Consider the following 72,089-nt stretch of genomic DNA (forward strand, 5'->3'; position numbering starts at 1 on the left):
ATCATCGACAGGAAAAGAGTTTAGTTCAGAATTCACTCACTAGGCACCGCTAGAGTGACACTCATTGGCATTGATTGCCTTAACTTAACATATGGACTAGATAGAAGGTTTCCGTCTTATGTAAAGTTGTTCTGATGGACTAGACCTATCTTTAGGACTAGAGTTTAGTTCAGAATTCACTCACCAGGCAGCGCTAGTGTGAAATCAATTATGAATTGTTTACCTTAGCTTAACCGTCAAGATCGATCAACCCTCAACAGCAACAAGACCTCCGGTGGTGGAGTCCTTTTGGCCTTTCGCTCCTGCTTCGTATCTCGCTTACTGAAACCTCCTGAAGATTCGACGGTTGAGCATCTGTGGGTTGCAATTTCAACTCTAAGTGGTACAATCTATATCTGCGTGATATACGTTCCTCCCGACCGCGTTAACGACCACAGCCTGATTGAGAAGCATGCACTTTCGCTGGATTGGATTGTCTCTCAAATGGATGCCAGGGACAGCATCGTCATCTTGGGCGATTTCAACCTTGGCACTGTATCGTGGCTTAGAGATGCTCACGGCTTCTTCTTTCCTGACATTTCCCGTTCATCGTTCAGTCCGGCTTCTCTCTCCTTGCTTGACGCGTATTCAACCGCAAGGCTTCAGCAAGTGAATGGTGTTCTGAATGCAAACAACCGTTTGCTCGATCTGTGCTTTGTCGGGGAGGATTTGGGACAAAGCTGCTCTGTTACCCATGCTCCGGCACCGCTCGTCAAAAACTGCAGACATCATTCACCTCTACTGTTGACGCTTGCAATCGATCCTGAGAAACGCTTCCAAGACCACGCCGAAACCGTCTTCTACAACTTTCACAAAGGAGACTTCGAGCGAATGAATAACTTTCTCGCTAATGTGGATTGGAATGCGACACTAGACTCCGGGGATGCGAATCTGGCTGCCTCGACCATGTGTGGTATCATATTCTACGCTATCGATCAGTTTGTGCCTAAAAAACTACGGTGTAAACCTGCCAAACCCGCCTGGTCGAACTCTGATCTTAAGCATCTGAAAAAGGGTGAAAAGGGCTGCACTGAGGAAACACAGTAAATATCACACAGATTCTACGAAGGCTAATTACGTCCGCGCCAACAACGAGTACAGAGATCTCAATGCAAGCTTGTACAACGCACATCAGTCTCACTTGCAGAGTCTCAAAGCTAATCCTAAGGAATTCTGGCGATATGTGAACGAGCAACGGAAAGAAACGGGATTGCCGTCCAATATGACTGATGGCGTTACTGATGCCAACTCCGTCGCAGATATCGCCAATATGTTTCACACACAATTCAGCAGCGTTTTTTCAGACGAAGTTCTTGATGCTCAGGAAATTGCTGCTGCCACGAGTAATGTCCCTCGTACGTCGGTGTTTGGTTCTCCATTCACCATCCACAGCGACATGGTGATTTCAGCCGGGAAACAGATGAAAACATCAACAGGATCTGGTCCAGATGGCATTCCCTCATTAGTACTGAAACGTTGCTTAGACACTCTTTCAGAGCCCTTAGCTAAGGTCTTCAACTTGTCAATGACCTCCGGAGTTTTTCCAGAATGTTGGAAGGATTCGTTTGTTTTCCCTGTTCACAAAAAAGGATGCAAGCAGACTGTCGCCAATTACCGCGGAATAGCTGCATTGAGTGCTATCTCCAAACTATTCGAGCTAATTGTCCTGGAAAAGTAGGTTCAAGACTGCTCGTACAGTATTTCTCAGGATCAACACGGCTTCATGCCTAAGCGCTCGACGACGACTAATCTAACTGTTTTTACATCGTTCATTATTCGTGAGATTGAACGTGGCCATCAAGTTGACGCCATATACACCGACCTCTCTGCAGCTCAGAGATGCCAGATTGTTCAAAACATATGGCAGGAAAAGCTATCTCTTCGCCGTGCTCGTCATATATTAATAACAGATGAACCCTGTTTTGCGCGGGTGTGATCTCCAGGCATTTGTTCTTATTCCAAAGGAGCGTTTCCTGTTGCCCAAGCAGCAATTCTGTCTCATTATCCACGGCAATGGTTTGCAGCTCAATGTGAGGATCCACTGCAGGGATTTCAAGACCATCTATGGCGATCTGATCAATTGTGATCCCATAGCGGCGGTATAGTGGTGTCCTAATCTAATAAGAAAGCCACGTTTTAACCGTAGTATCCTAGAACAACATTCGAGCAAAAAGAAAATTATCAAATAACTTTCATATGACACATGTGATTTCGTTCTAATTCCTCAATTTGGTGTCAATTAAACCATTTCTGATCAGAAATGTTATAACTAGGACATCGTTGCTTGCTATTTTCAGAATTCACACAAGCACACATCAGCAGCTCTTATTATGAGAAAAACACAAATACATACATTCGTTACGGTGTCGTATGACAGGGCCTGTCGTATAACATTGGTACTGTTACTTGAAAGCTTGTTTAGCAAGTGTCGGAAGCAAAGGCAGTCGATTATCACAGAAAATGTGTCGACTACGGTCGACCGACACGACTTTGATTCGCCTTCACACGGCACCTTCGAAAATTTTTCTCTTCTAGCAAAGATTTACAGTATATTATGGGAACTTTCTCCGGAGTGAAGAGTTTCACGCACAGTCTGACGTTTGCTTACCGGATATTTCATAGGAGATAAAAGCTACAGAGTCGCCGTCAACGCCAATTCTATCAAGAAGCGGATAAGTGAGCAAGAAAACGGTGGTATTTTACTTTATGCTTCTTTCCCTTCAGAATCAGATTATACTCTAGATTGTAAAATTTGATTCTGAAGGGAGACGGATACTGAAGAAAAAATCCGTAGAAACTGTACCGAATTCCGTAGATTTTGCCTACGGATCCGTATTTCCGTAAAAAATTGTAAAATCCGTAGATCTACGGAGATTAAAGTAGATCTGCCATCTCTGCTGCAGCTTTCGATAGAGTGAACCATGAAATTACCATCTCTAAATATGACAAAATGGGTGTTCATGGGAGTCTACTTACCTGGCTTCGCTCCTATCTGACTGGCAGATCTATGTCTGTTAAGATCGGTGACTACGCTTCTCCACCCTTCATTGTTACATCTGGTGTTCCTCAAGGCAGCCACCTGGGGCCATTGCTTTTCCTGTTGTATATGAACGACGTGAACTTGATCCTCAAATGCCTTAAACTCTCGTACGCCGACGACATGAAGCTCTACTACGTAATAAAAGGGCCTCAAGACGCTCATTTCCTCCACCAAGAACTTGAAGTCTTTGATGATTGGTGCCGGATAAACAGGATGTCTTTAAATGTGTCCAAGTGCTCGGTCATCTCCTTTGGCCGTAAACGGGCGATGCATTTCCACGATTACACCTTAAGAGGAATAAGCTTGAAACGCGAATCGACTGTCAAGGACTTGGGAGTCATGCTCGATTGCAAATTAACGTTCAAGGATCACATTGCCTATGTTGTATCTAAAGCTTCATCGCAGCTAGGATTTTTATTCCGTTTCGCCAAAAGCTTCAAGGACGTGTATTGCCTGAAGGCTTTATACTGTTCCCTGGTTTGACCTATACTGGAATACTCTGCCGTTGTTTGGTCGCCATTCTATCAGAATTCCATCCATAGAATTGAAGCTGTTCAGCGAAAATTTATTCGCTTTGCGTTGCGACACCTTCGTTGGCGCGACCCGCGTAACTTGCCGAGCTATGAAAGTCGCTGTAACCTCATCGACCTGGAGCTCTTGGAAGGAAGGCGTAATGTGGCGAAGGCTTGTTTCGTTGCGGATCTTCTGCAAGGGAACGTCGACTGCTCCACACTTCTCAGTCTTCTTGACATCAACACTCAACGACGGGACCTCCGGCTGCATGCGTTCTTCAACAACCGGCGTTCGAGGACCAACTATGGCGTACACGAACCAATGTTGAGTATGTGCCGCGTTTTCAATAGTTGTTATTATGTGTTCGATTTTAATGTGTCCCGCGAGAAAAATAAGCGTAGCTTTAAGAGATGTTTGCGTTAATTTTGTGTTTGAAGCAGTTTTGATGTCTAGATATAGAAAATTGTCATTAGGGTAACTATTTTATCTGTTGACAAGTAAAAATAAATAAATAAACACACGGCCTAGATAGAAAGTTTCCATTTTGGGTAAAGTTATTCAGATGGAAAAGATCTCTCCTAAGGTAAAAAGTTTAGTTCAAAATGCACTCACCAGACAGCGCTAGTGTGACATTCATTTAAAATTGTTTGCCCTAACTTAACGTTTAGACAAGATAGAATGTTCCCGTCTTCGGCAAAGTTATTCATATGGACAAGAACTATCCTATGGTAAATAATTCAGATCAAAGTTAACTCACCAGGCGGCGCTAGAGTGGCATTACTTTTTCAATGTTTGCCCTAACATAACATATGGATTAGATAGAAGGTTCCCGTCTTCGGCAAAGTTGTTCAGATGAACTGGACCTATCTTCAGAATTAGAGTTTAGTTCAGAAAACACTTACCAAGTTGCACCAGTGTGATGTTAATTTTAAACTGTTTTCCTAACCTAACGCATGGACTAAATAGAAGGTTTCCGTATTCAGCAAATTTTTTCAGATGAACAAGACCTATTTTGTGGTAAAAAAGTTCGACACAGGATTCACTCACCAGGTGGTGTTCGTGTGACATTAATTTAGAATGTTTGCCCTAACTTAACATCTTAACTAGATTGAAAGCTCTCAATGTTGGAAAAGTTGATCAGATAGACTAGCCCTATTCTACGGCAAACAGTTTAGCTAAGAATTTACTTATCAGTTTTCACTTTTGCTTCACATTGTTTCGAGTTTTTTGGTTTTTTTTTTGGTTTGCCTAGATGGAAGTTTTTTGATTTCGACCAAGTTTTTAAGATGAACTAAAACAAATATATAGTAATCCTCAGAGTTTAGAATTCATTTCCCTAAAGTGTCATATTGTTTAGATTTTTTGCATTAATTTTATATTTTAAGTAATAAGAATATCGCTCTCTTTAGCAATTTTGGTCAGATGAAAAAAAAATCTATTAGTTGCCAACTCTGTACAGAAGATTCCTGACATCCAAATTAAGAAATAAATACGCAATTCAATTTAAGCTTTTGTTTATTTGAAAATATATTCTTAAAAATAAGAAATGGTACATATCAGTCACTATTGCTCACCAACTAATCATCACCATCTTCACTTGGCTTGGATATTAATTTAATCTATAAATGACAAAGTTATAAGCGTTCAAAACCTTACACCTTTTCGTAACGGTTGCAATGTTAGATTTTCGATTTACCCCAAGTACCTTCCCGTAAGACGTAGTCTACGTAAAAAAAAAACCTCAATAAACTTTCTGAGTAAGTTCGTAGTAGTTCGGCGTAATTCATGGTAAGTGTTCATTCGGCATTCATTTTGTAGATCTTCGACGAGATGTTCAGGAAACGTACGAAAGGTGAGGAACTCCATAGAAGAGCAAATCGAAATATGTACATGTGTCATCACATCATCGCATCACCCACGATGATTGAATTTTCAAAGCCAGCTGCACCGGGACGTCGCATTTGCTACAATCTGAAGCAATGAATTTGTTTGAAATTCAATTAAACTTTCAGCTCGTCATCTCCCCTGACACACAGCTTGAAGCATATCAATTAAACATCTCGATTTATCTTGATCCATCTTCACGAGCTCATCTAACATTCGACACAGCTGTTCATCGGAGAGACAAAGTTACAGCAGTGGGTACAAACTTTGTGATGCATTCGGATGAACAAAGTTCACAACGGCGGCATCGCACACAACCACAAACAAAACAGTGTCACCATTAAGGACGATTGCAATATACAGCGCCGAAGTTGGTTGAATGTAGAAAAGTTGATCCTTATCCGGGACGTCCGCTCTGCGACTAATGATGGTGTCGCCTTCAGAAGGGTGAAATTGTGCAGTCTCCTGATCAAAATGTAGTAAGCGTAATTTGTTCACTCATTAATCGAAGTTTTGCTCTGCCTCTGAAATTTTGCTCTCCACTCAAATCTGACACTCAGCATCGAAATGGTAAAAAGTGCAATAATTGACATGTCAAACAATACTTGTTTCGCCTTTCTATGGCACTTGGTTTGTTTGCGGAAGTGCCCTTCTCCTTTTTTTGTGGTTCGAAGCAAAGCAGTTCAGCTCCCCGAACGATTGTTTGGTTCAGCGGTTACTTTTCCAGTGCAATAAAAAGCAAAACAAAAGTGCAATCAAGTTACACGCCTTTCTTCGAAACCAACTGGTACGGGGAAAAAAAAATACATGGGATACAGCTGTGCTCGTCTATTCGAACCTCTCCAGGTGGAGTACTTGGCAAATAAATTCGAAAAACATGTAATTCTCGTTTTATTGTGTGACATATTTGCTCTGGGAATTCTCTTATCCTGGAACTTCTTGAAAGCTTTTAGATCTGACAATTTGTCATAGTTACTATCCTTTAAGTGGATGGGACTGTGACGGATCCCACAACCTTCAGCACTCTGAGAGCATCCCCGGTGCCCTGTCAAACTTTTATTTCAAGTATTACTTCTTCTTAAACACACTTTCACTACCAGATATCCGAATAAAAATCCTTTCAAATTGGTTTTCCCACCTCTTTTGGCACAATTTCCATCCAAACAACTTAACGGGCCAATAAGATTTCCGACAGGGACAATCTTCATCCATTCTCCTGTTCCTCACTAGGAATGGGTTTACCAACCTTTTTTTTTTCCTCTCATACCTACCATTCGATGATGATGGCGAGAACGAGGGTGGAAAGGAAAACGTAGACCTGTCATGGTGCTATTTCTTTTCTTTTTTTCTTGCTAACGCTAGCTATCGAGGGAATTTAATAAATTGATGCTCCCCGTTACCTGAGAGATGAGCGAGCAAAACAAAATTGGTGGAAGATGTTTTGGCTCGTTGTTTTGCTGATTTTTAGCTACCGGATCGTGAGGGGAGGCAGAAGGGAGTGCGTGATGAAACCATTGCTACGGGATTAGAAGAAAAATGAGTTTATTTTGGCAGCGATCATGCCTTAAAGGTGACATGACAAAGAATATTGCGATTATGTTTTTGTTTTGTTTGGAACGTGCTTTCTATTACTGTTTTCGTTTTAAGGGGAAACGTTGGATGGTTTTTTGTCTATGAAGATTTCAATTTAAGATTGGTCGAAGCATACCACAGTCAACTCTCCCATTTTCGATCCCTCCCTAACACGACACTTTCTCTGATTAGATGGGAATTCAGCGTTCTTCGTCCCCTATTGCCATACAATTGAACAAATTGATTTCAAAAAATTCCTCCACAACGCGATGATCCATTCAGTTTCAAGTGAGGGGGAGTCGACTGTACATCTTTTAAAAAAGCTTGTTTATTACTCTACTTTACATTAACTGAATTTATACTTTTATTTTAATTTTACTTTACTTATACATTACTTTTACTTTACTTTTACTTTACTTTTACTTTACTTTTACTTTACTTTTACTTTACTTTTACTTTACTTTTACTTTACTTTTACTTTACTTTTACTTTACTTTTACTCTACTTTTACTTTACTTTTACTTTACTTTTACTTTACTTTTACTTTACTTTTACTATACTGTTACATTACTTTTACTTTACTTTTACTTTACTTTTACTTTACTTTTACTATACTGTTACTTTACTTACATTATGAAATATTTTGAACGTTAATAACTCAGCTGCCCCTGAACCAATTTCAATAATTTTATCACCAATCGATTCGAAATATTCCTACGCATCTGCTAATGTCACTATTGAAAATTGTACAAATTTGCAACTGTTGCTATGATACTTAAAATTATCACCGATTGCCTGCAAAAAGCGATTTCCCTAACACAGATTTCAAAGATGAATTCCATCCGGTCTCACCCGGATTATTCAATCAGCAGGTGGTGAGTGGTGGTGTTCTCCAGTACACAACGAAAGGCTGAGTGCAAGCAGCGAGCTGCAGCCCACATGAGCATCCATAGAAGGGGCAAGAAGTCACACAGCTGTTGATCGGAATCAGTAGCTCTTCGTGAGTCGCTGTGGGCCATGTATGTCAAGTGCGTCATACTAAGGAGTATAAACAGAGAGAACCCCGCTCACATTCCTATTCCTATACAAAACACAAGCTCCTGCTGCAGTTAAAAAATAAGATTTACAACTCCATAGGGCTGCCCCTTGTAGTTTTTTTTTTCTGAATTTGATTCAATTCTGGATCTGTGTTTGCTGATCTTTTGATTCACTTTTGCGTCATTTTTCCTGAACTTTTCTATATTCTTTTTAATGTTTGCTTCACTTCTGTTTTTCATTTGTTTTTAACCTTGGCTTCACTTTTGCTTCACTTTGATGTAAAATTTATGATTAACTTTGATTTGGATGATGATAAAAAAATAGAGATGCTAAATAGATAAAAATGCAACGCTATATAAAAACAAAACATATGAATCAAAGTAAAAAAAAATATCAAAATTTAAGCAAAGTGTAAAATGAAGAAAAATATTGCTCTACGTTTGATAAATTATTGATTTAATTCATATATTTTGTTTTTCTATAGCTTTGATATTTTCATATTAGCTTCTCTTTTGATTTAATATTTCAGCGCTATTGCTTTTCTTTTATGTCATTGATGCATAATGTTTGTGCATTTTTATTGATTGTTGTTCTCTTTGCTCAATTTGCTCAATTTATGTTTATATTTGTCTTCGCTTTTGCTACTCTATTAATTCACTTTTGCTTTTATTTCCATTCACTGTTGCTTCTTTATCCATCATTTTTATTTCAAATTTGCATCTGTTATGCTTCATGTTTCCAACACTTTTTTTCTCCTTGGTTTGTTTTCCGTACTGAGTACCAATGCTACCGACGTCAGGGAGGCTGCTCTCACACCTGGATCCTACCTATCGACCAGGGACCAACGGCTTCACAGTAGCAGTAGTAGCAGTAGTAGCAGTAGTAAAAGTAGTAGCAGTAGTAGCAGTAGTAGCAATAGTAGCAATAGTAGCAGTAGTAGAAGTAGTAGCAGTAGTAGCAGTAGTAGCATAGTAGCAATAGTAGCAATAGTAGCAATAGTAGCAGTAGTAGCAGTGGTAGCAATAGTTGCAATAGTAGTAGTAGTAGCAGTAGTAGCAACAATCAATACGAAACTAACGATTTTAAATTGGCTCACCACTTTAGTAGCCTATTGGTCCCAAGCAAACGATTAACGTACCCTATTCTAGTTGAAATTCTATTACCACACTATGTTTGTTTTGATTCGCTATGAAAGTTTGACAGATAACATCAGGGGTGTGTGGATTCATGCAGAACATGCAGGGGTGAGTGAAATAGCTTGGGATTGCTTGGGACCGTTGTTCTGGTACTGAGTGAGCCAAAAATAATAATGATTTTCTTCGGGACCCAGTGGTCTTAGAGTTACCTCTATGGTAGTAGCAGTAGTAGAAGTAGTAGCAGTAGTAGAAGTAGTAGCAGTAGTAGCAGTAGTAGCAATAGTAGCAATAGTAGTAGTAGGAGCAGTAGTAGCAGTAGTAGCAATAGTATCAATAGTAGCAATAGTAGCAGTAGTAGCAGTAGTAGCAATAGTAGCAATAGCAGTAGAAGTAGTAGCAGTAGTAGCAATAGTAGCAATAGCAGTAGAAGTAGTAGCAGTAGTAGCAGTAGCAGCAGTAGTAGCAGTAGTAGCAGTAGTAGCAATTGTAGCAATAGTAGCAGTAGGAGCAGTAGTAGCAGTGGTAGCAGTAGTAGCAATAGTAGCAATAGTTGCAATAGTAGTAGTAGTAGCAGTAGTAGCAGTAGTAGAAGTAGTAGCAGTAGTAGCAGTAGTAGCAACAGTAGCAATAGTAGTAGTAGGAGCAGTAGTAGCAGTAGTATCAATAGTAGCAATAGTAGAAGTAGTAGCAGTAGTATCAGTAGTAGCAATAGTAGCAATAGTAGTAGTAGGAGCAGTAGTAGCAGTAGTAGCAATAGTATCAATAGTAGCAATAGTAGCAGTAGTAGCAGTAGTAGCAATAGTAGCAATAGCAGTAGAAGTAGTAGCAGTAGTAGCAATAGTAGCAATAGCAGTAGAAGTAGTAGCAGTAGTAGCAGTAGCAGCAGTAGTAGCAGTAGTAGCAGTAGTAGCAATTGTAGCAATAGTAGCAGTAGGAGCAGTAGTAGCAGTGGTAGCAGTAGTAGCAATAGTAGCAATAGTTGCAATAGTAGTAGTAGTAGCAGTAGTAGCAGTAGTAGAAGTAGTAGCAGTAGTAGCAGTAGTAGCAACAGTAGCAATAGTAGTAGTAGGAGCAGTATTAGCAGTAGTATCAATAGTAGCAATAGTAGAAGTAGTAGCAGTAGTATCAGTAGTAGCAATAGTAGCAATAGTAGCAGTAGTAGAAGTAGTAGCAGTAGTAGCAGTAGTAGCAATAGTAGCAATAGTAGCAGTAGGAGCAGTAGTAGCAGTGGTAGCAGTAGTAGCAATAGTAGCAATAGTAGCAATAGTAGTAGTAGTAGCAGTAGTAGCAGTAGTATCAATAGTAGCAATAGTAGAAGTAGTAGCAGTAGTATCAGTAGTAGCAGTAGTAGCAATAGTAGCAATAGTAGCAGTAGGAGCAGTAGTAGCAGTGGTAGCAGTAGTAGCAATAGTAGCAATAGTAGCAGTAGGAGCAGTAGTTGCAGTGGTAGCAGTAGTAGCAGTAGTAGCAATAGTAGCAATAGTAGCAATAGTAGTAGTAGTAGCAGTAGTAGCAGTAGTATCAATAGTAGCAATAGTAGAAGTAGTAGCAGTAGTATCAGTAGTAGCAATAGTAGTAGTAGTAGCAGTAGTAGCAGTAGTATCAATAGTAGCAATAGTAGAAGTAGTAGCAGTAGTATCAGTAGTAGCAGTAGTAGCAATAGTAGCAATAGTTGCAATAGTAGTAGTAGTAGCAGTAGTAGCAGTAGTAGCAGTAGTAGCAATAGCAATTGTAGCAATAGTAGCAGTAGGAGCAGTAGTAGCAGTAGTAGCAATAGTAGCAATAGTTGCAATAGTAGTAGTAGTAGCAGTAGTAGCAGTAGTAGCAATAGTAACAATAGTAGTAGTAGGAGCAGTAGTAGCAGTAGTATCAATAGTAGCAGTAGTATCAGTAGTAGCAATGTTAGCAATAGTAGCAATAGTAGTAGTAGTAGCAGTAGTAGCAGTAGTATCAATAGTAGGAATAGTAGCAGAAGTATCAGTAGTAGCAGTAGTAGCAATAGTAGCAATAGTAGCAGTAGGAGCAGTAGTAGCAGTGGTAGCAGTAGCAGCAGTAGTAACAATAGTAGCAATAGTAGCAATATTAGTAGTAGTAGCAGTAGTAGCAGTAGTAGCAGTAGTAGCAGTAGTAGCAGTAGTAGCAATAGTAGTAGTAGGAGCAGTAGTAGAAGGAGTAGCAGTAGTAAAAGTAGTAGCAGTAGTAGCAATAGTAGTAATAGTAGTTGTAGTAGTAGTAGTAGTAGCAGTAGTATCAATAGTAGCAGTAGTAGCAGTAGTAGAAGTAGTAGCAATAGTAGTAGTAGTAGTAGTAGTAGCAGTAGTAGCAGTAGTAGCAGTAGTAGCAGTAGTAGTAGTAGTAGCAGTAGTAGCAGTAGTAGTAGTAGTAGCAGTAGTATCAATAGTATCAATAGTAGGAAAAGTAGCAGTAGTAGGTAGTAGGTAATATGTAACAGGTAGTAGGTAGTATGTAGTATGTAGTAGGTAGTAGGTAGTATGTAGTAGGTAGTAGGTAGTATGTAGTAGGTAGTAGGTAGTAGGTAGTAGGTAGTAGGTAGTAGGTAGTAGTAAATACCTTAATAGTCTTAATTTACTACTTTGGTCTATGATAATAATTTTACTAAAACTTAGCTTCTCAACTTCGTTATCAGATTAACTGCTACTTGTATGAAATTAACCTTAGTTTTATAGTGCTCATAGGTAGAATGAAGTGGTAGGTATATGATGTTGATGGTTTACGCATAAATAACAGAAGGGCATATAGAATTAGGTTGACTTCCCAAATCGGTGTAAATACGAAAGAAGATCTCAATTTAAATTTTATTCATACCTAATTCTTTATGGATGATTTAACTAAGAATGCCAAATTGCTATAGAAGTATCGGATTTTGCCTCAGAAGTAGACAATATAATCAATTATAATATTTTCTAATTATATAAACCCTTTTCATATGGAATTCTCGATTAATCCAAGTGATTAGTTGCAAATTAAGTAGACAAAATTGAATCACAAATTGAGCTTTATTAGGTTCTGAGATGATTTTGAGCTTCACTGGTTTAATTTTGTGTGAAAATGGTACGTTAAAAATCAGTTCAGACATGAAAAAGTATAGTAAATAGTGGTATTATAAGTAGTAGTAGCAGAAGTAGTAGTTAGTCTAGAGTTATTAGGAGCAGAAAATCAGACATGAATAAGGATAAATCAAAGTACCAGAACCTGGCCACACATTTGAGTGTACTCTAGGGAAAACCCGGATGCGATCAGCCCGGTATGTATTGCATGAGCTGACGAGTTCAAATGGGGCGGACAGTAGATTTGACTTTTGGCAACGAAATCTGTGCATATGATTGTATACATCGTTTGCAACGTTTTGCATGATAACATTTCAAATATTGCCTTAATTTTTAAACCTCAAAAATATATTATATTCGATAAGATGAGCTTGACTTTTCTGATTCCAAATCTAGCGTTGAAGGCAAGTGACATGTGTAGGCTATGAGCTGATATTGAAATTAGTTGACGAATCTAAATTGTACGTCTATATATTAAATCGATACACTCAGAAGATTAAGTAATCCTTTCCCATAGTTTGCGAGCAATATCTTTCCTAATCATATTTATTGCCTTATCCTTCCGAAATGCCGGCCGTACTCTGAAATCGATATATTTTATGCACCTAAGAGAGTTTCACCACCTACTCGTCGGCATCCTGCAGAGATTCGGAAAAGCATGAGCAAATTGGATTTACCCTTTGAGCAGCAGGAGCACCACCAGCACCGTGTCGAGCCGAGAGTCGGTCTTTTGCATTGGCATCGAAATCAAAAGCATAAATCTCCTTTGATTGCTCTTAGGTTTGTTTAATATTAATGTATTTCTCTGAGCTGCTGCTTGCTATTGTGGCTTGGGATCTCCCAGTTGGGAAGACAATGCTCCCCCAGCAGCAGCAGCAGCAGCCGCCTTATTGCCGAAGGGCGATCCTTTTCCTTTTCCTGTTTACTCCACGTTCCACGAGAGGAACACACTTTCTAGGAGACTGACGAAAAACAAACAATCATAACGGAAAGCCAAACGCAACTTGTGCTGCTGGTAGCAAGCTTCTCTACGACTTTGATATCTTAAGAACACGGGAGGGCGTCTCGAAAAGAACACAAGAACGAAGCTACCTTGGAGGGGTTTTTGCATGCATTCTAAGTTCGAGGAAAGGTTGGAGAATTTATGATTCGAGCAATGAGAAATTAGTCTTCTGGTAAGACGGTAGGTAGATAATGTGAATGGGTGGATGATTCATGCCATGCTGGTTGGAGGGGGTGATATTTATCTTTATGGGCGTTGAAGTTTTCTTTTGAGTATTTGCCCTGTTTGCTATGCCGAGCTGTACATGATGTAAAGGTTACGACTTGCACTGCTGTCTGTCTTACGTCGCTCGCTGTGACATATGTTTGACCACTGAAGTGCTGTTTGTTGTTTTATTTGAGTTGACTTGAATTAGTTAAAGAGTGAACTGCTCTGTGCGGCATAACAGTCTCATTCGCATTTTTGTTGAAAAAGAGTTATACATTGGTCAGATAATGTCGTGAAAAATACCAATACTACATTGTCCCGTTCATAAGAGTCCATAGAGAAAAAAAAATCTTCAACAGCTGTTTGCTCAGCTTGCTATTTTCACGAATGGGTCAACTATGTTGAAAAAGGGCAGTACAAGTGAAAAGTAAATTATACAAATGCCACAGAAAATTCCATAAATTTGATTCGCTTCAAAATCTCCGCCCATTAGCATTCTCATAAATTTCATCACTCCACAGATAAATCCATCTCTCGAATGTCGACGGAAAAGCGCAAACATAAAACCAGCGTTCCAAACAATAAGAGTCATGCGAAATGCTTTTTCAGTCGTATAGAGGAATACCCTCACTGATATTATATGACTGGGCTGCTCTCCAACCAATCGAGCTGACTTAGCACATGGTTGACAACCTATACATTGTGGTGGGTGTACTGAACCCACCCACCGTGATCATCGGGGGATTCCTGCGTTGGTTAGGGTGTCAATTAATATATAGGAAAAAAGTGACCCCCAAATTTCAAAGTGTAAAATATTGCCTCGAAAAAATACCCTGTTCAAAATTTGAGCTCAATTGTACAACATTTAGGAATGGCGCAAAATCGTCAGAGTTTGATTTTTTTTAAATCGAAAATTCACCCAAGGGATACATGGAATTTTGGTTTTTGAACTTTTTTGTTTGATGCATATGACTAGGGACAGTGGAAATTCGCGATTTCGCGAAAGCCGTAAATTCCACAAAGTTTGGCTACGGCTGCAAATTTCCCTAAATTCCGCGAAATTCCGCGAAATTGGTTAAAAATGAAGGATATTGAGTCTGGTCTTAGCTATTCCATCATCAATCTGATAATACATTGATATTTTTCGATGCCAAATTGACAAAACATCCGTCACAACGATTTTCTCCAACATGAGATCTTTCCTACCTGTTCACATGGATGAAAATTACCGGCGACAAAACTATCAAATCGCTTGCATCGCTCGTAAATTTTTTTAAGACCAACAATTGAAATGGCCTAAACTCCATTTTGTAAACAAACCTTGTAAGGCCATTTTCTCGTAAACCGAAACCTACATTCGCGAACCGAAGCCACAACCGGGTACAGGAGAATTCCCCCTACCTGTTCATTCTGTTGGTTTCCCTTGGCGGACTTCGGTTCGCGAGAAAATGGCCTTACAAAGTTTGTTTACAAAATGGAGTTAGGGCCTTTTCAATTGTTGGTCTTGGTTTTCGATGAGTATTTTGAAGCGACTTTTTTTTAAAGCGGTGGTTGTCTTGGCTTGCTGTTGTACGGGTTTGTTTTGATTGTCAAGTGTTAACGCCCAAACGCACTATGGGCGGAAGCGGAACGGTCAAACGAAAAGTTTGACAGTTGTCCCAAATTACATCAAGATGCCGGATTGGTTATAACTAACGGGTGTACAATAAAAACTGAGAATGATTTCAGTGCCGTCCAGCGTTTTTGTGAGAGCATCGCGACTAAGTTGCGTCGTATGGCTGCACGGGAAAAAAAGAGTTCCCATATTCGTGAACCACAGCCGTCAACCATAGTTCATGGTGTATATTTGAGAAATTTTTAATTCACGGTCCGTTCCCGTTTTCCGAGTGACCAGGGCCCCTCTCCAATATTCATTGACGTTTTTTTTGAAGAATAAACATTATGTTTTTGATAAAAAATACTGAATTCGTCGAAAAAAAATTTTTTTTTACTAGCTATATGACTGAAAAAATCTCATTTTTTATTGAACACCCGTTAGAGAGGGTCCAGTATAATAGAGGAGCGGATTCAAAACTAACTGTGTTGGCAACCTGTGCCTAGGTCATTTCTAGCAACACTTCCAATGGAATCAAGATAGGCGCTGCTCGATTGGCTCTGGCTTTCCCTAATAAAAAATTTCCATAAGCGAACGACAAACCAAATGATCGAACTGTTCCATAAATGGTTTGAATGATACCCCGAACGAGTCGTTAAGCAAATTAACCATAACATTTTTATTATGGTTGACAGTTCGTTTAACTAAAAAACAGTCAGTCCGCTCCTCTCTTATACTAGACCCTCTCTAGTTCTAACTAGTTTTCAATCCGAAAAGTAGGCTCACTCAGATTGTGCTTTTCCGCTGCCGTTTTGCTTCCACTGTCATTGCGCTTGGGATTTTAATAGTGCAATTCAAGCATAAATTGTCAAAAGAACGTACATGCTTTTCCTACGAGTTAATGAAAAACGAGGTTTGAAATTTCAATGAATTATGGAAAATATATTTAGGCTGTGAACCATTTGCCGAGTTAAATTTAACTCTTGGTTAAAACTGACATTTCGAAAGTTATTCTCTGTGTTCGAAAATCCCTGTACTGTCGATCGACCGGTTTTGTCTGTCAGAAATAACCATGCTCGGATAGCAGGGCTCATCGATAACTTTCCATTTGTCAAATTTTAACCAAAAGTTAAACAAAATTCGCCAAATGGTTCAGAGCCTTAATAAACGCCCTATTTGGTCTTCTTTCATTGTTTTTTAAAATGGTTTTGATACAATTTTTCAAGTCAGTGATGCCGGTTCTACGAAGGGTTCAGTATTGATTGAATTTTGCAGAAATGATCCGTAGGACATAAGCTTACCCAAGTAACATTTTAAGTTTTATGAAATACTACAAAGCAACTATAAAACAACATTAATAAAACCCTGGTCAAGGCTATCTTGCCATTAATGCATCCACCAAAACCTCATTAAGACTAGAATATGTCTAGTTGGCCCACCCTGAAGAAGGTTCTGAAGGGTGTATTCTCGAAGCTCTTCAAGATTGATTTACTGCAAAAGGTTGTATGACGAACGCATTGAGAACCATTTGAAAACTACAACAAAAGCTATTTAGCAACAATAAAAACCCTTTCCGAGCCATTTCCCCTAGCCGCTTACTAAATCCACTAGGAAAGCATCAATCAAGATAGAAAAGGATTTATGAATCCGATCTTATCAAAATAATTAAAATAAAAACTGATGGTATAAAAATTGTGTTGAATATCCAAATTTATTACAATAGTTCTCATTATGTGGCCTAGTTTTAAGTGCCTTATTAAATGTCATGTGAAGTGTACATGAAAACATCGAAAAAAATAGGTCCGCTCTCGTAAAACGTCGATTTGACTAATTATTTTACATTGAACCAAATAAATTATTTTTCAGATCGAGCTAGGCCGAGATTATTTTTTTATGATTTTCGCATTTAAATGTTTGCTCATTGCTAAATTTATCAAAATATAGTTATATCCAAGGAAATATAGATAGAAAATCGAAGATTGTAAAAAAAACAAGCAAACTAATTGCAACATGGCGGTGGCATAAAAGTTGATTTTCATGGGTCATTTGTGAAAAAGTTGTTTTGCTTTTAAGAAATCCATAACAAAATCCTCAGGTTGTAAAATGGCTTTTATGAAGAAAACTTGCAGGCTGAATTGTATTTATCTAAAGCCATTTTGCTTGATCTTAACCCGTTCAGATTTATGGCAGCATTTATGGAGGTAAAGTTGCCTGCAAAAGTTAAACGTCAAAGTTTGTTTATCTTTCGATAGTTGCGCTGTTAGATTCAGCGTCCTTCCAGGAGATTATCTCCCGATGGCTTGGAAGCAGTTACTAAGAAAGTGTTCACAACATTTCGCATTTCGCACAGCTGTAACCTCGATAATTCCCGAAAAGATTCCCTTCTTCCGGATGGTTCTGGAAGTGCACCATCAAACGATGCAGAAATGTACAGTTGAATTAATTTTTTCCAAGTGATGACCCTTTCACCGAATAAAATCGCAGCTATGGATCGGAAACCAACTAGTGTCCGCTAACTGACAGTTTCAGTGGTTTGCTGTCGGTACTGACACAAGTTATTCCGATCTTCATCTATTCGCAAGGTCTGGAGAAGGCTGGTCTGTTTTCAGGCTATTTTGACAATGTTTTATGAATTTGAGGACCACGCTCACCTCTCTCTTCTCCACCAGATGCTCAGTCGTTGATTGTACCAGTTCCACCGGACGTGCTGGTTCTGAAATCGACCTCCCTTCGGTCGTTAGCATCGCTTGAATTTTTCTTCCAACTTCGTTTATCCTTCGATATATCCTTGTCATAAATTTGGTTTTTATTCACTGTGAGGATCCATCCTTAAAATTCAATTTGTAAACAGAGGAGATTTTATGATACCCTTATAAAAGCCTAAAAGGCAACAATATGTGTTATTTGCTCTCATTTAAAACTTAATGGTTTTATGATTACTTTTATAATGATAGAACAGGTTAATAGAGTATTTTATCAAGACATTAATAAAAAATTGCTAATGAAGTTTATGATTGATTTGTAGAACAGTTTTATGGTGGGATTGAGAACAACTTTAAATTTAATTTTAAAACAAGACAGTTTTTGACTTCTCGACAGACTGTAAAAGGTTTTTAAAACAGCGAAAAGGTGAACTACTAAGCAGGAACGTGTTACACTGCGAAATGCTGTATTTAAACTAAATGGATCATTCATTGCCATTATAAAACCATCATAAATCAGAGTGGATGCCAAATGATTGCAGAATTGTTACTTGGGTAGTCTATCTTTAGGGATTTGTTTTGTTAGTTTTGCGTGATTTTTATTTTACTGGAAACAAGCTTTTAATCGTGATAATGTACCATTCCGATTCAAATTTCGGACGATTCAAATTTCGGACACTTTCATTTTTAATTAAATATTACATCCAGTTAGAAACAAAGTAATAATGTTAGATGATCGTGGAGGGCACTAGTCAAAAAAATTTAAAATTTACATGTGGATCATATTCGACCGAGATAATCAACTTTTAAAAGTGTCCGAAATTCGAGTTTAAGTGTCCGAAATTTGAATCGGCACGGTATCACCTTTCAACAAGGGGTGAGACAGGTTTACTCTGAGTTGCTTTTTGGCAGCGAGTAACTTGCAAGTAACTCAATGTACCTCAATATTTTCTCTGCCTACTTCGTTTACGCTTTTTAAGCATAGGTATACGTCTCATATTAGACGTCAGTTTTGATTGTAAATAAAGTAATCCCAAGTGTATCCTGAGCCTTTCGAATAATTGGAATATTATGGAAGAACCTGTGCCGGTGCCTGCTTACTACCAATAACAACCTATACTTCCAACCAGCTTTAAGGGTTGTTCTTCCTCCTCAGCAACCAGTCACAGTCTGAAATCTCTGATCCAAAAAGGTCTCCAATATTCTTCTAAACATCTGGAATTCCACCTATAATGCAGCGATCCCATCATCTTCGATTTCTCCAGTCGTAACAGCAGTCCCATTGGAAAAGGCATCACCAGTCAATGTGGCAATAACTAATGCATTCCAAAACTTTTTGAATCAATCGTAAACGGCAATATTTTTCAGCAGGTGAAAAATCTTATTACAAGTAAACAGTACGGCTTTTTTAAAGGTCGCTCAACTACCTCTAATCTTCTAGAATATGTATCTTTCATTATTAAAGCGTTGGACAGTGGCAAGCACGTTGAAGCGCTATACACCGACTTCAGTAAAGCATTTGACCGCATCGACATACCATTATTAATCCTCAAATTGCAGAAAATAGGAATGGAGCCTGGACTTTTGAATTGGCTTCAGTCATACCTAACACATCGTAAACAAATAGTTCGCTTTCAAAATAAACTTTCAGAACCAATTTCAGTCACCTCTGGGGTACCCCAGGGTTCTCATTTAGGCCCACTTCTTTTTATTTTGTACATAAACGACATTTCCTACATACTTAAAAAAATAAAATTGCTTGTATATGCAGACGACATGAAGCTCTTTATGAAAATAAGTAATTCTAGCGATGCAGAAGAATTCCAGAATGAAACCATTATACATATTCAACACCTGGTGTAGTAAAAGTCTACTTCAACTGAACGTAAAAAAATGTACTGCAATAGCATTTAGCAGAAAAATTGAAACACCGCATATTGAAATATCATTAGGCAACCAAATAGTAGAAAAAAGCAAAATTGTAAGAGATCTAGGTGTAATCCTAGACTCCAAACTAACTTTTATAGAACATTATAATACTATCATTAGTAAAGCAAACAGAATGCTAGGCTTCATCAAAAGGTTCAGTCATAATTTCGAAGACCCATACACTATTAAGCTTTTATATACCACATATGTAAGGCCAATTCTGGAATACTGCCACCTAGTATGGAATCCATACATTTCCATACACGAAGAACGCATAGAATCTGTCCAAAAACAATTCCTTTTATATGCTTTACGTAAATTGAATTGGACTGCATTTCCATTACCATCTTATGAAGCGCGCTGCATGCTCATCAATATACAAACACTTAAGGAGCGCCGCCAATTTGCAATGCTTTTCTTCATCAACGACATTATTTCAATGCGCATAGATTCGGCAGAAATTCTCGCACAATTAAATTTTTACACACCTTGTCGATATCTTAGAACACGGAATTTATTTTCAGAAACATCGTACAGAACAAACTATGCAAAAAATAGCCCAATCAATCGAAGGATGCGCCTATATAATTTGCATTGCGGAACTATTGACATCACTATGTCCAAGCAGCAAATAAAAAAAAAAGCTAAAACAGAATAGAATTAATGCATAGTATGTAAGTAAACATTGTAATAATCATTGTATGTAGTCTACACTGGCTTGACGAAATGGAAATAAATAGAGTTGATAGTTCCTCAAATTCCGACCCCCTTTCAACTAACATTCCCGTTGGCACCATGGCAAACATAGAGTAGTGAGCAATATTTCAACCATGGCCCCTCCAACGGCACCCGCCGCCACAGTTTCCGGTATAGAACATATCTCCCCGGTAATCGGGGCAACAACCCAATCCAGCTCCGAAGACAACGCTACAAACCATTACCCCGTGGAATGTTCAGCCAGAGCATCAGTGCAGCCACTGCCACTGCCCAAGCCGAAGAGGAGGATGACGGTGAAGTAGCTGCTGTTTCTGATGAGTGCGATCTTCGTTTGAACTTCAAACCCAATAACGATGTACCGGACGAAACCGAAGTGAAAACCCGTCAGGAAGACGAAGCACAAATCCTGGAGACTTCGGTCGACGGCCGTAGAAAAATCTCGGTGGTATAAAGCAAAAAACGGAACCATCCGTATGGCCCAGTAAAAGCACCAAAAGCGGGGATGGATGTCCCCCGTCAGCAAAACGACGCCGTGGTAATTCAGAGCTCGGTTCGTAGTTTCATCCAACGGCAATTCGTCAAGCAATGGGACGGGATTGCTTCGACGAGTATCGATTTTGAGTATTTGGTTAGGCCGAGGGGGACGACTCTATCTACGATGCAGAAAAGATTGTGTTTTGCTGTGGCTAGCTGCACGCACGCTGAGTAGATAGAAGGAAGATTTATGTCGATTTTGAAGATTTCCTGCAAAAAGATGAAGCACGATGCAAGTAGATGCGAGAAATTAAAGATGATTTTTCGAAGATTGATTCGCTAGTGTGAGATTTTTTGAGCATCTAGAATTGAGATTTACATGTGTCACCCCCCTCGGGTTAGGCAGATCGGGGTTTTCTACCACATCAATCAGGTAAGCATTCGACCGTCGTAAGTGTAAGGTTGCAACAGGTTCCTTTCACGTTCACGGTTGGTAAGGGTCGAACGAAGGTTATTAAACTGAGATGAACTAAGTGTCTCCTAGTTCCACTTTTCTTGTCGTTTTGTTTGACAGCAGCTTTTCGGCGTCGCATGAAAGTGCACCTTCAAATGTTGCTGTGATGCGAAAGGTAAGAAAGCAAATGACAGCGATCTTGCTCACTGAGCAATGTGAGTTACTCGAGGTGCCTCAAAAGTAACTCTGAAATTTCTCATGATTAGGAGCTGTCTCGCTCCTTGCCTTTCTACCACCGCTCATCACTTTAACCCATAAAGTACCAGGACGAACGAATTTGTTTCAACAAACTCGTTCTCAGCAATGCCACATCGGATTTTCATTAACTATGATTTTTATTCAAGGGGAATAGTTGAACTAACTTTTGTCGTAGGTACCACCCCCTTAGAACCCTTCTCGTTCTTGGTAGATGTAAATATGTCTGTGTTTTTGTACTTTTTTAACTAGTTTGACCAAATGTTTAAAGTTTTCATGTGAATCGGTTGTCTGGTGCAGGTGGTACGATACGGTAAGGTTTAATCATATTCATGAAAACCATATCATGTGGTGGTTCCAATCACGACAAAAAAGTAAATATGCCTAATGAAAACAGTTTGAGATGAATCCTGTGACACATGGCCACATTGACATCGGTTCCTGTGATCCTGAAACCCAGTTCTTTAGGCCATAGTCATATTGGAGGCAAGTGAATCATACTGCATATCAAATCATAGGATATGGCCATGAACAATTATTGCATCTGTTTGAATGCCTCCAGTATCTGGTTCCGTAAATTCTGGATTATGACTAGGAATGATATATACGTTTCGGAACCGATGCCACACTGGCCAAAATCATCTCAAATCATTTTCATTCACTTGATTCTACCTAATTGACAGGATTTGACATGTCACAAGATACTTTTGCCTGAGGTATTACAATGTCCTACAGAACCGATTTCCGGGACTCCCGGAACCGATAATATCGTAGTTATACGTTATGGAAATATCTACATTCAGTCTTACTAATCATATTTCATCTATCTGAAATCATTTGCTGCACCAGACAACCGATTCGCATGAAAAATTAAAACATTTGGTCAAACTGGTTAAAAAAGTACAAAAAACACAGACATATTTACATCTACCAAGAACTAGGAGGGTTCTAAGGGGTGGTACCTACGACAAAAGTTAGTGCAACTATTCCCCTTGAATAAAAATCAAAGTTTATGAAAATCGGATGACGCATTGCTGAGAACGAGTTTGTTGAAACAATTCGTTCGTCCTGGTACTTTACGGGTTAGAATAACTACGCCATTTCCGGCCTATTAAGCACAACCCGCAATTAGTCTTTCTTCAAGTTATTATTACTTATGGCTTCCAAATTTATTTACCTTTCCATATGTACCGTAAGATTTGATAAAGAGAAACCAATAGTTGAGAAATTGTCAAAAGTCTAACATTGTTTCTTGACGCCAAACTCGACCTAACGTATTGAAACGCCATTGAAACGCCAATGAATTCACTTCGGCCTATCGGATGAAGATAAAAATTGATTCGGTCCGAGCGCTTCTTTTGTTTTTGGGAATAATGGGTGCAAATCACACATATCACACATTCTCATTGAGTTCGTGCCGTAGCTTATTAACTAAAGTATCGTACCAAACGCATAATTGACTTGTTAACTTTGAAATCATGGATTTATTTGAAGTTTTCTGCTCGATAGGCCCAAAATGGGTGATTAGGCCGAAGTAGTTCTCTACCCTAATATGTACACAACAAACAAATATAATAAGTATGAATCAATGTTATTCATGATGATGTATTGAACTCATTGATTGTAAAAGTGGTTACAATATTACAGATGGAAAGTTATCGATAATACCTGCTATCCGAGAATGGTTATTTTTGACAGACAAGAAATTAAATTTTGACAACCGTGGCTCGAAAACCGGTCAATTGACAGCACGGGGATTTTTGAGCATAGATTGACACTGATTAACGACAAATAAACAAACAAATTAAAACAACTTTCGAAATGTCCCTTTTAACCACCAGTTAAATTAAAGTCTGCAAAAGGCTCACAGTCTAGGTAGATACAAATTGTATTTTCATGGGATTCAGCTAGTTAGGCCTATTCTGCGCGGCGTGTGAGGTGAGGTGACACGCTCTCACTTGTGAAGTGACAATTGTCACCTCGGGTGAGGTGACTCTCCGTGCAAATCAAATGGAGAGTCACCTCACCCGAGGTGACAATTGTCACTTCACCATCACTTCACGGTCACTTCACCTCACACGCCACGCAGAATAGCCCTGACTGCTAGGTATGTTTAAAAAATGACAAATGTTTTTTTTTTTTTTTTTTCTAATGCAGCCACCAGATGAGTCACAACAGTTTGCCTCTTAACATTTTCCTAGCGCAACAGACAGTATTCTCATTTTATTCCGAGCTACCGACGTATCTTCGCTGCAAAACAAAAACCGGTGTATCTGATCTGACGCATAAGAAACCCGATCTGCCAAATCGACGAATCATATATATGTGAGCAGCAAACAAGGAAAAGTCTAGTTCGTGTTTTCAAAAACTCAACATGTTTCTTAATTCTCTTAAACGTCATCCCTTATCAACCTAATAGCAGAAACAGATAAAAAAGCATTAACTGTTAAATATTATTTAATAATCTCATGTGGGCATTGCTATCTAATGTTTCTAATTTCCTATCAAATGTTATATACGTCCTTTTGAAAAGATATGTTTGGATTCCTCGGTGCAAACGATGTAAATATTTACGTTATTTGACAAACCTCAGGTACCGTAAAACGAGGTATCTTTTATGGTGCGGGTAACTTTGATAGTAGAAGATAATGATTAAATTTACTCCCTGCACTATTTCCAAATTGGAAACATTGGATCGATTTTGTAGCTTATGGTGTTGCCTTTGATATTGTTTAGAGTTTGTGTATAGTATGACGGCAAATTTGAAGCGGAAACTTAAATTGAACGAAGTTCAAAAGTTCCTTGCGAAGATCATGGAAATCGGAAGTGTTCACCACAATAGGGGGAACCTTTTCCTTTTTGGCATTAAGCCGGGAGTGTTTAATGGATTTTTTTCTGGATGATGAACCATTTTCATCATCCGTAAGCATATCAAATTGATTGCTCAATTGAATTTCATCAGAAGAGGGGCCAAGCGGTTGCTCTTTTCTTTTGCGCTTAGGCGCCATGGTGGCATAACCAAGTTTCTGATGGTCCCACCACTTACCCCTACAAAAGTTTGAGCTGGAAGATTTATCTTTAAGATAATTAAATGTGACATTTTAACCAGGTTAGCAAACAAAATCACACTGGTTACAGTTACAGATATATATTCCTTCTAGAATTTACAGTTGCTTCACAGCGATAAAAATGTGGAAAAGCTCAGGCGTTCACCTCTTAGTTCGCCTTTTTGTCCACCTAAAATATTCATAAGTATTACAAGTAATCAAGAGTTAATGAACAATCAGCAAAGCATCTTATTACACTAGCAACCCCGAAATCTGAGGCTATCTTAATTTTCAGCAATGTCAGGAATGCTCGCGAACCCCCAACATTTACCAGAAAACTTACTACCAACTCAAAGTAACTTTTTTTTACCTTTGGGATGAGTACTTAAGGGGGTTAGATTTTGATAAGTTCTTTAGTGAGAATGACACTGATGCAGACTGCACATTGTAGTCGAAGTACGTATCTGTCATGGATACCAACATTAATGAAGTGGAATTAAATGGAAGATAACCTGTTGCTTAAATGGAAGGTAACCTGATGCTGTTTTATTTAAGCATTCCGCTAACAACCCAATTTCATTATTTCAATATAAGTTTATACTTTTATCCAAATCGATTTTCAAGCAGATTACTAAAAGAATCTTTGCTCAATGAAGAAAAATAACAATCTGCGACAATCTCAACCTCTAACAAACAATTTGCCGGACTACTTTGTCTATCGAAGTGTATTGACGAAGCAAAGCAGCGCACGTCGTGTCGCATCATATTTTGTCAGTCAGCATTTCAATAAGAGTTTTGTCAGTGAAAAGCGAGAAATGTAGCACATCAGTTGTCACGGGATATTGATGAAATAATGCAGTACAGTTTTTGACAATTAATTTTTTCTTAATATCACCAGATCTGGACGTTTCGTGCATTTTTAAATCATTTGACATCAAGCAAATCAGTCGAAACCCAAAATTTCATTGAGTGATCTATTAATTTAATACTCAAACTTTGACGATTTTACGCCATCTTCAAGATCTTTTTACAAGTCAAAACACATTTTGCACATGGTCGGTTTTCGAAATTCAAGCTGACCATTTTCAGTGGCACCCTACTGTAGGTATAGGAAGATAGGTGAAGCAAAGATAAATGATTCCGAACGCCGCCGCCCACCACCCTCGACCGCTGACTACTGATGATGCGCACAGGACACTGTAGCAGTGCCTGTCACGACTTTTCATCATTTCTGCTCGTTCCCTCGTCATGACACCGTCTTCCTCCGCCCAAATTTTCCGTTGAATTTTTCAGACCATGTGGAAGATTGATAACGCACAGAAGAACGACGAATGGATGCTGTTTTGAATGCGCTTCATCCCTCATCCTTCATAGCTAGCTTTCAGAATCATAAGGGCCTAACTCTTTTGTTAAAAGCTTGGCTGGCTTAACCTTCACGGTGCGTTTGATGCCGCTTTTGATAGCGAATACATCATTTTAGTAAAATGTACTGGACAAATTTCGGAAAAATCATCGATGATCGCAGCTAGGCCCTTATGATTCTGATCGCTAGATATATATCCTAGCTCTAGGGATGAAAATTGAGCTTAATGAAGCCGCATGCCAAAAGTGCTTCAAACCGTATGGCTCGTTAAAGGTAAACTTCAGCGAGCCACCATCTGCTCCAGCCAACACCTCACATTTTCAGCGACATAAATCTCATCATCTAACCTCCGATTCTACACGTTAGCGATGCCAGCTGGTAGTGGAAATATTCATCTACCTGATGGTGTCATTACTTTGGATATGTGAGCTTTTATTCGTGAGAATCATCAATCAATTCTGCCCTTTTCAAATGTCGATGAAGAAATCATACACGATGCTCGTTACTTTACGGCAATCATCGAGTAGTATTTTCAGCATGGAAACAAGTTGCTAGCAAATTGTGTGATTCCTCCCGAATTAGACCATTTCTCAAGGGGCAATCAACTCTGCACACTGTGCCGAAACACAGCATGATACACTGTTCGGCACATTAAGGCACACTTGGACAAGTAGGATACAGGCAATATAATATAAAACGGCATCATTGTTGAGTGTTGATGTTTTGCCAATCGTTGCTAAGGTTAAATATTTTGTTTACTCCCAAATGAAACTAGCGAGAGAGTGTCATACATAAGACTGGTGATACAAGGATTCCATCAAGAATATAAAAAACAACGGATACCCACCGGGTTTTGAAGATTGTCCGAAAAATTATTTAAGTATTGTCTGAACCATGAATCTCTTCAAACCTAGCAAAACCATAGAGGTAACTCTAAGACTAGTAGGTCCCAAAAAAACGTGCTCAACTTTTTGTGCTCAACGAAGTCCGCTGCATGTTCCACTCGATAGTGAAGTCTCGGATATCTAAGTTTTCCACCACCATCGACGCCTTCGTTCTTCCCAAGGTCACCGTAGATCTGCCTTCAATCTCCGTCGATGCGTCGAGTTGGTCGCTTTCGACAGGAATCCAGTTAACTGGACTCTTCAATGTTGCTGGTCGAATCACTTTGGGCGAATTGGTTGGATTATCAGCGGCAAAACTCCTGAACAACATTCAAGATCTTCCGTAGTCTGCAACGTCGCTACCACTGCCGACATCCATCGTAATATGGAGCGATTTTGGGCCATCAAGGACGATTCAACGGTCGTCCACTCTGCATTCGAAGCCTACTGCGAGAAATTCTTCAGTGAAACTACTCTTCGCTGCGAGAATGGACGGTACATGGTACGAGTACCGTTCAAGGAATAAGTTCTGGAAAATTTAGGAGACAAAAGACGTACTGCACTCCACCGTTTCCGCCTGATCGAGGGTCGTTTCGGGTGCGATCCTAAATTAGCCGCCGAGTATCGGAAATTCATGGACGAGTACGAAGATTTGGGGCACATGGAGCGAATCGATGAATCAGATGCAGTGTCAGGGCCTGCATACTTCCTTCCACATAATCCAGTCATTCGCGAGGAGAGCAGTACAACCAAGGTCCGTGTCGTCTTCGATGCTTCTTGCAAGAGCTCCACCAGAATTTCCTAGAACGACGCTATGCTAGTGGGTCCAATCGTTCAAGAAGATTTGCGGTCCATAACGATGCGATCTCGCCTGCATCCTATAATGATAATTGCTAACGTCGCCAAAATGTATTGGCAAATTGTTTTGTTTCCCAGAGACTGCCGATTTCATCTGATATTCTGGCGTCCTTCACTATCAGAACCGATCCGCATCTACAAATTGAAGACCGTAACCTACGGCACCGCTTCAGCCCCGTATCTAGCCACTCGAGTACTGAAGAAGCTAGCGGAGGATGAGAAGGAGAACTATCCTCTAGCAGCGAAGGCAACCTGTGAAGATTTTAATGTCAACGATTTCTTTCCGGGTGCACAGACTGTCGCCGAAGCAATCGAACTACGGGAGCAAATGGATGCTATGTTCAACTCGGCTAGAATGCAGCTACGAAAGTGGGCGAGCAATTACCATGAAGTTCTAGAAGGAGTTCCGGAAAACAACCGTGCCTTGCAACCTTCGATGGATTTCGACAAGGATCAGTCCATCAAGACACTGTGTTTACACTGGGAGCCCTGTTCTGACCAGTTGAAATAAATCGTTCCTGAAGCAACAGCCAAGTCCTCAACAGTCGTCACGAAACGAAGTGCCCTTTCCTGCATCGCCAAACTGTTCGACCCACTTGGTTTGATGGGTCCGGTCGTAGTCATCGCAAAGACCTTCGTGCAGGCATTGTGGGGATTGAAGGATGGCAGCGGAAAGCAGTACGAGTGAGACAAGGAACTACCGGAGCAGATGAGGAAACGCTGGGTCGAATACTACACCGAACTTCCCCGCCTGAATTCTCTGCGGATTGATCGATTTTTTATACTCCCAAATGCTACTTCTGTGGAGCTGCACTTCTTCTCGGACGCCTCTTTAGCTGCATACGGATCGTGTACCTACATCAGATCGACGAATGAGTCAGGTAAAGTCAAGGTCGCTCTATTAACGTCTCGCTCGAAGGTGTCTCCACTCAAACAGCAAAGCATTCCGCGCCTAGAGCTTTGTGGCGCACTTCTGTCTGCTGAGCTCTACCAGAAGGTCTCCGAAGCACTGCGAATCACGTCCAAAGCGTACTTCTGGGTAGATTCAATCACCGTTTTGAGCTGGCTCAAGGCTACACCATCCACTTGGTCCACTTTTGTCGGAAACAGAGTATCCAAAATCCAGCAGAAGACGGAGAACTGCGAGTAGAACCACGTAGTAGGACGAGAGAATCCCGCTGGCATCATCTCGAGAGGTCTTCCAGCTGCGGATTTGATACAGTGTAGACTGTGGTGGGAAGGTCCTCCATGGCTTCGAGGAGAAAAGGAATCGTAGACAGTTCCAGTTGACGCAGGTGTTGATAACGAAGCAGCCAAGAAAGCAAGGAAATCATCGCTTGCAGTCGATTCTTCTTCGTCATAATTCGTCGAGGAATACGTAAGCAGGTTCTCCAACTACCAGCATATGTTACGCATCACTGCCTACTGGCGGCGGTTTTCGAAAACCTTCGACTACCCAAGGCCGAGCGAACTGTTTCATCACCGTTACCACCATCTGAACTTCGTAGTGCCGAATTAGCACTCGTTCGACTTGTTCAAAGGGACAGCTTTCCTATGGAATGAAAGACACTGCAGGCAAATCAAATGGTCTCCTCGAATTCACGACTTCGCTGGTTCAATCTGATGATTGCTCCTGATAACGTTTTACGCATCGGAAGAAGATTGAGTCGTTCTGCACAACCGTATGATTCTCGCCATCAGATACTTCTGCCAGGGTCGCATCCATTCACGACACTTCTCGTCCGTTGTCATCATGAACGCCTTCTGCACGCAACTGTACAGCTACTTACCAACACTATTCGGCAGCGGTTTTGGATCCTGGGTGGCACAAACATCACTCGTCGCATTGTTCACGGCTGCGTCACCTGTTTTCGAGCCAAACCGAAGGCAGTCGAGCAATTCATGGCTGAACTTCTAACTCAGCGCGTTACCGCTTCGAGACCTTTCTCCTTCGTCGGTGTTGAGTTCTGGGGACCGATCTTCCTCAAGCCTCGTCACCGCAGAGATGCACCTCCGAAAGCTTACGTCGCAGTATTTGTGTGCTTCAGCACAAAAGCTGTACACCTGGAGCTCGTCGTGGACCTAACTACAGTCAACCCAGACAACCAGAAGTCGCATAACAATGTACACACAGTATCGTAAATTGCTACAGTTTAAGTCAAAATCGCATAAAAGAATGGCATACATCGCATTATGTTTAAGTAAAATCGTATAGAATGCAAATTTCCGACCTATATGCGATTACTTATTTTTCTGTCGTACTGTATCACAAAATTAATCGGATTACATCGTAAGACTTTTCAAAATGAATTTGTTATTACAGATAAAATCGTATACAATGTTAAATCAAATCGTTTAAAATTAAATTAAAATATGCACGTATATGGCCTCCACTTTTGTACGTATAAGCCATTTATTTGCATTTTATACGAATTGTTTGTTTGTATATATGTTTGTATATCACGAAAACAACTTTGAATATACGTGTATTCTGGTTGTCTGGGAAGTTTCTCCAGGCTTTCCGTCGCTTCGTATCTCGTCGGGGCTTGTGTTCAGACGTCTACAGCGACAACGGTAAAAACTTCGTTGGGGCAGCGAATGAAATCCGAAAACTACTACCTGACAAAGGCTGTCAGCACACTTTCGCCAGTGAATGTGCTACCACCGGGATTCATTGGCACTTCAATGCGCCCCGTGGTTCGCATTTCGGAGGATTATGGGAAGCTGCAATCAACTCTGCACAGAAGCACTACGTCCGTGTACTCAGAGATCGTAAGCTAGCCTTCAACGACATGGAGACACTCCTCGTGCAGATTGAAGCATGTCTCAACTCACGACCGCTCACCAAACTATCCGAGGATCTGTCAGCCTTCCAAGCCCTCACACCGGGACACTTTCTGATCGATTCGTCCTTGCAGTCCGTCCCAGACGTCGACTATGAATCAATTCTAGTAAACCGTCTCCTGCAATGGCAGCTCATCCAGAAACTGCTCCAGGATATCTGGAAACGCTGGCACGTGAAATACCTCGCTTCGCTACAACCACGTAGTAAGTGGTGCAAACCGCCTGTACCACTGCATAAAAACCAGCTCGTAGTCATCGTAGACGAGAACCAGCCACCGATGCGCTGGGCCACTGCACGAATCCACGATCTACACCCAGGAAAGGACGGCGTAGTACTAGTAGTCACTTTTCAAACTGCAACCGGATTCCTAACTCGTCATACGGCAAAAATCTGCGTACTTCCAATACCACCATCAGTTGACGATTAGCCATCAACGTTAGCAGAGGTTTCCTTTGTGGATCAACCTGGCCAACAGCATGGTTTCTGCAGAAGCAGATCAACCAAGCTCTTCAAAGTTGCTGGAAACGAAATGAATTCAAGGCCCATACCTTCTCGAAATTGGCTACCGGGTCTTATTTACATTCCATGTACCTGCGAGCGTTTCCCACTATACTCCACGAGGATCGGATCAACTGCTAGTGCTGCTGTAAATGGAATCGTACCATCAACTCCACAACGAAAGCGATAAATAGCGAGGACGTCACGTCAGCCGGGGGCAGAACTCATCGTAGATTATCAGCATACAAGGCCCTCGAACAGTAGGGTCCATGTAAGGACCTGTCCAATCTCTTAAGTTTTATTGGGAAGTTATACCGGGTCTTAATTATTTACATGTTATCGAGATAGCCGGAGATTTCAGAAATGGTCATTTCTGCCGGGAGCAGGATGTTCGATACCGAAGTGACCACATCTATTCAACAGCCGAACCGCAGCATCTCCACCACTACCTACCGGAATATGTGACGATCAAATGGACCGAAACGATCGATCGTATATCGAATACATTTCACTGCACCTCGAGCCATATACTAGGCAATAGCATTCCGGAGACGTCCGTCGCGTGTTTAATTTAATTTGTTTATGTTCGTCAATGTAGTAATTAAGATGAATAAATTTATTAAGTTAAAATGTTAGTAATAAAAAACGATTTTGTGTTAATGTTGGTGTGAAAATTAGTGTATGAGCCGAAGAACACCCTACGCTGCATCCTTCAAAAGAACCCAAGTAACAATTCAAGCTGAACATTAAGCACAGAAGCTGATTATTGGTTGATTTAAGGTGTACAAAGCTGATTAACATCAGGCTGAATATATAGTTGATTAGTAGTGCATGAAGCGAATTGTACCCCCATAATCTAACCTCAATAAGTTAGCTGATCTAAAGATTGAACAAGCCTTATTTAAGCTTAACACAACTCCACAAATCAGCAAGGCGTTACACATATTTTGATAGCTTGATTTGTTAAATGTCGTTAGTGTCTGTGTTCCTCGTTGCATGTCCGACATTTTAGTTCTGCTAAATTCACGGCCTACCTTTCCAATTACAAGCAGTGGCAGCAGTAGAGACAAGGAAAAGGAGATTTTTAGGAATAGCTGGTAGATGTGGGCTGCGACAAGTATACATTTGTATTCCTGTGTTTTGTCTGTTATATTGCACTGAAGTTTCAGACCGCATTTCAAAAATATCAGTTGTTGTTTACAATTCTGCATTGCTGTATAATACTCTTCCGGTTGCTGTTATTCAACTTAAATTTGACGTGCTTCAAGTTAATGGTCATACCTTTTGCCACACATATGCTAAAATGGTCCAGTAGGTATGGTTGACGCCTGTGATTCAGCGACTGCCGGTTCGAATCCCAAAATCCAAAGGTAATTTTTAAACTTATATCAACAACATAAATATGTAAATTCAATTAGTCAGCAACAATTTAAAGCAGTTCCATATAAATGCATAAGATATGAAGCGGTCTTCCATTATTATTTTTGAAATAAAACTAGAAGGCTGAACAAGGGTTGGAAAAGACAGTTATGTAATGCCTTAAAAAGCTTGTAATGTACATTACTGTTCAGCTTTTGGCACCAGGTTTAGATGTTTAAAAGCTGAACAAAGGTTAACGTGGTCTATGTACAGCAATTATTCAATCTAAGGCTGAATTAAAATCGATTAAACAACACTTGTTAAGCATCAAATTGTTACCTGGGAACAGCTCAGTTCTTCGGCTAATTCCCAAGCTAATCGATGCACCCTTCGAAACATAGGAAAATCCACGAACCCCTCATTTTATCTGTCAAACTTTTATAGATAATCAAAACAAACATCGTTTAGTACTAGAAATTCAACTAGAATGGGCTTCGTTAACTGATTTGCTTGGGACCAATAGGCTAGTCAAGTAGTAAGCCAATTTCAAATCGATAGTTTCGTATTGCTTAGTACAGCTTCTACTAGGGCCTCACTTCAGTCGAGATCATCTACACCATGACCGGTCCAGAGTGTCGTGTCGATACGGCAGTCAAGACGGCTAAATCGGGTTACCTCTAGAGACGATTCGTTTTTGATTTAGGATAAAATTATTTGGAAATTGTGACTTTGAAGATAAATTCGGAAGGCCACATCACCACTTTCATCAAAATCAAGCAAATGGATCCCAACTATACGACAGGGATGGCGGAACACCTACAATATGATTCGTTGTGATATTCGTACGAAGATCGGATTTCATTTTAGAACGATGAGCATCGAGCATCTTTGACTTGATAAATACTCACATTCAGTATTAGAAAGTTTCACCAAAATTCACTACGAATCACGATTTTTTCAATGATGAACTTTGCAAAATCCCGAACTTTTCCAACGCTGCTAAAATGCTCGCCCTTCATGCTATACCCAAAGGTCACCCACTGGATGCCTTTTTTTTTAGAATACACTTGTAATTTTTGAACTTAGTATAGGTACTTTAACAATTTTGTTATGCGGCCAGATTTGAATCCCGGTCTTGCCGCGTACCTTCGGGACGGAAATTTACACATTTTCTCCTGCATGTTTCCTCGGAAGTTCTTCCCAGTAATTTGGTATGGACTTCGATGGGATAACCACAGATAACCACATAAAACTTTGAAAGATTTATAAGTACTGCTATAAGCTCTTGAATCGTGTATCGCTCACGTTTGTCATCTGTGAGGAACTGAATGGATTGGGCGGAGACTTCTCTAGTTCTATACAGACCTACAGGCACCGGATAAAGCACTTCCGCTGAAGTCTGCGGTGGACGAGAATCCTATTTTCGAAGCATGACAGATCTTCATAAAAATTTAATCAGATCGTAGTTTGGTAGGCTTGAAAGGTAGGCGATACGATAGGCTTGGATAAAATCTTTGAGGACACGCACTCCTGAGTCGATCAGATGATTTAAAACTGGTTCGATGGTGTTGCTCTTAGCGTGGGATTGAACTATCGCTCGTTCGAGTTATGGGTTTACTTTAGTCGGGGAGGGATTTCATTCATCATCGATCGGATTTCCCCTCTGTTTCTGTACACCTGCAAGGCATCAATAATTCAAAAACACATCGAGTCAGAATACCTCGCAGAATATTGTGGACGGGTTGAATTTGCATGATCACCGTATTGGTTTGATCGTTTCCAGTTCCTCTTCCACCACCCGACCCGCTAACGTTCTAATGAGAATGAAGGTGAATGCTTGCCATGCTCCATCAGAGAAATTGAGGTTGTAAACACAATCATTAAAGTCAAAACTTTCGGGGTTGCCAAACTCATGGAATATTGACACCTTGATAGGCACAACGCTTGGCACAGCTTTCGGCACAACTCAACCACTCGGTACGAATTAAGGTGTGCAGAATTGAATACCCCTTGGCATTTCTGGCACATTTAATGAGCTAGTAAGGTGGACCACTTTTATCTTGCCTCGCGAATGCGTGTGATGAAAGCGAGTTACACGGAAGGGATTTGGTATCATTTGCATATGATGAGTTTCCGTGCTTTCCTGTGAATCCATTCGGATAGTGACGAATGCGGTGTAAAATAGGTCTGCTTCCGTACTTGATTTTTTGCTTTGCTGTAAGAAAATAATATAGTATAGCAAGTACGGGAGCATGATTTTGCTTTATAGAATCTGTATAGAATCTTACAGAAAAGCAAGTACGGGAACAGACCTAATGTTGTACACAAGTTGGTGGAAAGCTATCGCGTGTTTCCCCGTGCCATACTGGAGGAGACGTGAGTCGTTCGGGGAAGTGTGAATATGCTGCTGCTGGTGGTGTTAGGAATGGAGGTGAGTGAAAATTTCGACAACCTAAACGAGAAACTGCGATCTAGGTACACGCAGTGGTTAACCAACTGGAAAATTGGCTCCGGGCGGGTGCGATCTGAAAGTGTTGTCGGTTTACTTTGATGTAGCTGGGTACTCCCGGGAATGGCGGGTTAAGCTGTGTGGTTTTCAGGAACAGACAATTGGTTTCGTTCTGAAGAAGCGCATGGTGTTGAATTTCTCCTAAATTAATATTTTGTATGGCACCAAAAAATATATACATAAAAGGTTTTGATTCAATGTTTCGACGGCTATTTATTTGTTTCAAGATGGTTGGCTGACAAAGATAACATCCTAGAACAACATAGAAGAGAATGACGGTAAAGTTCAATTATTTAACATTCAATGCCATTCGCTTAATACATGCTTCGATAACATAACTGATTGACTTACATAATTTTCTTTGATTCAGCCAAATGGAACCAAGCACAAAGAAAAAACCAAACAAAAAAATATAAAGACGCTGATGATGTTGCAGATGATGATTACTCAATCAATAAACGCCGAAAGGCTCCAACCAATTTAGGGATCAGTTTCCACTTGTACCAGCCAGTCAGTGGAACGCCTATCACCATCAATGAAAGTGATATTTGTCGAATAACTGTAAATTGATTTCATCTTTCTATATAATGAATTCTGCGAACTCGTCCTAATGGTGAGCATGAATCAAATTAAATTTTCCAACCACCCATGTAAATTGCATTATTGCCGAACAGTATTCGATTAAACTCAAGCTTTTCTGCGAGAAACTCCAAGTAGAATGGTGTCTATTCCACACCGTTTTCAGTTGTCAGCTCTTTGAAGATTCCCATAATTCAATTGACACCAGCTGCACGACACCAGGTGACAGAAGGGAATCGATTCGATATTTGCCTCGTACAGCGGAAATGCTAACCGCTCTGCAACATAACCGACACGTGAGCCTGCGTGCTTGCTACAGTTGTAGGTATATTTGCTTTGAACTTCACAATAAGAGCCAAATTCGTGGTATGACGTGCGATCTGGCACCGGTTGACGTGATTTTCAGCACTCACAAAAAAAAAACTCTTTTTGTAATGACGACGTGTGTTATTCGTGTAAATGTTCCACGCACACAGCTGCGGTGTGGGCTAATGTCGTCAATTCCACATATGAAGGGTGGATTGGAAAATCAATTAAACTGGCCCGTGGATGTTTCTCTGAACACGCTGGAAAATGGAGTGCGGTTGGTAAACCCTGACTATCCCTTCCCAAGAGGGGAGATTGGTGAAGAAGATGATTAATCCTACTCGTTCCTTCCTCAAAATTGGGGCTTCATAGCCTAGTCAGTAAAAGTACCAAGCCGGAGGCGGTGGGTTCGATTTTCAGTCCGGTCGAGGGAATCATTCGGCTTGGAAATTGTCTCGACTTCCCTGGGCATAGAGTATCATTGTGCTTGCCACACAATATACATATTCATGCATTGGTATTGGCATCGAAAGCTCTCAATTAATAACTGTGGAAGTGCATTTATAGAACACTAAGTTGAGAGCACGCAATAAGCTAATTGCACTAAGCAATAAGCTTGAAATGCGAATAAGAAGAAGAAGAAGAAGCCTTCATCAAAATTGACCTTTGCTCGCTTTCTACTCTCTATATACAGTTTTCACACTGCCGTACTCTAACGGAACTATCAACTCTATACTTTCATCTCCTCATCTTGGATTCCTTTGAACTTCACTTCACATTTTTAAAATCGTATTTCCCATAAATTTTCAGAAGAATTCTTTTGAAATTTCTCATGTAATTCTTGTCAGCATTCGCCAAATGCTTTCCCAAAATTCCCGTGGAATTTTCCTCTTTGTAATGTATCTTAAAATACCCTTAAAACTATCTTGTTAATACGCTAGAAATTATCACTGGGATGGTCTTAGAATTCATCTAGGAATTCCTCTGAATTTTTCATAAAATTTAGAAGAAACTTTCCTTGGAATTTGCTTTGAACCTTCCTCAGAATTCCTTTGCATTTCTTCTTCTTTTGCATTTCTACCCACAACTACTTTGGATTCGCCTTAGAATTCACTTGCATTTTTCCTCACAAAATCCTTAGTATTTTCGGAAAAACTTGTTTCGAATTCTAGTTATAACACTTATGAAGCTCTCTTCCGAATTCCTTTGAAGTTCTTCTGTAATTCTGCTCACAATTTTAATCTTCCTTCCACAAACCTTAAGTATTCTCCAAAAATGCCAGTGAAATTATAAATTACATTCCACTTATATGCTCCCAGTTTGAAAAATCTCCTAAAAATTTCATAAGAACTGTCCTTTGAATTATCCACAGCATTTTAATTAAATTATCTTCAGAATAATTCCTCCAAATTCCTTTGAAATTAGCCTAAAAAATTTGAGTTTCATTCAAATTTCTTTTGAAAATCAAGGATTCTACTCAAAACTGTCTTGGAATTTTGCTGGAATCTGAAGTTTATTAGAACTAAAGGGTGATACGGTCAAAATTTGGTCAAGGGAAAACGCGTGTAAATCGGTGAAATCGTTTATTTAAAAAATCAAATTAAATTTCTTTTTCAAGTTCAATTAGTATAAAATTCAGGAAAAATATTCAGTTAGGCTTCCGTTTTTCCAAATCCGAATTGCTGGGCCTTACGCTTGACCCCTGCCATCAGATTTTGTACAGCCACCTTGTCTACCTTCTTCGCCGCAGAAAGCCAGTTTGCCTTGAACTGCTGCTCGCCCTTAGCAGTTTTTTTGGTCTTCTTTAGGTTCCGCTTGACAATAGCCCAGTATTTCTCAATTGGGCGGAGCTCTGGCGTGTTGGGAGGGTTCTTGTCCTTGGGAACCACCTGCACGTTGTTGGCGGCGTACCACTCCATGGCCTTTTTACCGTAATGGCAAGATGCCAAATCCGGCCAAAACAGTACGGAACAACCGTGTTTCTTCAGGAAAGGCAGCAGACGTTTATTCAAACACTCTTTCACGTAAATTTCTTGGTTGACAGTCCCGGAAGCTATGAAAATGCTGCTTTTCAAGCCACAGGTACAGATGGCTTGCCAAACCAGATATTTCTTTGCGAACTTTGACAGTTTCATATGCTTGAAAACATCTGCTACCTTTCCCCTTCCTTTTGCCGTATAAAACTCCTGTCCCGGAAGCTGCTTGTAGTCGGCTTTGACGTAGGTTTCGTCGTCCATTACCACGCAGTCAAACTTCGTCAGCATCGTCGTGTACAGCCTCCGGGATCGCGCTTTGGCCGTCGTATTTTGTTTATCATCGCGATTTGGAGTCACTACCTTCTTGTAAGTCGATAGTCCGGCTCGTTTTTTGGCTCGATGCACGGTTGTAGACGATACACCCAGCTTATTTGCGGAGAGAGAGGTTAGGGTTTCGCTTGAAACTACCGGCAACTCTCTTTGTCGTCTCAGCGGCTTCCGGTTTTCGATTTCCCCCCGATCCAGACTTCCTGGCTGTCGACAAACGTTCCCCAAACACTTTAATTACATTTGTAACGGTTGATTTGGCAACTTTTAGCGATTTTGCCAACTTTGCGTGCGAGTAGCTCGGATTTTCGCGATGCGCGAGCAAAATTTTGATACGCTGCTCTTCTTGCTTGGACGGCATTTTGACAACTGAAGAGTGAATTCCAAAATCAAAATAGGAGCAACATTCTACACACACACACCTTCAAAATGAGGGGTGTTCAGGTTTTTTAAATGCAAAATTGAAAGAAATACGTCAAGTTGATATTGACCAAATTTTGACCGTATCACCCTTTATCTTGAAAGCAATCTTCTGAATTCCCTTGAAGTTATCCCTAGGGTTCTTTAGATTAAATTTAGACCAAATTAAATCTTCAAAGTTCATTAGCCTAGAGCTTGTTTTGATCTTGGTATCTCGGAACTTGAAAAATTGACATATAGTTATCTTCCTTTCAGATTCTTTAATAAAATTCTACAAAAAAAATCCTGATTATTTAAAGTATAGGATTCCGACAAATTGTCCAAAAATGTTTTTGAAAAAAACATTCCATGTTACTGAATCTCCACCATCGTTCTTAATAGTTAAATGAGTTTAAAACGTGGAAGATAAAGTTAATTAAAATGTACAATGTTTTAAAATTATAAATATATATAAAAAAGATTTTCTTTACTTTTTTTTATTGGCAAAATTTGTTGATAAATTAGACGGAAATGAAAATGATGATGGCATGGATTTGCACAGCTTTAATTAATAATTTGAATGAGGTGATGGGTCGATTGGTCTAAAAAAGTAAACAAATAAATCAATAATATATGGTAAATAATTAAAATAAATAAATCAATAAAAATAAAATTAATAAAAAATGCATAAGACAATAAATGAAAAAATAACTAAATAAATAAATAAATAAATAAATAAATAAATAAATAAATAAATAAATAAATAAATAAATAAATAAATAAATAAATAAATAAATAAATAAATAAATAAATAAATAAATAAATAAATAAATAAATAAATAAATAAATAAATAAATAAATAAATAAATAAATAAATAAATAAATAAATAAATAAATAAATAAATAAATAAATAAATAAATAAATAAATAAATAAATAAATAAATAAATAAATAAATAAATAAATAAATAAATAAATAAATAAATAAATAAATAAATAAATAAATAAATAAATAAATAAATAAATAAATAAATAAATAAATAAATAAATAAATAAATAAATAAATAAATAAATAAATAAATAAATAAATAAATAAATAAATAAATAAATAAATAAATAAATAAATAAATAAATAAATAAATAAATAAATAAATAAATAAATAAATAAATAAATAAATAAATAAATAAATAAATAAATAAATAAATAAATAAATAAATAAATAAATAAGTAAATAAACAAATAAATAAATAAATAAATAAATAAATGAATAAATTAATGAATAAATAAATTAATTTATAGATAAATAAATTAATAACTCAATAAAGAAATGGATAAATAAATAAATTAATAAATAAAAAAATTAAATAATAAATAAATAAATAAAATCATAAATAAATTCATCATTTTACATTGGAAAATAAATTGAAGCAATTGAAAAGTCAGAAATTCGATTGTTATTCTATGTTTCTAACTGCTTTCGATAGGTGTAGAGCAGGTTCTTTGTAGTCTCTGACAGAAGGATATTCTTCACAGCCTTAATCACTGTCTTTAACTAGTTTCTTATGAGAATGTTCTTTTTTTTTGATCTACTCATCCTAGGGTAGAGAACTATTTCAGTAGAGGCGCCCATTTCCGTCATATCGAACAAAACATCAGATGATTTCGACGTAAACGAATGAACCATACGTTTGGAACGATAATTTTTAGTTCAAAAGCTACGATACATCGTCTATAAGAACGTAAAATATGAATGTTTACATCCAATATTCTCAAAAACAAAAGAAGCGCTTCTAGCAAATCCATTTTTTTTCAGCCCTCGTCCGTATACCGCAGTGAATCCAATGAAGTTTCAATGTGTTTGGACGGAATTGGACCTCGTACGACGAAATTGGAATCAAGAAGCAATGTCAGATTTTTAGCAATATCTCAATAATTTGAGACTTTTTTTTTCGAACTTGTGATGGTACGATGGAAAGCTAAATACATTTAGAACTCATCTTTGATATAAATATTCAATTTTTTGTTCAAACCCGTTCGAAAAAGAGTGTTAATGTGCGGGATATGCTTAGTATGACAGAAGTTAGATCTTAACTCTATTTCCTCCTGAAGATGTTCAATAGAGGTCAACTCTGGGCTTTGGGAAAGATGTTCAAGTCAATTTATGTGTTTTGGGGTCAAAGGTTCTGTAATCAGCATTGATTTCTCTTTGAGGTCATTATCATGCAAGAAAAAAAGAGTTACTAAACGATTGAAACTGTTTGGTCAGCCTCTTCACGCATCAGGCTTTTATCTTTCAATACATTTACATAACCGTAATTCACAATATTTCTCATGAATCTTCAAGATGAATATTTAAGGAACATTGGACAAGATTTTAAAAATCGAGTCATTACTGTATTGCGCTCGAAAAAGTCCTTTTAGTCTACCTTAAACATTATCTCTCATTCAACTTCATGAAGCTCACTTCAACATAGACCGTAGATACCCCACACCATAACAATTTCACCACCATGCTTCACAGTTTCACTTTTCAACGCAATAGTATCAGTATTCGGATCTCTACCTTGACCATTTGAAGCCCTAACGTTCCCCAGAACTTTTATAGTATTCTGAATGTAAGTTTAGCGTTAGCGCTTCAGATGATCAAGATAGAGTTTGAAAACTCATACTATTGCTTTGAAACGTGAAACTGTGAAACTGGGATTATATGTTTTATGCTGGATTGCCCGTTATGCAGTTTATCCAAGTAACATTGCAAGTTTTATCAAAGTTTTAAAGCGATCCACAAGTCTTAAACATGGTGTACAGAGCCCTTATAAAACCCAAATTGTTACTTGGGTAATGCAATATCAGCAAATACAGTCCACTCTCCCTAACTCGATATTAATATTGGAAGAGTGGCCGAAGTAGCCTGGATTTCCATCGAGTTAGGGAGAGTTCGAGTAAGGGATAGTTCACTTCTACACCAAAGAGAATTCAATTGTTTAGTAACTATTTTTCACTCTCTGAATGCAGTGAAACTTCGTACAGTTGTTCACCAAGGGCAATGTACCAAGTTTATGCTGGAAATCGGCTATTTTGACTAACGCCTAATTTTTCAAAATGGTACCAAGTACTTAATACTACTGGTTACTGATGAAGTCTGCAAATAGTAGACGGAATACGCGTATCTGTCAAAGATAAGCAATTATAACTGAATTAAAAGGAAATAAATCAACACACTCGAAAAGCTCTTCATAAAGGATTTCGTTAAGAGGTTCGACAAAATTAAAAGATTGACACATACAGCCGATTTTCTACAAGCGTACTACTAGGGATCTATAGTGCAATACCGTAAAACGGGGTGAATCTGAGCATTAAACCGTTCAATTTCCGTTTCTCAAAAATCCTTTTTCATGGAATCGTAATATTAATGATTGACTTCTTTATTATATAGACTTTCAGCCGTTGGCTGGGTCGTCTCTGCTAATATGATAATTTGTTTAGTATTTCATTTAGTAGCTTAAAACAGTACTTTTGAAACATTTTCCCTAACAAACGATGCATTCTACCACTCTAAATGTACAATTTTGTGGAAGGTATAAGATTTGCTGCTCTTAACTGTCCCTAAAAATCCCATCAGCATAAGCATTTATTCTGGTGCTATGTTTGATGAAATAATTTATTTTACCTTATTTTTGGTCGCCGAATCCGAATCGGAAATCAAATTTTGATAAAACTGAAGGCGATTTTTTAACTAATTTGCAACAAAATATGCAGTTTTTAGTACGTTGTGGAACTTCTGTTGAAATTTTAACAGCGTATTCTTCTTGAGCAAACACGAAGCATGATTAAATGCTATATTCTGAATATTGCATTGTATTAAAACCTACATGATCAACTTCACCACAGAATTTAAATTTGCATTTTGAATCTAATTTTATTTCAAAATAATAAACCAGGCATGCAATTTCAAAACAAAATTCGTTGAATGGAAAAGCATTTGCTAGTATAGATTTGATTGAGTACCAAATATATGGTCGATAAAAATATTCAGGATTATCGGTAAAGAGTGATCATCTTCTCCCGTTTTACGAAAGAGAGAAGGATTAGTAATTAACATTAAAGTTCACTACCACAATTGCTTATTCTTGGCAGATACGCGTATTTCTTCTACAAAATGCAGAGTTCTTCAATGCCTTGTACTACTACACGATACTGAAGAAGTCTGCACATTGTAGACGCTTACTTCTCAAGGATAAGAATTTCAGGTAGTGGAATTAAATGGATATTACTAATCCGTATCTCTTTCTTAATAGTCAATTAACTGTTGTTTATTAGTTTAGAACTGCTATTCAAACCCAAGGCGCTGTTCGTTCCCAAACAATTGAGCTAAATCCTTCCATTGCCGCCGTTTTGCTATCTCAAGCTGGTGGTGTTGTTTTCTATCGATGGATTATCATTTAACTTGGATGGTGGTTTGGATATTAAACAAACAACCACCGTAAGTATCCAGTTACCTGGCAACCGACCGACAAAACCCATACGTGCGGTACAATTAATTAGCCCCGAATTTGGACACTGCATCGATGCTTCTACTTTTTACAACGAGCCGCCAGGCTGCAGCACTTAATTAATTATCTCGCAGTATGTCTGTGTGATATAAAAAAAATCCACCATTTCGCGAATCGTTAAAAATTTCCACTGCTCCATATCCTCAGGCTGATCACCGTAATTAGAGAGCTACGCAATTTCTGCCCATTTGCCGCGCTCGGAAAAAGGACTTTAATTTCCCGTTTGTGTTTCACTTCGTTTTCATTTTATGTAAATCAATATCTATCCGGCTGCCTGAAGGCGGCAGGTAAAAGAGTGGGCAGCGTCCTACCATGAACCTGATGCACGTTGATGAAACAAACCGGTGAAGACGGGGGTGGACGTGGGAAAGTACATAAACGAGGCTGATCGACTTTTAATTACACGGCACGAAGTAGGCAGCCCGGTTTGCTGCGGGATGAAATGTCTTTCAGAGAATTGTTGAAACTCCGGGGTGTAGAACCGCCCTCTGTCAGTAGGATCGGTGCGGCAAATTAAAGTTCACTGTTTTGTTATCGCGTTGATCTTGGCGTTTACTTTTCTCAGATAACTTGATGGGCGCGGTCCGCGAGGAAGATTAGAACGAGCATTCAACCGCGAAGTTTTGTCGCAAAGTGGAAATTGAAAGGGACGTGACCGATCAATTAGTGATTGTTTTGTGCGTATTTGGACGGAAAGACAGGAAGCGTGCTCGGGGAAAAGATGATGGAATTAAAGGGGAAAATCAATAGCAGGGTCTAGCGAATCTCTCGGTTTACTTAGAGCGCACAGCCGTTTAGAAATTGGTGGAAGTGAACAAGAATTTTTTTCATAATCAACATTTACTTTAGCAGTTTCAGGTCAAATAGCAAAATAATGAATTTTTGAATCGACCCTCTTCGATTTGCATGAAATTTTGCTTAATTGTTTGTAACGGGCAATCATTCACATTTGTGATAATATTCGGCCAATTTGAATCCCGCAATTTTTTTTTTTTCAAAATGAGCACAACGTTTGAAAAAGTAATGTAAATTTTTGCGATAAATAGCGCACACATTATTAGCACTAGATTTAGCGTAAATTTGCACGAAATGTCATGTAAATTTAAGCGTGATTTCGCCTAAACCAGCAGTGTTGCATGCAACTTAGTAAACAATTTTGTTGTTTGTTGCCTGTTTAAGTTTTTTTTTTTTGCAAAACTACGGTTACATAAAAACCCGCAACGATGCTATTCAATCAACTTGTTTTGTGGGTGCTTTTGTTTTGTGACCAATAATATGACATGAAGGCTTACTATTATTTTAATGATGAACTAATAAATTTGATTATATTTATTTCATAACAACGATTGGGACTTTGCTTGGGGGAGTTTTAAAAGCTTACTGATTTTGAACAAGCAATTATTGTTTGTTCATGCTTTTTGTATAAATTTAAGCATCTCAAACTTAAGAAAATTCTCAGAGTTAGGTGTAGTAGATAGAGTTAGTGTGGAATAAAAATCAGTAGCATCGAGTGAGCGTGAAGCGTTATAGGCCGTATGTAAACGGGATCTCATTGGTTCGGAAATTTTGTTACAGCTAGAGGTATAAATATGAGGAACCTAAGCTCGTTGACGGCATCATCTTAAACTCCAAAGGACCCAGAACAAGATCCTTAGGATGGTCCTAAACAGTCCCCCACGGAGTAGAAATTCTGAGATTCACCTCCTGGCTAGAATTCAGACATTAAAAGAACGGAGAGTATTCATCCTGGAAAGGTTCAGAGACACCTGTCTGAGATCAAATCATCAGATCATACGTGATCTAGCACGTTAGGTTAAGTTATACTCGTAGTTGGGTAGGTTATCCCTTTTTTCAATTCAAACAAAACACACCCCCAAAGGGGTATTCTGTAAACTAGTTGAAAAACGCAAATATTAATTTAGAATATCAAATTTAACAAAGATGTTAGGTAATCCATGATCTTTGTAACTAGGTTTTTTTTTTTAATTTTGAATATTTTAGTATATAGTTAAACCTCTGACATAGGAACCAAAATTCTATGAGTTTGCATTTTATATTTTTCTAGAATTCTGGCTTTGAAACAATTCCCGAAATTTAATCCAAATGTCATATTTTTTTCCATTTCTCTTAATTCTACGAAGATCTCTGAACATCTTTGCACTTCTGGAAAGACACCTTAGACACCTAAGACATCTACAAGTATTCTTGTACATCTCTAGAAAGTTCCTTGGAATTTAACGAACTGCTGAAAACCTCAAAGAAGTTCATGGAGTTTTTTTAAAGTAAGAACTCTGGCAAACTGCAACGAAGTTCTCTAATCTGAAGCGAGAATTGCTGTAGTTATTAGAAGTTTATTGAACTATTTTTAGAACTTCTACAAAATTCTCTGCACTTTTTCAAAATTCCTTACACTTATATGAAGCTTAACGCAGCTCTTCAAAATGCTACGAAATTCGCAATACAGGCCGGACTCGATTATCCGGAGAAAATGGCTCGATTATCCGGAGTCATATTTTTTTTACCTATCTTGCAAATTATTTTGCATAAACCGCTTGGAAAACCGACTTTCGATCGGAGGACGAGTAACATGCATCGTTCGACTCAGTCTGACAAGATCGGGAAATGACTATATTTAAGTGTTTGTTTGCCTTTGTTACAAAATCCGGCGTTAAGGGGTTTTGGATTAACTTTGACCTGAAAGGAATCACACATATCATGTGCCACAACAACATACAAAACTGAATCCCATGATGGTCCGTTCCCTAATTACGTCAAGTTTCAGGGGGATGGCCGGGGAATGGCAACCGAACAAAATTTTTGAAGATCCGTAAAAAAAATGTACCAAAGGGCTTTTAACCCTCCGTTACTCGCGCTGTTGTACTTTGTACAACACACATGAGTTTTCCATTGCCATTTTGTTGCTGAGTTACCAATCGATCTGAAACCAACGAGTATTCCTCAAAAAACTTGACAAGCTAAACTTTGATTACAGTAAACACCTACAACATTCGGATAGTAGGGAAAACGTAAATGGAAACCGCGAAAACTGTGACCATACTACGTGGGATTTGACTTAATTGATTACAAGATGGAATATATCAAGATTCTGACAAGATAGAAAGTTACTGTCTCTGACAAAGTTTTTCAGGAGATCATAGCCTTGTCACTGGCGGACAGTAGTTCAGAATTTTCTCACTAAGTAGCGCTAGTATACATGTGAAATTCTGGTTGTGGGTTAACTGTGATAAAATTTTAGCTTGTTTAGTTAAAAACAAGTTTTTTAATGAATACCCGTTGGTTTCATATCGATTGGTAGCTCGGCTGCAAAATGGCAATGGAAAACTAACACTGTTGTACAAAGTACAACGCACGAGTACTCTTGTTATAAAAGTGGGCGCGAGTAACGGAGGGTTAAAGGGGGGTTTCGTGAGAATTGGTCTTTTGGTGGCTTCTTACCTGAAAATTTATATCAATTTTCTTATCTTATTTTGTAGTTCAATTCATTTATTCATCATTTCAGTACAAACAGTAGTTCATCAATAAAGTGATTCAGTAAAAACAAAGAGAATTGCAAATTTGATCATAAATCAATCCTTATTGACTATTTTATCAAGAATATTTCCCCTGATTTCACGAAGTAAAAACTGCCGTTCCACCGGCAATTGGTTTTCCTCAGCCCATGTGATGATAGTGTCAATACTGTTCAGCGCTGATTGATCTGGAACTGGTTCGTACTGCTCATCTTGGTTGTCATCTGCTGTAGAAATGTTTGCAGTTTCATCCAGAGAGGTGTTCGTCACGCTTTCTCCTTCATAAAAATGTGAATCATGGTTAAGAACAGCATTGACTATGTCAGCATCAGACATGACATCGAATTCCGCTTTCTCGTCTTCATTTTCGCCTGCAGCCGCTTTATCAGCAACCATCATTTGAATTGTTACACTATCATCCCTAGAGCACCGGAACTCATATTTGCAATGTTAATATTTCAAAAATATTAATGGAAAATGGTCGAAATTGATCGAGTGCGTCAAGTTAGGAACCTCGTCAAATATGGTGCCGTCAAGCTTAACTTTGTCTCTACACACTCGTGAGAGTCGCGAGACTACGATTTTTCTCAAGTTGAGGGGTCCCATGGTGTGGTTGGCTACACGTTCGCTTCCCAAGCGGATGGTCCATGGGTTCAATTCCATTGATCTTCTTATCGAATTTTGATGTATTATTAATGTGCCTCATGATAGGTTATCATCCAAGTCCGATTCTGGTCACTTTTCCGGGGCACCTGGAACTTGGCCGGAAGTGGCCAATATGGTCCAAGGTACTTAATTTTTTCCACCATTGATCTGGTTATCGAATTTTGATATAATCTGATGTGTCGCATGATAGGTTATTATTCAGGTCTGGTTCTGGCCACTTTGCCGGAGGCACCCGGAACTTGCCCGGAAGTGGCCAATATTGTCCAAGGTACTTAATTTTTGCCACCATTGATCTTGATATCAAATTTTGATTTAATTTGATGTGTTGCTTAATGGGTTATGTTCCTTTCAAATCAAATTTAGCCTCATGGCCCATAAACGCCGGAACTTTCTCCGGACATATCTACAAAACCAGTGGTCCGATTCCATAATCCTTCAATAGCGTTCAATGGGACCACTAAAAACGTTAAATGAGACCACATAAGACAAAAAAAATTTATGGCTCGATTATCCGGAGTGAAATTCTCCGGATAATCGAGTCCGCCCTGTACTTCTTAAAAGTTTACCGCATCATCAACATCATCACTTTCCATCCAAAAAAAAAATTGTAAATCCCCACTAACCTCGAGACAACCGCGAGTATCCGGTCCAGCTCCTTTAACTTTAAATATAAGAAATCAATAATGTATAACAAAAATGATAACTCGGCTCTGTAAAGTTTATTCGATTGAGCCTGTACAAATAAAGTAATTAATAAAAAAAAAAAAAAAATCAACATCATCATCAAATGATCATGCATCATCATTCAGAGTCTATGGAACATGGCAACATTTCCAATACTAACCTATCGCGGCAAGTTTTGCTTGAATGCTTGAAGATCGTCTTGGAAGGGAATTATATGGGGTTTCTAGTCCTCTCAGATAAACATGCCATCGGCTAAAAATCTCATTAATAAAGCATTTAAAAAAAAGTTTACTGGCCTGTAGTGTCCAGCGAATTTTGATGCGCAAAAAAATATTGAACAAGCGAGGAATCACAGTAGGCTGCGCATGAAAGCTGACGTGTTTTTTTTTTGCTGCGTATTTTTCGACAGCGAATTAAACATTTTATGTTTTAAATTTGTTAATTTGTGTGCAGACAGTTAGGTTCAAGTGTTCATAAAGTTATCATTTAGTGATATATCGTTCGATGTAGGTTCTCATTGCCTACCGAGAGCCCGATTCTTCGAGTTTGGATGGCACACTTTCGGCGTGTAGTTCTATTGAGAGATTCGTCACCGTGGGCGATTTTGAACCCGGTCCGGTTGGTGAATTAGCCCGGGAACGTGTTGATAATGTGTCCGTCGCGAGTTTTGGTGGTGATTCAGCCGTGAATCAGCAAGTTGCACTGCTGGTCCCTCGCCGGTTCCGGAGATTGCGAGCAATATGAAAGATGCCTCGCTGGATACGCCCAAGACTGGACGGGTTGTAGCTGGTGGCCGCGAGCGGTTCCTGGGGAAAGCACTAAACGCAAACCACCTCCCAGATGACCATGGCAATGCAAGAATATTTGTGTTCGTTGAAGGAAGTATTATGACAAAGGTGCATCACGAAATGAGTTACAAAGCTTAGAGAAAATCAAAACTATGGAACGCATGGATTGGAGGATCAAGTGAACATGGTGAGACCAGTCCAAATACATTTAACAATTTAAAAAAAAAATAAACTAAATACGTGCCTGGTTTGAAAAGAATATTTTCGAACCTGGAAGCGTGTATGTAATACCAATATCCATTTGATAACGGTGATGCATACATGCGGGGCTTATTGTAAGTGAAAGTAAGCTCGGAATGGGCGTGACTCTTCAGACATTCTGAAATGGGTTGCTGGATCTGCAATAGAGCTATCACCTTCTAACTCCCGGACTAAAGCTGTCTACAATGACCATACATGTGACATTGTAGAGAGAGTTCTTCCATAATAACACTACCGGCCAGTGGGGGTTAGATTGAATACACACACACAGAAAAATATTGAACAAGCGAGACATTTATGCCAACCTTCCACACTAAAATTAGCAATGAAATCATTTTTCCCTTGAACTTCCACGAACATTTTGATTTCTTCACGGTTGAGAACATTGCCTTTGGACAAACAGCGCACAACAGTGTAGACAAGAAGAACCACGTAATCAGAATTAATTTGCCTGTAGAGTTCTTTGAATAAACGAGTGTTCAAAGCTTCAGATTTTTTTTTTCCTTTGGTTTGTTTTTTCCGTCGATGTTGTTTTTCGTGCTGAGCACCAATGCTACCGACGTGCCAGGAAGGCAGCTCCCACACCTGGACCCTACCTATCGACCCATCAACTCATGAACCGGGGACCAACGGCTTTACTTCCCATCCGAAGGAAGGCGTGATCAGAGATGTTATGCCTCAGAACATCCCGGCGGCGCCGACTGGGATTGAACCCAGGCCTGCTGGGGTGAGAGGTAATCACGCTTAGCACTACACCACCGGCGCCGTTAAAGCTTCAGATTTGACATAGTTAACATTTTTGATGACAGAATCAAGTACTTTCAACATTAGTCTTGCTCTTATTGACAAGGGCATATCGAACACCTGTGGTGTATGAAGCAAGTTCTTTAATCTCTTTCTGAAATCTTTATTTATTACCAAGTATTAATAGAGCGCCATCGATATTAACTCCACTTACTTTTTCCCACTGTAAGCCACTCGATTCAAAAAATGTGTTGATTTTAGCCATAATATTGTCATTTTTGGCATATTTTTTATAGAAAAAAAATCAGATTGACCGCCCACGGTTGCTGCTCTGTTATTACCAGATCAGCTGCAATTACACAGAGAACCAACAGATGATGTTTGGGACTAACATTCATCCTCAATGTGTAAGAACTGGAGATCTAATATTTAGCAATACCAGCGCCGGCCGTGTCCGAATGCAGGTCAACTAGGGAATGGGAAGGAATGTGTTGACGTGGTACTCGCTGTGAAGGAAACCGAGAAATCCTCTGCGCTTCCACGAGAAATCACTGGGATGTTGGATGTGGGGAAAGGTTGCACGCACACGCAGGGATCGTTTTTTGGTAGAGCGATTATAATACACAAACACACACACGCACACGCGCGCGCACTCATCCAATTTCTATTTTTAGATCAGGACCCCCACTGTGGTAAGTGATGCGATCGGTGTTAAAGAAGAATTTGTTTTCATTAAAATCTAGTGGGTATAGAATAAGGCAAAGTGAAAAATTGCAAGGAAGGGGACGGGCCTGGGATTGAACTCCCGACCTTCTGCTCAGTAAGCAGAAACGGTAACCACTGAGCTACCGAGCCTCGTCATTGTCATTTTTGGCAAATTTTTTATAGACCAAACAAAGCAAGACCCTTGCGGCCCCCATGTCGGCCGCGGACCACCGGTTGGGAAACCCTATTCTAGAAGATTAGAGGTAGTTGAGCGACCTTCAAAAAAAGCCGTGCTGTTTACTTGTAATTAGATTTTTCACCTGTTGAAATTTTTTGTCATTTACAATTGATTCAAAAAATTTTATAATGCAAGAAATAATAGCGGTAGCGGCGCCGGTGGTGTAGTGGTAAGCGTGATTACCTCTCACCCCAGCAGGCCTGGATTCAATCCCAGTTGGCGCCGCGGGGATGTTCTGAGGCATAACATCTCTTTTATCACGCCTTCCACCTTCAGGGAAGTAAAGCCGTTGGTCCCCGGTTCATGAGTTGATGGGTCAATAGGTAGGGTCCAGGTGTGGGAGCTGCCTTCCTGGCACGTCGGTAGCATTGGTGCTCAGCACGGAAAACAAGATCGACGGAAAAAAAAAAAACAAATCAAGGAAAAAAAAACTTCCCGCTTCCGTTCCGCTTTCGACCAGATTGCGTTCGATAAAAATTCGTCATTTGAAATGGAACCGCTATCTAAAATCGCTATGTAAACAATGGGGGTTGATATTAATTTATACCAATGAATGCACCTACACAAAAAAATTTGAACATTACTGGTGATGTTAATATCCATGCTCATCTGCTGTAAAATAGTATTTCTTTTCACGTACCGTATCCGTGATAATGTTTGCACCATCGTTTAACCTGTGCATACAATGCCTTGGTTTTCTTTGCATGCACGTAACCTATAGCTCATACCGTAGTAGGCTGTGTATAAAAGAAAATGATTTACATAGTTTGACAGTTGCACCATGACGAAATAGCAGCGTATTCGTGATTTGTCCCACGCGCAAATGTCGAAAAAAAACATTTCAATTGCCGTGGGAGTGTCCCGGTGGACCGTCAAAAGGGTTTTAGACCGAGAAAAGAAAGGACAACTATCCGCGAAGGTGGCCACAGATCGTCAGAGGCCAGCTCGGGATCCGAGAGTTATCGCTGCGAAGGATATGTGTCCACCATCCAGCCCCGATCTTATTCCGCTGGATTACTAAATATGGCGCGTCATGAAGGCCAAGGCCTGTTCTAAACGGCACTCGAGTACAGCAGGCCTCAGACAAACATTGACCCGTACCCGATCCAGACTACATTATTAGAACCTGCCGTGCACTCCGGAAGTGTGTGGAGGCCGTAATTGCAGCAAGTGGAAACTCGATCGATGATTAACATAGTTTAAGACTCTGAGAAGCTGAATAAATAAAAAAAACTCGAAAACGAAATTTTTGAGAATATTTTTAATTTTGACATTGCTCAATGGTACAAACTAGAGTCGGTGTATAATGAGTCACGCCAAGAGAAAAACAGTTGAACTCGCATCACGGTTTTCGAAAGATTCCCTTTCTTTTCACTTGGGAACAGAGGACTTCTACATCAACTTCAAATGACTTCTAGCGAGAAAAAAAAATAACGGTTGTAGTGAATCATTATATCAGTGATTTTGTCAAATTATCTTATCAAAAAAGAGTAGAAATTCTCATTACTAATCATTACCAAACGTATCCCATGTCAGTTTAATGCTCCCTGCGTGTTTATGATCATTTCTTCAAATATATTTTATATAGATTTCGTTTTTATGGCTTTCTCAGTCTAGGGTAATTCAAACAGTTAGTTTTGCATTGCCCGACGTTTCGGCCGTTTATTGTGGCCTTTTTCAAGAGTAAACTAGAAAAATATTACAACCTATAGAGACTACTACTAACATTAAACATTGATATAAAATGAACATACACAGTCTACCGTTTGTCGTCAAATTTTTTTGTTTGTTGCCACGATAAGCGTGTTTAGCTTGGAGGAGCTTCCTGTATGGTGCCTGTATTTTAAATGTTGTTAAGGTACTATTTCGCGGTATTTTTGTTTTACTGGACTTACATTGAGTTTAATATAAATTAACATAGGACACTATATGACACTACACTATACAACGGTTATTTTGAAGAAGATGGTAGGATAAAGCATACACAAAAGTAGATAAAGCTCATCTATGTCGACTCGTTCTTGCTTTGTTCAACTTGACTGTGTGTATTGTTTCGTGATCGTTCTCTGCGTGAGAGATTAGCTCTCACGGTATGTAGAATACCAGCGTACGTTGTGTTCCAAGCTAAACACGCTTATCGTGGCAACAAACAAAAAAAAATTTGACGACAAACGGTAGACTGTGTATGTTCATTTTATATCAATGTTTAATGTTAGTAGTAGTCTCTATAGGTTGTAATATTTTTCTAGTTTACCCTTGAAAAAGGCCACAATAAACGGCCGAAACGTCGGGCAATGCAAAACTAACTGTTTGAATTACCCTAGACTGAGAAAGCCATAAAAACGAAATCTCCATAAAACCAGTCGAACAACCAAATCTATATTTTATATTTTATTGCAATACCTTTCGTGGACCTTTCATAGTATCGTAATGTTTGTTTACTTTGCACGATAGGTAGCCGGTTTGACAGTTCAATAGGTAGACTTGGCTTCACTCTTGGCGTGACTCATTATACACCGACTCTAGTACAAACATTATCACGCATACGGTAAACTAGCAACTTGCAAGAAATTTTATCGGTTTCTTATATGAACTTATATGATATATGCCGCTCCATTTATGTGCATCATATGAAACATAAACTTACACTAATTTTTCGAACTGTGTACTGTACCTCACAAAACAAAGCTCCAATCATTAGAACGTCCCGCATTCATTATGGATATTGCTCTTCAACCAGTCGTCAACCTATGAATTTTCAATTTTTCATCCAAAAACCACTTGCAGTTTCAGCAAACCTCCAATCCGGTCGCCAGCTGTGATGGTGCTCTCCCGCAGCCCACAGGACAATGACCATCTAGCTAGAACCGCAGGACCACCACACTCGATCCCCGATACCATCGTAGTCGCCGACGTCGCCGCCGCTGATGCAAAACCGCACCCTACCAGTCGCTCATTTCGGATGCGAAAGACACACAATGGAAAACACTGTAAATTACTGAACCTGACCGCAGGAGCAGCCCGGAGCGTTAGCCCGTCCATAAAATGCATCCATATGTATGATCTAGCGCGGGGGAAAAGAGCTGTCGGAATGTGGATGGATGCCAACAAAATGGAAAGCGACCGAAAACCGGCAGTCGTCAGAGTGCTTTTGGAAGGAGCGGACGCCGCTCCCCACTGAATTTTGTGGAAAATGGTTGGCGCCCGCTGAGCGATTCAGACTGAGCGGTTGGAATTTGACACGCGTTTATCGAGGTCCTTTTGCTTTCTTCAGACAACATGAAACGCCACTAAGTCAGCCCCGAGACAGGACGCAAATAGACCACACATGCTGCAGCCGCAAGCCGAAGCTGACCGCATAATCCGCTCCGACAGACACGACACGTTCCGGCTGTCATCGATGCAGGTCCAAAATGCGGATTGTCATCTCCGAATAAAAAAAGACTGGCGATAAATCTTCCCTGCATTGCACACAATGACCAAAGATGTACGAAACATCTGCTTGCACAAGGAAAAGCCACAAATTCTAATACAGAACGGAACACATGCAAACACCCCCACCGGACAACGTTGCACTACATCCACGGGCACTGTGAGTCTCTCTGAAGCCACACTCTGTCAATATTGGCATTCTAGGAAAAAGTTGGCGAATGAAGCGAGCGACGAAATTCGGATGGTATTTCAGCAGAAAATACACATTCAAGAACGGAGCCAAGATACCTACGGGAGTTTCATGATTTATGCAAAGCAAGGAATAGCAAAACAAAAGCAAACCCCCGAAAATAATTAGATTTGTATTTGCTGGGAGGAACTGACGTCGGAGGAATAAATGTTAAGAAAGAGGCAAACTCGGTCACTTTGATAAGGAATAGCTGATGAGGGTGTTTTTATTTTTCATATGTCACATTTGATGGATTTATTTGTTGAGCGTACATTTTGCATGAAAGGGAAGGCACTTTGATATTTCTGCTTGCCAATTTCGGTATTTGGTAGGGGAAAGGACGGTTTCAGCATGGCAGACTATTTTCGGCCAGAGACGATGTTTAATAAGAGACGCGCGAAGACTGAAGCCAAAAGTTCCAATCGAACCGTCAAACGCGGAAAAGCGTGAGGAGTATTGAGATGGCAGTTGAAAATTATTTTTTGTGATTTAAATGATTATAATTAAGGTTCCCTAATGAAAATTACCATAAACGAATGATAACCCAAATTATTGAACTATTCTACAAATGGTTTGAATGATACCCGGAACACGTCGTTAGGCAACATAGGCATAACAATTTAATTATGGTTGCTTATGAAAAGTGCAATTGGATACTATCTGACTTTTGCAATACAAATAAAACACAAGTAAAATCGTTTGAGATTAATTGTTTGTATTTACATCAAAGCCAAAAAGTAAATATTTTTTAAAAAATTACAAAGCCGCTGATCGACAGTCAAGTTTTTAATAACAAGTTAATTTGGGGAAAGACTTCAGAAAAGGGACTTCTCGATTACTTTTTTAAATGGACGTATCTGCTTTTGTAAACAATGCATTTGACACCACTATCACGCATACTAACACCACTATCAAATAATGATGGTAGTGTTAGCATGCGTGGGCGAGGTACCAGTTAAGCCAAATCGACGAGCAAATGCATTCATTCGAGATTTCATTCATACAGGGTAGGAAGCATGAACCGCAGATTGCATAATTTTGCGCAACGCTCTGTAAAATATCCGCTCCAATATGGTATAATTGGTTTCACTCTGTGTTGTCAAAAATTGATTATTTAAATACTTCGTTTGAATACCGATACTACCGAAACGATCAAAAAATATTCACTCAAATTAAAAGTCACTCGAAGTAGACACAAAGTAATGGGCTGCCAAACCTGGCAGACAAAATAACTTAGATGGCTGTGCAACGAGATTTACTTTTATTCTCTCAGCGCGACTCTTTTTAAACATCGTCTCTCGTTTTCGGCAACCCAAATTCCGGAGTGATTAGAGATTTGGGCGTAATTGCTTTTGTAAACAAACACGTCAATTACTGATTTCTCATGAAAAAAACCTCAATCTGGACTGGAACGCGCAAAAATTGGTCGACAAAAAAATTGTCTATCAGTCAACATTCATATAACAAAAATCTTCTTATTTTTCTTTTGGTAGTTCAATTCATATCTTTTAAGGAAAAAAATTTCGTTTATTCTTTAGGTTTGCCAAATCCGAACTGCCATGCCCTCCGCTTAACCCCTTTCATTAATTTTGCACAGTGGTCTCATAGACCTTATTCGCCGCCAAACGTCAGTTAGATTTAATCTGCGGCTCGTTTTCTATGGTTTTATTAGTTTTTTTGAGATTCCGTTTGACCAAGGCCCAATACCGTTCGATAGGGCGGAGTTCTGGGCTGTTGGGAGGGTTGTGGTCTTTGGGTACCACAACCACGTTGTTCTCATCGTACCACTCGATTGCCTTTTTCCCATAGTGGCAGCTCGCCAAGTCCGGCCAGAACAGCACAGGTCTATTATGTTGCTTTAGGAATGGTAGCAGCCGCTTTTCCAGGCACTCCTGGATGTAGATCTCTTGATTGATGGTTCCCGTAGTAATGAAAATACCGCTTTTTATACCACACGTGCATATGGCCTGCCAGACGAGATATTTTTTTGGGAACTTCGATAGTTTTATGGTCTTGAAAATTTCAGTCATCTTCCCTTTTCCTGATGCGGTATAAAACTCCTGTCCCGGAAGCTGCTTGAAATCCGCCTTCACATAAGATTCGTCGTCCATGGCGACACAGTCGAACTTTGTGAGCAGATTCGTTTACAGCTTTCGGGATCCCTGCTTTTCCGACGTGTTTTGTTTGTAATATCGGTTCACCACATTCACCTTCTTAAACGTCGACTACCCGGCTCGTTTCTTGGCCCGAGGCACACTAGTATGAGAGAAATTGAGCTTGCCAGCAACGTCCCGGATGGAGAGGTTAGGATTCCGCTTATATTTCACTGCCACCTTCTTCGTCGTCGCTGCCACGTCCGGATTGCGATTGCCGCCGCTTCCAGGCTTCCTGGCGGTCGACAGACGCTCCCCGAACACTTTTAAAACGTTTGTCACGGTCGATTTGGCCAACTTGGCGTGTGAGAACGTCGGATTCTTTTGCTCCGCGAGCAACATTTTGACACGTTGCTTCTCTTGCTTGGACGTCATTTTGAAAACTGGAGAGCAAACGGTGAAAACTCATCGTAGCAACCATTGTATATACACTCAACTTCCAAATGCAGCATTTCAGGTTTTTTTTTTAACAGAAATACACCAATTTGAAGTTAACCAATTTTTGCGCGTTCCAGACTTTATGCCAATTTTATTTCTTCGTCGTCAATCAAATGTAGATCAGTTTAAGTTACAAAAAACGCTTAACATCTATTTTAATTTTTAATCTCTAACTAACCTCGAAATGAAACGTTTTTTAAGAGCATTTTTGTTCATTGTCAAATCAACTGTTTCATAATGTTCATTATTACAAGACTTCATTCTATTTAAAGGCCCGTTCATGGCATAGTTTTCTTTTTGGTTGTTAATATCAAAAATATTTCTGTTTTTTAAGGAACGAGTGGGAGCATCAACATTTAGATTTTCTAAAATCTCTGTGGCATTCACTCTTTGTGCTACAGCATCGTTTATAAAAGCTATCATTGCAAACTGCCTTCGCTTTTCAAGTGCATCCAAATTGATCGTCGAGACTCATAACATGGCAAGGGTAAACTCGTCCAGCCTAACTTTCTTAGAGAAAATATTAGAAACTGTTTTTGAACTGATTCAATGCGGTTTATATGAGTATCTTGATACAGTACTCAAGGAGAGGCCTAACATATGTAACGTATAATGTTTTGATTGTGTATGGATCATTGAAATGAAAGCTAAACCTTTTAATAATCCCTAGCATGTTACTTGCCTTGTAGATTATGTAATTATAATGTTCAACAAAGCTGAATTTTGAATCTAGTACGACACCTAAATCTCTAACTTGATTGGACCTTTCAACTTTGTTTTGTCCTATTGTTACATGTTCTTGCCTAATAATTTGCTTTCTTGTAAATGAAATGGAATTACATTTCTCCACATTACACTTTAATAAACTTTTTGTGCACCAAAAAGCCCCATGGTCTTTGTTCAATATCATTGAAACGATGCATCAAAACAGAGTGCTATCTTTGGCAAAGTTTAAAGTTTTGACGAAATGTGTCAGTAACAAATATTTAGAGCTACTACTTTTGATGATGAAAAAACATAGTTTAATCTAATCTAATCTAATCTAACACAAACGCAGCCAGTATGAGAAAGCATCCTGGAAAATGATTAATTAATTAATTTATCTTTATTAGGGAGGCTTTCAGCCTTGGGCTGGTTCGCCTCCAAGCCTGGAAAATGATTAGGTTAGATAACGCCTGTATATATTTCTTGTCAACGTTGATGTTTGCAACATATCTGTGACATATGACACAATCATCAAAACGGCCAGGCCTACTGCGTTGCACTTGCTGCAAAGATGATTCTGTAAAATTTACAAATTTTGCATCAGTCTAATGTACATTAGTACCGTTCCGATTCAAATTTCGGACGATTCAAATTTCGGACACTTTCATTTTTATTAAATATTACATCCAGTTAGAAACAAAGTAATAATGTTAGATGATCGTGGAGGGCACTAGTCAAAAAAATTTAAAATTTACAAGACATGTGGATCAGATTTTTTTTTTTTGTAAATGTTGAAATTGCTGTACAAAGCGTCTGCTGGAAGATAAGGTTGCTGAAATAAAATGAAGATCATCTCCCGTAGACACGAAACCTCTATGTCTTTTAAACTAGAATCATAATCAATTACAAATTTTAACAATAAATCATTATTCAAATGGAAGCAATAAAGTTAACAGATTATAATATGCCATCTATTAAATGGTACATAAAATGTTAATAATGGAAAGGTCTCACCATATTAATCCAATGTTTCCAGTAATCCCGTCCAGTTGGTTGCAAGCTAGTGGTATTGGAACGATCGTGGCATCTAAATACTCATTTGAACAGGTGACGAATAATTTCAAGGATCGCACCAAGATACACCAGTTTTACTTCATATCATACACAAAACATCATCTGCTGCACAACAAGAATATTCTCCGACTTTCCGTGGAATCAAAAGCAACGGAAAACTGAATCACAGATCCCATGAGCGGAATACCGTTTATCACACCCTACAGCGTGAAAAAAAAATCACTCGCGATGCCACACATTTCTGGTCCGGTAGAAAAAATCAAACAACGCAGATGGCGACTGCTCTTCTGATGCTTGCAAACATGATGAATCACGTTTTCTTTCTCGATTCTAAAACTTCCCGGAAAGCTAGAAAACCACCAATCACACACACGTATTACCGTTCGGGAGGCAGAGTGCCAGCGCTGATCAGGCAAATGCAGCCGAAAACTATGAAAGCGAACGCACCCACAAAACAGAGAGCAAACTTAAAACACAACCGTATTCAAAGGGGTTCGAAACTGCACTCATTTTGCATCAGTCTAATGTACATAGGACCGAAATAATAAGTTGCCTAAACCGAGGGGGGCGACACATCTAAATCTCAATTCTAGATGCTCGAAAAATCTCACACTAGCTAATCAATCTTCGAAAAGTCTTATTTCATTTCTGGCATCTACTTACATCGTGAATAAATTCTCTTTCTATCTACTCAGCGTAGCCACAGCAAACCACAATCTTTCCTGTATCGTAGATAGAGTCGTCCCCCTCGGCTTAAACTGTATTTTACATCAATCTCAAGACAAATGCACAAGAGGTTCGCTGAATAGCTTAATGTAGTCTGCGTCAACCTTGCAGTCGTGTCTTGTACACAATCCCACCATTTTTTTTGATACTCGTTTATCAGGTTCAAGTGTCCCCTAACTAACTTTTCAACTTCAAATAATAAAAATCAAACGATGTAATTGATTTTATTTAGGGGTGTTCCATATCAAATTGCACCACGGAAAAAAAACGCTGTAGAAAATTACCTAGTTGACCGATCCTTTCAAACTTTTAGACAATCAAATATAACCCATTAGTAAGCTTTTGGCATATTTATTTCATTCAATTTCAATATCATAACCGTACGCTTGCACCTTACGCTTAACTCCACTCATTAGGTTCTATAAAACATCTGGCTGCAGCTTATTCTGTACCGAAACCTACTTTTTCTTCATGTTTTCCTCAGATTTGACCTCCTTGGGATGCTTCCGTAGTGCCTGCTGCATAATAGCCCAGTATTTTTTCGATGACGCTTAGTTCAGGTGCGTTGGGGGAGTTCCATTGGCTTCGTACCACTCTAGGACAACATTTGAATAGTGGCACGAAGTTAGATTCAGCCAGAAGATCGTAGGGTCCTCGTGTTGCTTCAACAGAGGAAGCAGACGCTTCTGTAGACACTTCTTGAGGTAGATCTCCCCGTTTACAGTCCCGGTAGTCACGAACAGTGCACTCCGTTTTCCATATGAGCTGATCGCTTTCCAAATCATGTATTTCTTGGAAAACTTTGAAAGTTTCTTCTTCATTACTTCCTCCGGAACATCAAACTTAAGCTGGGCGGTGAAGAACAGTAGCCTGGAAGTTGCCGGAAGTCCGCCTTGACTCATCATCCATGATGAGACAATGAGGATTCGTCAGCATCTGGGTGTAGAGTTTCCGAGCCGTTCGTCACGATCTGGAGCCTTCTGCACTTTGTACGTACGCAGTCCCTCCCGGTCCTTGGCTCTCTGAACGATAGACTTGGACAGATTCAACTTTTTGGCCACATCCCTGACCGAAGCAATGGGATTCCGCTTAAACGCTTTCACGGCACGCTTGTGATCCTGATCACTAATAGATGATCCATTCTGACCGCATTTCTCCTTCCGTTCGATGCTCAGAGTTTCGTAGCAACGTTTAATCACACGATTAACCGACTGGCTGCACGATTCCGAGTTGCTTTCCGATGTCCCGATGAGAGAGTTGAGGATTTTCCAGGTGCTTGCGCAAAATCAATTCGCGACGTTGCTTTCCGGGTGACGCCATTTTTTCCAACTTACGACAAGCGATAAAAATACAGTGTAAACAATACACTCTAAACTACTTCTACACAAATTTTCAAGAGAAATACCCAATGGGGAATTTTCTACAGCGTTTTTTCCGTGATGCTATTTGATGTAGGATACCCTTTATTCACAGCTTTGAGCTGTGAAAATTTGATACAATTTTGATGAAAATCCAAACAGTCATTAAGAATGTTCATGCTGGCTATAAATAATCAATTACAATTACTTCCATACCATTAGCAAATAACAATTTGAGTAGACTTCGCAAACGTTGGTTTTTTGCAAATGAGGAGGACTTTGCTAAGAAATTGATTTGATCGAGGATTTGAAAAAGCTTTCCATATTTCAAACCCTTTAAAGCTAAAGAAGCTGAAAAACATCCTAACCTTGAATCATTGCCCATTACAGGAAGAAAGTTGCCTGGAGACCAAAACCGATGCCGACGCGTCCTCATCGTCGTCGTCGTCGTCGTTATGCCATCGAAGTCATCGTTCACGGCAGATAACGAGAAAAATCCCATAATTTTCATCAAAATTCCTTAAGGGGGTTTGTTATTTTGTCGCATCAGTGTCGGGTTTTTCTCTCCTCCACTTATGTACATCTTTACCTTACGGCTTTTGGGGTTTTTGGAATTGTTATCAAACATATTTTCCATACCGGAAATTTCCGTTGGATTTTTTGAAGAAAGAACCTTCCTGTGAAATATAAATCATCAACCTACAAGCCAACAGCTGCGTGAATACGCGAAATTATCATAAATTTACCCCCTTGAGACACCACCGTCGCTCGAGAAAGCGATCTATGCAAGGCAAAATCGTCGTGAGGACACTTTTGGGGTGACTGTGACAGGGGAAAAGGTGAAAATTATTCCCACCCTTTTTGGCATTTCACGCTTGTTCACTTTCGCTGTTTGGCAGAGAATGACACTTGCGTGAAAAGGGAAAGTTTATTCTGTTGTAAACTACTCATGCAAACCTGGTAGAGTTGCTAAGTATGCCATTGAAGTGTTTCCCCATTATTGAACACAAATAGCCAGGTGTCATAATTCCACCATCTCACAAAGCGGTCACAATTGTGTTATTATTAGCCTCAGATGAAAGCGATATCCTCTGGCACAAAACACCCACACCCAATTGCGGAATGCAAAGCTAGTATTTATCCCAGTGGTGGTTACATTTATTGAATCGGAATTATCACACTAATTATCGAAGCCAATTACAAACGCGTGAGGAGGCCATCCACGTCAACATAGTGAGAGCTGGAGGCTGTCAAACCCACAAATGAGTGACCTACCGGTATCAACTCACCACCTGTGCACCAACCCACGCTCGCAGCGCATCAATAGAAATGCAATTATAGCGAAATTGAATAGATTCAATAATGCATCGCTGCCTCAAACTGCGATTACTGCCCTACAAACGCCCTTAATGTAAAGGCATCCTCGTGGAAGGTGCAGAGCAGCAATTTCGAAATTCGATTCCACGTGTCACCTCGGGAGCCTGTGAACCATTTAGGTGCGAAATTTAATTAATACACTCTCCTAGACCTTCCTTCCAACCTGCCGTCCAGTGTTGAAGCGGAAAGTGATGAAGGCTTTTGAACTCATCAACTCAGCGAAAGTGAAAATGTTTAGAAAATCCTATTAGTACTCCCATTGAAGAAGGTTTTCAGAAGATTTTCGCCGGTCGAACGGTTCAGAAAGGAGAACTTTTTACATGGCATCAGAATGGAATTTCTTCACTTTCGGTTCATTTCTTCGAAGTCGAACTTGGGACGGGGCACTTTTTTTTTTGGAAGGCACAGGCAGAGATGTAGGTTTGCCTTAAGAAAACTCAAACCGCACGGAGGAGATTCTTATTCTTTGAATTGACACAATCTTATGAAGGGATGCTCTAAAACAAATCGATTGGAATCAAAATGAGTTTCTTATGTCGGGGGAAGTTCTTATCATCAATCAAATATCATTCGCATCTGTTTCGAATAAAGCTTTCGCACTATTGAACTATTTTGGATGATTAGGCATGAAATTACGCCTCCTGTTCAAATGATTAATCTCTCGTGTCAATTTGCATCAATTTCATACCCGTTAATTTTCCAATCTTCTGCAAACTCTGACGGAATACCGCCTTTCTACTTCTCAGCAGCTCCGCCCATCAGAGTTCATCCATTTTATTAGTTCAGACGTCTTCCTCCCTAGCTGCTAGGCACCTTCCATTATCGTGCTGTGATGGAACGGGCTTCTACCATGGCACGCGCTCCGGTGAATGTTGCCGTCATAAATGTGTCGGCACCTTTTCATTTGAAATCCTGGTGCTGTTAATTGATTGAACACTTTTGAACTTTTTTCAAAAGAGGCACCTCATCTGTTAAGGATGTTCAAATTTCGTTAACTCGCAGGTAATGGGGGAGGTGAGCGGCGCCGGTGGTGTAGTGGTAAGCGTGATTACCTTTCACCCCGCAGGCCTGGGTTCAATCCTGGGTGTCTTCAGAAGAGTTTTGTATAAATGACAATACCCATTAAATGCAGTTAAGTTTTAGTTCGAAACTTCTCCACAGGGGGCGCTGCAAAATCTAACTTTTTAGTTTGACTGTATAGAGGTATAGAGTCATCAGATAAGTTGTAAGTTGCTTTATAACCAAAAACTTTATAAAAGACGCCATGGTTCTATCTGCTTGCGATTTTGAGTTATGAATCGTTTTTTATAGAAGGGTCTCAAAAATCCGTGTTTTTGGAAATATTACCGAAATTATTTGTTCTGCAACTTTTTAAAAATCAAAAAAATACACAACTTTACTCAAGACAAAAAGGTTCTATCTGCAGAACAGAAAATCTTATAGACAATATCAGCTCAAAAATAGCCAAATTTCAAGCATCTACAAACTTTAAAGAGGCAAAAAGGGGCAGACGGCTCCTCAATATGATGAAACTATAGTGAAATTATTATCATTTCATCTAGCAGTCATTTGTATCTCGTTGTATCCATATGAGCTGAACAATGTTTTATTAACAGCATTCTAACCACCCACCATGTTTTGTTTGTTTGTTTTTGACATGCCAAAGCAACCCAATGAATACCAGTTTTGAACAGGTACATACCCACTCGTTCCTAACCTTTGACAATAGCGCGCTCTACATTTGATTTCTCATCAGAATACAGCACGAAAGCGGCTTTTCGAAATGATGTCTAAGGCAAAGTTGTAGAAACCGAAACAGGTGAATATATAAACAGGAACGAACTTACCAAATGAACGATGGTTTGCCGGTAGCAAAAACTTGGAAGACTATTGCATCTCCTAATTCTAGCTCAACACATCAAACCATTCCATCGGAGGATCATCAAAGAAACTCTTGCACAATCCGCCTCCAATCAGAATCATTGGGCTAGCTTGCCAATCTACCTAATAACAACTCTGACGAAAAGGATGCTGATAAAAAAAAACACTTTGAATAGCATTTCACCCGATCACTTGTAATTTCTTTGCACTAAAGTTCATTTCTAGAACTATGTTATCGAGTGACACATTGTTTCGGGCTAAAACGCGATGAAAAAAACAATCACTGAAAAAATTAAGCCTAAAATTTGACACTCGGACATTTTTCACGTCCTTACAGAAGCAGAGCACACTTCGATCACAGTGTTCTAATAAATCAATAAACTTTTCACTCTTACTGCAAATTTTTAAGATTTGACGCTTTTTGCGCGCTACAAAACTATGGACCGAACATTAGGAGATCGAGGTAGGCCGTGCATTGAAACTGACGTGTTTTGAATTTGCTGCTGCTTTATTTTCCGAGATGTTTATTGAAAATTTAGTGCAATAAGTTCTTTAGCTGGTGCATTTTGGACACCTGAAAACTTTTTCAATAATTTCGCGTGTGTTTATTAGTGCTGTGTTTGGTTATTAAAAAAAATAGGATCGAAAGAGTTTTTAAGATTACCGCGAGTGAACAAACCGGGTTGAGTTTTCTAATGAACGCTGTTGAATCGTGTTCGTATGGTTTTAGTTACAAAATAAGTCCAGGAGATAACGGTGATATCCAGTGGAAGTAGCAAATTTTCTCCTGCAATGTGCTGCTGCCTGCTAGCCAAAATGGGCCCGTATCTATCGGAACCACTCACAACGAAGGATTCGAGCGAGGAGTTCCAGTTGATTTGCTTACTTGCGTTTCCAGCTCGATGCAAGGCTGGCGGATCAGCCAGGAGTAGTAGTTCTAGTAAAAGAAATGATCTCCATCACATCACTAAACATAACCACGAGCAATGACGAGGAACTGCATCCCAAACCCCATGATAAACAAGGAGCGGATGCATCCAACGAAACTTTTAAGCGCAAATGAATCATTACCAACATAGGAAAAAATTCGGTAAGATCCTTCCAATGCATTATTTTATGATTCTTCAATATTGTACAAATATTTACACATTACACACAACTACACATAGTAACTACCAGCGTTTGGTACGGTATGTCCACGCATCCTTCCACTCCTGTAGATTCAAGAAATGTTCCCATTAATTTCCTAGAATCACCTTTGCGGCAAATACAACGCAGTAGGCCTGGCCGTATTGATGTTTATATCATATCTCAGATATGCTGTAAACATCAATTAGACAAGAAACATGATTGGACCTCATCTAACCTAATCATTTTCCAGGATGCTTTCTCGTACTGGCTGCGTTTGTATTATACCCCGTTCACATTACAGCGTATATCACGTTATATACGCTGTCTTGCAATGAGCACTCATACATCTAGTTTTCACTGGAAATCCTATGTATGAGTGCTCATTGCAAGACAGCCTATATTACGTGATATAGGCTGTAATGTGAACGGGGTATTAGATTAGATTAGATTAGATTAGATTAGATTTATAACCAAGGAGCAAGACAGCTATACTTAGAGTTAATATATTTGCTGCGAGGAAATTTGAGTTGCTCATATTTACTCAAAAAAGAACAAAGTAGTCTCGAATTTTTCATCATAAGAAGTTCTGGAAACAACCACCGTCTGACAGAATGTTTTGTTTAAATATTTTCAACTAAGAGAAAATTTAGCATTTGGCGTCACATTATCAACTTTAATATTGCATGATGTCCATGAAACGGCAGTATTAAGTTTTCATTTTTAAAAGATTCAAATTACATTGATTTTTTCCAGGCCAGGGGCCTCTTTTGCTTTCAAGGGATTAATGATCTTCGAAGTTTTTCGTGATGTGGTGGTGTGATTTTAACTCCAAAAAAGTTGGAATTTGACCTAATATTATGAGAAGATTATTTTAGCTGATGAAAACTAATACTCAACCTCTCAAAATCAATTTAAAAGGCTTCTTGTTCTGTGGAATTAGTTTCTGGCATGAGAAAACTCAACATTACTAATTATTTATAATTGAAGTGTACAGTGACCAGTAAAATTAAATTTACAAACTACCACAATGGAAGATGGATATAAATCTCCGGCAAAATGTTCGCTAGAAAAACTCAGAGTAATGGTCAGCTGTCACTAGAAACTTCCGTTGTTTTCCCTGATACTCTTAGAAAAAGACAGTTGAAAATTGTGATCAGAAACGGGTTGAATTTTCATCGCCTGGTGTTGATGTGATGATCCACATTCAGCACAAATGGAAAACTGACGAATGCGGTATTTTATGTAGCTGTTCATCCTAAGTCACAGTAGATGAGTTTTGGCCAACTTCATAGTTGATTCTATTCCGACACGCGATCGTCCAAGGGATGCAGGAATTTCTTCATCTCTTTTTTGTCATACTAGTTAGAATTGTTCATAATCCTCCATTTGGGATGACTGTAGTCCTCCCAGAGATTGTATGGAATCTCCCTGGAATTGTGCGAAATCCTTTCTGAGATTGTTTGGGATCCTCTCTGGACTGTCATGAATGTCCCTCAAATTTACTGAAATCGTCCTTTTGACTGTCCAGAATACCTGTTGTGTTTGCCCGAAGTCCCCTCTGATGTTGTCCGGAAGCCGTACTGAGAGTGTATGAAATCTTTTCTGATAATTGTCTGGAATCACCACCAGGGTTGCTTCCACTCACTTGCTATAAAAACATATTTTTCGGAATTATGCAATCATTAGATGATATAATGATATGCTGTACTTGTAAGTAACGAGAAGAGGGTTTAAAGTATGTGTTTGACTCATAAAACCTGTCAATTTTGCTTTCAGCGCGTCACAATAAGCGATCTTATGATTCGTGAGCGTTCACTCAGAGTGAGCACTCACGAGTCGTAAAATTTCTGATTGTGACGCACTGAAAGCAATATTGACAGATTTTATGTGTCAAACACATACTTCACGTCCTCATCTTGTAACTTTTTTTTTTTCCTTTGGTTTGTTTTTTTCCGTCGATCTTGTTTTCCGTGCTGAGCACCAATGCTACCGACGTGCCAGGAAGGCAGCTCCCACACCTGGACCCTACCTATCGACCCATCAACTCATGAACCGGGGACCAACGGCGTGATCATAGATGTTATGCCTCAGAACATCCCGGCGGCGCCGACTGGGATTGAACCCAGGCCTGCTGGGGTGAGAGGTAATCACGCTTACCACTACACCACCGGCGCCGTTATCTTGTAACTTACTAATTATAACTTACTAATTATCACTATACCATCTCATGATTTCATAATTCTGAAAAACCTTTTTTTATAGCAAGTGAGTGGAAGTAACCCTGATCACCACTAGGCTAGTTTAGAGTCCCTCCGTCATAAATCCCCTTTTCGATTGACTGGAATCCTTCCAGAGATTGTCTGAAGTCTTCTAGGGATTGTCCAGAATCCTTCTGGGACTGTCCTGAATTCTTCTTGTGATTGTCCATCAGAATCCGTATTATATGGTTGCTAATGTTTCGCAAGCGTGCTATACGAAAGTGCAATTGCATTTCAATTGCCGAAATATCTTGTCGGTTAAGCTTTAGTTTGAAAGGGCACCGTTCAAAATGTTGAAATACGTATCACGAATTTACAAATGCAATTACGCCCCTTTGATATGTTGTCACTGAATTATCTTTGCTTGACAGCATCGGTTTCAACCAAACAGCCAGGTTGCTATGTGTAAATGTTGTTGAGCAATGCAAGTTACTCAGAGTTACTCAAAATTAACTCCAATTATACTCATGATCGAAAGCTGTCTTGCCCCAAGTTTATAGCTATGAACCGTAATTTTGATGCTTGTTCCTAATTATGGCCCAATGACATTTATATAAGGTCTGGGCCAACAGGCAGCTTGCTGGTGTTAAAAGCAAACATGTTGTAAACATTGCTGAACATCTGCGAACAGATAGAAATACGTCACTGCCAACAGCTGTTTCGTGTAAAAAGATAAACATTGCAATAAATACGAACACCACTAAACATTTGCACATTTCACTAACACCAATAAGCCTTTTGGCCCAGACCTTAAATAAACGTCATTGATTATGGACTACGGATTTTAATTAATTACTTTGTTTTGGTATTGGTGAAACCACTCGCGTTGACGATGACTTTGCAACTGTTCAAGACTATAAGAAACCCCCATAGCAAATGTCAAATTTCGTGAAACATAGCTGATCGTTTTTTATCCTTTCACTCTACTGAAAAATCCCGTAGGCAAAATGTTAATCTTTGCGGGAAAGGAGGGGTCAACACGGTACACACGCTATTTCTAAACAACCCAAATTTGAGAAGGATCTACTCATATTCGTCAAAAGTAGGGTACCCCAAATTGATTAAACAAAGTTTAGATTAACAAGATGACGAATGGAAAACATCGACCTGAATCCGAACGATGTTTTTCATTTGATGTTGTTCATTTGTCTGCGAAGACAACATACCAAGAAGACTAGCAACTTCTCCTGAATCCAAGCTGCGCTCGAGCGAAGGTGAAAGTAACGCATAGAAAAATGAGTAAATACACAAATCTTTCTTCTGAGGATGGAACTTTTGCTATCCAATTCGTTCGGAGCATTTACCTTTGAGCGGCAGATGACGCGATTAGGCCTGTCTCATACCGGTCGTTTGAGATAAATGGAAGAGTTACTAGTCTTCTTGATATGTTGTCTTCGCTTCTTGTCAGTTGCAACTTTGTTTGCTCAATTTTCGGTAGCCCTACTTTTGACAGATATGGAGCGTGCAGTCAATCTTCCCATCAATACAAACTTCACGGCAAATGAGACTGACTCATATTTGAGTACCGCTCACTCAAACTCGCAAAAGCGTAGATCACTCGTAGAATGAGTAACTTTTTTCCAATAAAGGCTGGAACGCGCAAAAATTGGTACACTAATTTGAAGTATATCTGAAAAAATCCTGAAATGGTGCATTTGGAAGTTGGTTGCGATGAATTTTCACCGTTTGCTCTCCAGTTTTCAAAATGACCTCCAAGCAAGAGGAGCAGCGTGTCAAAATTTTGCTCGCGCAGCAAGAGAATCCGACGTTCTCACACGCCAAGTTGGCAAAATTGCTGGATGTGGCCAAATCGACCGTGACAAACGTTTTAAAAGTGTTCGGGGAGCGTCTGTCGACCACCAGGAAGCCTGGAAGCGGTGGCAATCGTAATCCGGACGTGGCAGCGACGACGAAGAAGGTGGCGGTAAAATATAAGCGGAATCCTAACCACTCCATCCGGGACGTCGCTGGCAAGCTAAATGTCTCCCATACTACCGTGCAGCGGGCCAAGAAACGAGCCGGCTTGTTGACGTTTAAGAAGGTGAAGGTGGCGAACCGAGATTACAAACAAAACACGTCGGTAAAGCAGCGGTCCCGAAAGCTGTATACGAATCTCCGTCATGGACGACGAAACTTATGTGAAGGCGGATTTCAAGCAGTTTTTGGGACAGAAGTTTTATACCGCATCAGGAAAAGGGAAGGTGACTGAAATTTTCAAAACCATCAAACTATCGATGTTTCCGAAAAAATATCTCGTCTGGCAGGCAATTTCATTACTACGGGAACCATCAATCAAGAGATCTACGTCCAGAAGTGCCTGGAAAAGCGGCTGCTACCATTCCTAAAGCAACATAATAGATCTGTGCTGTTCTGGCCGGACTTGGCACTATGGGAAAAAGGTAATTGAGTGGTACGATACGAACAACGTGGTTCTGGTACCACAATCCTCCCAACAGCCCAGAACTCCGCCCTATCGAACAGTATTGGGCCTTGGTCAAACGGATTAAAAAAAACTAATAAATCCATGGAAAACGAGCAGCAGTTTAAATCTAACTGGCGTTTGGCGGCGAACAAGGTCGATGAGACCACTGCGAAAAATTTAGCAGAAGCAGAAGGCACGGCAGTTCGGATTTGGCAAACCAAAAGAATAAATAAACATTTTTTCCTTTAAATATATGAATTGAACTACCAAAAGAAAAATAAGAAGATTTTTGTGATATGAATTTTTACTCAACAAACGATTTTTTTTGTCGACCAATTTTTGCGCGTTCCAATCTTCACTCATATTTGAGTGACATTTAATCATATTCTTCTTCTTCTTCGCATTTCAAGCTTATTGCATATCGCATATTAGCTTATTGCGTGCTCTCAACTTAGTGTTCTAGGTGCACTTCCACAGTTATTAATTGAGAGCTTTCGATGCCTGTACCATTTTTGCATTGGTATAATTGTGTGGCAAGTCCAATCATACTTCTATGCCCAGCGAAGTCGAGAAATTTTCCAACCCGAAAAATTCCTAGACCGGACCGGGAATTGAACCCAGCCACCTCCAGTATGGTCTTGCTTTGTAACTGCGCCTTTACCGACTGAGCTAAGGGAGGCCTCATTTAATCATATATGAGTGACATTTAATCATATTTGAGTAAACATTTACTAATTCTATGAGTGACTTACGTTCCTGTGAATTTGAGTGATCGGGATTCAAATATTTTTACCGTGTAGGGCCTTCGAAAAACTATCAAGCCGAACAATGCATTAGGTCCTAAGTAACATTATTCGATTCTCCTCGTCGGCTTTCTCTTTAGTTAATATCTTGGCTACAAATCCGTTTCTTGAAGTGTGAAAAAGAAGCACGATTTCACATGCCGATCCTTTGTAGATCGAAGTTCATCTTCGATAGGACGAGGTTGCATACATTTATAGACCCAATTTGAGTACAGTAGACCGGCATTACATCCACGTACCTGGAATGTATTCATGTTAAAATGGTGAGATTAAACAATTTTCAGTCGTGTCTAATTAACGTCAATCTATCCAGCGAGATAAACTTAACGAATTTCAAAGTTGATACGTGTTTTGGAATGTACCAACAGCGTACCATAGCGTATCTTCAAGGATTTTTAACGTACCTCAAAGTTTTCCGGAAAACCCGTGTCCCGCTGGATAGACATACGATTTCAGCAATGACCAAGTCGATCGACCAAATTTCTACGGAAATGTGACGTATCAAATGCGTACTTTACGAATCTCTAATAAATTTTTAACGTACCTCTTATTTTCACTTAAATGCTCATACTTAACTTTTTAAATCGTTTTATATATGAATTCTGGGCTCGGCATTAGATTTCTTGAAAAATTTTAGCCCGATTTCATATAAAACATTATGCTTAAGTGCATTCTAGCCAATTTGAGGACCAATATTAATATTTTTTATTTAAATCACAGGTAAATTCTATCAGAAAGTGAATTCCAGTTAGGTACGTTGGTCATGATCGATCAGAAAGTTATCAAGGCTTTTCTCATGATGGAGTTTGCCAAGCAGCACCGTGCGTCTCCATAATTATTCATGAAATTAACGGTTTTGTTCGAAATTAGTATATTTTTAAAGGATGCAAATAAAAAAAAACTGTTTAGGTCCGCTGATTAGACCGTCAACTTCGTGTGGCGATGAATTTTATTCGAACGGAGCGTCCTCCGGAGTCCAAAGTAGGCACGATTCCCTGCCATAATGCGTCTTTGCATTTCTCTGCTGGTATCATTTTCGGCGGTCACCAGTGAGCCCAAATACACGAACTCGTCGACCACCTCGATTTCGTCACCGTCAATCTGAACTCGGGGTGGGTGGCTAACATTGTCTTCCCTAGAACCTCTTCCTTTCATGTATTTTGTCTTTGATGCGTTTATGGCAAGTCCAATCCACCTAGCCTCAGCCTTCAGTCTGATGTACTTGTTTTTTGTGCTGAGATATTTATTACCTGGCAACCAGGGCTCTACATTTTCGGAGCTCTAAAATGAACTCGAGTTTTGTTTCTCTTATACAAACGTGTTCAACGCTTCATTTCTATAACGCCTAGGTAGACTAT

The 72,089-nt window shown here is 39.4% G+C and overlaps 1 protein-coding gene across 1 annotated transcript; it reads left to right on the forward strand.

Annotated features, from left to right (window-relative positions):
- The first annotated feature begins 483 nt into the window (after nt 1-483).
- On the forward strand, nt 484-28,465 carry LOC135710523 (uncharacterized). The gene is made up of 5 exons (XM_065233123.1): nt 484-1,082; nt 9,443-11,656; nt 20,683-20,870; nt 27,900-28,250; nt 28,308-28,465. The coding sequence occupies exons 1-5, from the start codon at nt 484-486 to the stop codon at nt 28,463-28,465; spliced, it is 3,510 nt and encodes a 1,169-aa protein (XP_065089195.1).
- The last annotated feature ends 43,624 nt before the right edge of the window (nt 28,466-72,089 follow it).

This window comes from Ochlerotatus camptorhynchus, unplaced genomic scaffold (genome assembly GCF_037179485.1).
Source record: "Ochlerotatus camptorhynchus isolate MF236.1 unplaced genomic scaffold, CSIRO-AGI_Acam_v1.1 ptg000391l, whole genome shotgun sequence".
NCBI lineage: Eukaryota > Metazoa > Arthropoda > Insecta > Diptera > Culicidae > Ochlerotatus > Ochlerotatus camptorhynchus.

Bases quoted from the DNA above. Each gene is read 5' to 3' on its own strand.
- LOC135710523 (XM_065233123.1), top strand. From the start codon at position 484: ATGGATGCCAGGGACAGCATCGTCATCTTGGGCGATTTCAACCTTGGC. The intron at 20,871-27,899 runs GTAGAAAAATCT...CTTCACTATCAG, and splicing joins GGAGACTTCGGTCGACGGCC to AACCGATCCGCATCTACAAA. The intron at 28,251-28,307 runs GTTTACACTGGG...CTGAAGCAACAG, and splicing joins TCAGTCCATCAAGACACTGT to CCAAGTCCTCAACAGTCGTC.